The sequence below is a fragment of the Lichenostomus cassidix genome, unplaced genomic scaffold (assembly GCF_008360975.1).
Source record: "Lichenostomus cassidix isolate B80296 unplaced genomic scaffold, HeHo_3.0 HiC_scaffold_34, whole genome shotgun sequence".
Lineage (NCBI taxonomy): Eukaryota > Metazoa > Chordata > Aves > Passeriformes > Meliphagidae > Lichenostomus > Lichenostomus cassidix.
Genome location: NW_028147431.1, coordinates 1,045,165 through 1,107,524, shown reverse-complemented (window position 1 = coordinate 1,107,524; position 62,360 = coordinate 1,045,165). Strand labels below are relative to the sequence as shown.

Genomic DNA, 62,360 nt, shown 5'->3' with positions numbered 1-62,360 from the left:
CCAAAAATCCCCAAAGTTTCCCCAAAAAAAATCCCCAAAAATCCCCAAAAATTCCCCAAAAAATCAAAAAAAATCCCAAAATTCCCAAACCCCAAAGTCCTCAAAATTCCCCAAAATAGAAAAAAAAATTCCTAAAAAATTCCCTAAAAATCCAAAAAAAACCCCAAAAATCCCTAAAAAAATCCCCCAAAATCCCCAAAATCCTTTAAAAATCCCCAAAAATTCCCTAAAAAAATCCCCAAAATTCCCTAAAACATCCCAAAAGAAATCCCCAAAATCCCCAAATTCCCTTAAAATAAAAAAATCCCAAAAAATCCCAAAAATCCCCAAAATCCCCAAAATAATCCCTAAAATCCCAAAATTCCCAAAAAAAAAAAAAATCCCAAAATTCCCAAACCCCAAATACAAAATTCCCCAAAATAGAAAAAATTCCAAAAAAATTCCCTAAAAATAAAAAAAAAACCCCAAAAATCCCTAAAAAAATCCCCCAAAATCCCCAAAAAATCCCCAAAAAATCCCAAAAACTCCCAAAAATCCCCAAAATTCCCTAAAAAAACCCAAAGAATTCCCCAAAAACCCCCAAAATTCCCTAAAAAAATAAAAAAATCCCAAATCCCCAAAAATCCAAAAAAAATCCCAAAAAATTCCCAAAAATTCCCAAAAATTCCCCAAAATTCCCCAAAAATCCCAAAAAAATCCCCAAAAATCCCCAAAAAATCCCAAAAAAAATCCCAAAAAATCCCAAAAAATCCCCAAAAATTCCCAAAAAAATCCCAAAAAATCCCCAAAATCCCCCAAAATTCCCCAAAATCCCCAAAATCTCACCTCCTCCTGGGGAATCCCGCTGACTCTCCTGCGATGCCATTCGCTGTAGAACAGGCAGGAGCCACTGCGGTCAAACAGGTACAGGTTGTGGATCGTCATGGAGACCCAAAAATGGCCCAAAATAGCCCAAAATTATCCTCAAATGGTCCAGAAATATCCCAGGAAAATCGCAGGAAAATCTCAGGAAAATCCCAGGAAAAACCTGCAAGAAAAAGCAAAATTTAGAGGGAAAATGCCAAACAGGTACAGGTTGTGGATCGTCATGGAGACCCAAAAATGGCCCAAAATTATCCAAAAAAAATCCAAAAATATATCCCAAAAATAGCCCAAAATATTCCAGAAATACTCCAGGAAAATCTCAGGAAAATCCCAGGAAAATCACAGGAAAAACCTGCAAGAAAAAGCAAAATTTAGAGAGGAAAAATCCCAAATTCCAAACCTTGAGATCCCAAAATATCCCAAAATATTCCAAAAAAATCCCAATAAATTCTGGGATTCTGAAATTCAAATGAAGATCCTGAAAAATTGGGGAAAAATGGAAAAAACCTACAAGGAAAAGCGAAATTTAGAGAGAAAATGCCAAACAGGTACAGGTTGTGGATCGGCATGGAGACCCAAAAATGGCCCAAAAATAGCCAAAAATATTCCAAAATTATCCTAAAATATTCCAGAAATTTCCCAGAAATATCCCAGGAAAATCACAGAAAAATCACAGGAAAAACCTGCAAGAAAAAGCAAAATTTAAGGAGGAAAAATCCCAAATTCTCAGAGAAACCAAAGCCAGGAGATCCCAAAATATCCTAAATTATCCCAGGAAAATCCCAAATTATCCTAAAAAAACTCTGGGATTCTGAAAATCAAATGGAGATCCTGAAAAATTGGGGAAAAACCTGCGGGAAAAAACGAAATTTAGAGGGAAAATCCCAAATTCCAAAGGGATTTGAACTGGGAGATCCCAAAAATATCCCAAAATTATCCTAAAATATCCCAAAAATATCCCCAAAAAATTTTGGGATTCTGAAATCTAAATGGAATCCCAAAAAATTGGGGAAAAAGGGAACCTGCGGGAAAAACCAAAATTTAGAGGGAAAATCCCAAATTTCCATGGGATTTGAACTGGGAAATCCCAAAAATCCAAAAAAATCCCCAAAAATCCCAAAAATATCCCAAAAAAATTCCAAAAATATCCCAAAACATACCAGCAAATCCAGGATATGGAAATTCAAACGGAGATCCTGAAAAATGGAGGAAAATGGGAAAAACCTGCAGGAAAAAAGCAAAATTTAGAGAAGAGAAATTAAATTCTAAACCCAGAAAAGCCCAAAAAATTCCAGAGAGATCCCAAAATAATCCCCAAAAAATTCGAAAGAGATCCCAAAAAAATCCCCCAAAAATTTGGGATTGTGAAATCTAAATGGAATCCCAAAAAATTGGGGAAAAGGGGAAAAACCTGCGGGAAAAACCAAAATTTAGAGGGAAAATCCCAAATTCCAAAGGGATTTGAACTGGGAGATCCCAAAAATATCCCAAAATTATCCTAAAATATCCCAAAAATATCCCCAAAAAATTTTGGGATTCTGAAATCTAAATGGAATCCCAAAAAATTGGGGAAAAAGGGGGAAAACCTGCGGGAAAACCCAAAATTTAGAGGGAAAATCCCAAATTTCCATGGGATTTCAACTGGGAAATCCCCAAAAAATGCAAAAAAAATCCCCAAAAAATCCCAAAAATATCCCAAAATTATCCTAAAATATCCCAAAAATATCCCCAAAAAAATCCCAAAATTATCCCAGAAAAATTCCAAAAAAATATCCCAAAAATATCCCAAAAAATTCCATTCCCAGTTCCCTCCCAGTCCATCCCAGTTCCTCCCAGTATCCCCACTGCCGTTACTTCCAGAGCTCCCCAGTCCCTCCCAGTTCCCCCAGTATAACCCAGTCCCTCCCAGTATCCCCCAGTCTCTCCCAGTATAACCCAGTGCTGTTACTTCCAGTGTTCCCAGTCCATCCCAGTTCCTCCCAGTCCATCCCAGTCCATTCCAGTATGCCTCAGTTCTCTCCCCAGTGCTCCCAGTATAACCCAGTCCGTCCCAGTATAACCTAGTGCCGTTAGCTCCAGTGCTCCCAGTCCCTCCCAGTTCCCCCAGTTCCTTCCCCAGTCTCTCCCAGTATCCCCCAGTCTCTCCCAGTATAACCCAGTGCCGTTACCTCCAGAGATCCCCAGTCCCTCCCAGTCCATCCCAGTATAACCCAGTCTCTCCCAGTAACTCCCAGTCTAACCCAGTTCTTCCCAGTATCCCCAATGCCACTACTCCCAGTCCCTCCCAGTCCATCCCAGTGTCCCCCAGTTCAATCCCAGTCCCTCCCAGTCATCCCAGTTCCTCCCAGTATCCCCAATGCCATTACCTCCAGTGTTCCCCAGTAACTCCCAGTTCCTCCAGTGTTCCCCAGTTCCCTCCCAGTCCATCCCAGTCCATCCCAGTTCCTTCCCCAGTCTCTCCCAGTGTCCCCCAGTAACTCCCAGTTCCTCCCAGTATAACCCAGTGCCGTTAACTCCAGTGCTCCCAGTCCCTCCCAGTTCATCCCAGTATCCCCCAGTTCTCTCCCCAGTCCATCCCAGTCCATCCCAGTTCATCCCAGTCCCTCCCAGTCCCTCCCAGTCCCCCCCAGTCCCCCCCAGTCCATTCCCAGTCCATCCCAGTCCCTCCCAGTCCATCCCAGTCCATTCCCAGTCCATCCCAGTCCATTCCCAGTCCCTCCCAGTCCATCCCAGTCCATTCCCAGTCCCCCCAGTCCCTCCCAGTCCATCCCAGTCCATTCCCAGTTCTCTCCCAGTCTCTCACCTCTCTCCCGCCGCCTTCACTTCCGCCCGGCCTGTCGCTTTCCATGACGTCACTTCCCCTTTCCGCCCGTATCCAACATGGCGGCGCCCAGGAACCGGAACTCCTCCCATCTATGGGCATCGCCTTATATGGAGATGTGTGGGCGGGGCCTGGTTTGATTGACAGCTCCGCCCGGGGCACCGCCCAGCCGCGATTTGGGGGAATTTTGGGGCAATTTTGGACAATTTTGGCAATTTTGGGGCATTTTGGGAACTTTGGGGAAATTTTGGGCAATTTTGGGGCAATTTTAGGGCATTTTGGAAGAATTGTGGAAGAATTTTGGGCAATTTTGGGCAATTTTGGGGCAATTTTGGGGCAATTTTGGGGCAATTTTGGGGCCATTTGGGGTATTTTGGGGCAATTTTGGGCAATTTTGGTGCAATTTTTATGCAATTTGGGGCATTTTGGGAGAATTTTGGGGCAATTTTGGGGCAATTTTGGGGAATTTTGGGCAATTTGGGGAATTTTGGGGCAATTTTAGGGAATTTTGGGGCAATTTTGGGACAATTTTGGAGCAATTTGGGGGTTTTGGGGAAAATTTGGGGATTTTTGGGAGGAATTTTGGGGCAATTTGGGCCAATTTTGGAAGAATTTTTGGGGCAATTTTGGGGCAATTTTGGGCAATTTGGGGAAATTTTGTCGCAATTCTGAGGAATTTTGGGGCAATTTTGGCCAATTTTGGGGCAAATTTGGGGCATTTTGGGTCAATTTTGAGGCAGTTTGGGGCAATTTTGGGCAATTCTGGGCAATTTTGGGGCATTTTGGGACATTTTTGGGTCAATTTTGGGGCAATTTTGGAGCAATTTGGGGGTTTTGGGGGAAATTTGGGGATTTTTGGGAGGAATTTTGGGGCAATTTTGGGCAATTTTGGAAGAATTTTTGGGGCAATTTTGGGGCAATTTGGGGCATTTCGGGGCATTTTGGGGAAATTTTGTCGCAATTCTGGGGAATTTTGGGGCAATTTTGGCCAATTTTGGGGCAATTTTAGGGCATTTTGGAAGAATTTGGGGAAATTTTGGGGTATTTTGGGGCAATTTTGGGGCAATTTTGGGGCAATTTTGGGGCATGTCCCCCATGTCCCCCCAATGTCCCCAAAATGTCCCCCAACGAGTGTCCGCCGTGTCCCCATGTCCCCAAAATGTCCCCAAAACCCCCCCCGAGTGTCCCCAATGTCCCCCCGGAATGTCCCCAGCATGTCCCCAATTCCCCTCCCCCAATTTTCCCACCCCCCCATTGTCCCCAATGTCACCCCCAGTGTCCCAAAGTCCCCCAGGATTGTCCCCTCCGTGTCCCCTTCGCCATTTTGCCACCCCTAGAGGCCACCCAGGAGTGTCCCTGATGTCCCCCAATGACCCCCAATGTCCCCAGTGTCCCCCAATGTCCCCTCAATGTCCCCAATCCCTCCCATGTCCCCAAATGTTCCCCAGACCCCCGGACTGTCCCCAGTTGCCCCCGTGTCCCCCACGTCCCCTCAATGTCCCCTGTGTCGCCTCAGACCCCCAGGAATGTCCCCAAGTCCCCTCAATGTCCCCCGATGTCCCCGGCATGTCCCCAAGTCTCCCCAATGTCCCCAAGTCCCTCCTGTGTCCCCCTCCCCAATTTTCCCACCCTCCCGAGTCCCCCAATGTCCCCCGTGTCCCCCCACCCCCCGGAATGTCCCCAATGTCCCCAGTGTCCCCATCCCCAAAATCTCCCCATGTCCCCATGTCCCCAATGTCCCCAAGTCCCCCATGTCCCCATGCCCCATTTCCCCATCCCCCATGTCCCCCCCCGTGTCCCCCGTGTCCCCAATGTCCCCTGGTGGCCCCAATGTCCCCTGTCCCCCTATCCCCAGTTTCCCCAATGTCCCCATGTCCCCCACACGCTGTCCCCGTGTCCCCCCGCCCCTCCCCCCTGTCCCCCCGCCCCTCCCCCCCCGGGTGACAATCCGATTAGCTGGGGGGAGGGGCGGGGGGGGGACAGGGGGATTATCGCCCCCCCTGCGGCCAGCGGCACGGCGACAGCCGCGGGTGGCCCTGGGGACACCGGAGACCCCCCGGGACACCCCAGGGACCCCAAAAACCCCAAAAATAACCCCAAAATACCCCAAAATAACCCAAAATACCCCAAAAATACCCAAAAAAACCCAAAAAACCCCAAAAAACCCCAAAATACCCCAAAAATCCACCCGGAGCTGCGGACAGGTAAGAGACCCCCTGACCCCTCCCCCCCTCGGGTGAGACCCCTAATTAGTGAACCTCTCTTAATTAATGAACCCCTCCTAATTAATGAACCCCTCTTAATTAATGAACCTCTCCTAATTAATGAACCCCTCTTAATTAATGAACCCCTCTTAATTAATGAACCCCTCCTAATTAATGAACCCTTCTTAATTAATGAACCCCTCTTAATTAAGGGATTGCCCCTAATTAATGAATTCTCCTCAATTAATGAACCCCTCCCAATCAAGGAATTACCCCCTATTAATGAACCCCCTCCCCTAATTAGGGAATTAGTCCCCAGTTAATGACCCCCTCCTAATTAATGAACCCCCTCCCAATTAATGAATTCACTCCCAATTAAGGAGTTCCCTCCCCAATTAATGAACTCCCTCCCAATTAATAGCCCCTCTTAATGGGATTACCCCCGATTAATGAACCCCCTCCCCAATTAAGGAATTCCCTCCCAATTAAGCATTTCCCCCCAATTATAGCCCTCCCCCATTATGAGCCCCTCCCAATTAGGGAATTACCCCTAATTTGAACCTCCTAATTAGGATTTCCCCCAAATTAATGAACCCCCCCTGATTAATGAATTCCCTCCCAATTAATGAACCCCCAGTTAATGAACCCCCTAATTAATGAACCCCTCCCCTAATTAGGGAATTCCCCCAATTAATGAGACCCCTCCCAGTTAACAAATCCCTCCCCAATTAATGAATTCCCCCCAGTTAATGAACCCCTCTTAATTAAGGGATTCCCGCCAAATTAGTGGACCCCCTCCCGATTAATGAACCCCCTCCAATTAGGGAATTCCCTCCCAATTAATGAACCCCCCCCAATTAATGAACCCCCTCCTGATTAATAAATTCCCTCCCAATTAATGAACCTCCTCCCAATTAATGAATTCCCTCCCAATTAATGAACCTCCCCAATTAATGAACCCCCTCCCAGTTAATCAAGCCTCTCCCCAATCAAGGAACCCCGGCTAATTAAGGGACTTCCTCCCCCAATTAATGAATATCCCCAATTAATGGAACCCCTCCCCACTGCTGACCCTTCCCCAATTAATGAATTCCTCCCAATTAATGAATTGCCTCCTAATTAATGAATTCTCTCCTAATTAATGAATTGCCTCCAATTGAGGAATTCCCTCCCAATTAAGGAATTCCCTCCCAATTAATTAATGAATTCCCTCCCAATCAAGGGACCCCCCCTAATTAAGGACCCCCCAGGGATAATTAAAGGACTCCTCCAATTAATGAGCCTCCGGTAATTAAAGGGAACCTCCCCAATTAAGGACCCCCGTTAATTAAGGAATTAAGGAACCCCTCCCTAATTAATGAATTCCCCCCAATCAAGGGATTCCCCCCTAATTAATTAATAACAATTAATGAAACCCTCCCAATTAAGAACCCCCCTAATTAAGGAATCTCCCCTAATTAAGGAACCTCCGCTAATCAAGGACGCCCCCTCAATTAAGGAGCCCCTGCTAATTAAGGGATGACCCCCCCCCGCAATTAATTAATTGCCCCACTCCTGACCCCCCTGGGGATAATTAATGAACCCCCCAATTAAGGAACCCCTCCCTAATTGGGGATCCCTCCTCAATTAAGGAACCCCAGCTAATTAAGGGACCTCCGCTAATTAAAGAACCCCCTCAATTAAGGAACCCCCGCTAATTAAGGGACCCCTGCTAATTAAAGCACCCCCGCTAATTAAGCACCCCTCCCTAAGACCCCCCCCAATTAATGAACCCCCTCCCAATTAAGGACCCTCCCCAATTAATGACCCCCCCAATTAACGACCCCCCCAATTAATGACACCCGCCTCCAATTAAGGATCCCCCTCCGCAATTAAAGAAACCTCCCCTAATTAATGAACCCCCTCCCAATTAAGCGATTCCCCCCAATTAATGAACCTCCCCAATTAATGAACCTCCCCAATTAATGAACTCCATGCACACCTGTCCCCCCCCCGGGGTTTGGGGTCACACCTGAGTTACCTGGGGACGATTTTGGGGTCACCTGAGGGGATTTGGGGTCACACCTGAGTTACCTGTGAGGGGTTTGGGGTCACCTGGGGGGTTTGGGGTCACACCTGAGTTACCTGGGGGAGTTTTGGGGTCACCTGGGGGGATTTGGGGTCGCACCTGGGACACCTGGGACCCTCCTGGGGTACTGGGGTGACACCTGAGTCACCTGGGGGGTTTTGGGGTCACCAGGGGTATTAGGGTGACACCTGAGTTACCTGGGGACAATTTTGGGGTCACACCTGGGGTATTAGGGTGACACCTGAGTCACCTGGGGGGGTTTTGGGGTCACCAGGGGTATTAGGGTGACACCTGAGTCACCTGGGGGGGTTTTGGGGTCACACCTGGGGTATTAGGGTGACACCTGAGTCACCTGGGGACGATTTTGGGGTCACCCTGCACACCTGAGATCTTAGGGTTCCCCGTGGGGCGTTGGGGTTTCAGGTGTGACACAGACAGGTGTGACACGGGTGAGGTGGCAGGTGTGAGATGACAGGTGTGACAGAGACAGGTGTGACAGAGACAGGTGTGACACAGACAGGTGTGACACAGACAGGTGTGACAGGTGTGACACAGACAGGGGTGACACAGACAGGTGTGACAGGTGTGACACAGACAGGGGTGACACGGGTGAAGTGACAGGTGTGACACAGATGGTGTGACAGAGGTGACAGGTGTGACACAGACAGGTGTGACATGGGTGAGGTGACAGGTGTGAGGTGACAGGTGTGACACAGACAGGTGTGACACAGGTGTGACAGGTGTGACACAGATGGGGTGACAGGTACAGGTGTGACACAGACAGGTGTGACAGGTGTGACACAGGTGTGACACAGATGGGGTGACAGGTGTGACACAGATAGGGGTGACAGGTACAGGTGTGAGACAGGTGTAACAGACAGGTGTGACAGGTGTGACACAGACAGGGGGGACAGGTGTGTGACACAGGTGTGACAGGTGTGACAGGTATAACACAGGTGTGAAACAGGGGTGACAGGTACAGGTGTGACAGGTGTGACAGGTGTAACACAGGTGTGACATGGGTGAGGTGACAGGTGTGAAACAGACAGGGGTGACAGGTACAGGTGTGACAGACAGGTGTGACAGGTACAGGTGTGACAGGTGTGACACAGATGGGGTGACAGGTGTGACAGATAGGGGTGACAGGTACAGGTGTGAGACAGGTGTAACAGACAGGTGTGACAGGTGTAACACAGGTTACAGAGGTGACACGGGTGAGGTGACAGGTGTGACACAGATAGGGGTGACAGGTACAGGTGTGACGTGTCCCGGACACAGGTGTGACATGGGCAGGGTGACACAGACAGGTGTGACAGAGACAGGTGTGACAGATGGGGTGACAGGTGTGACATGGGCAGGTGTGACACGCCCAGGTGTGACACGTCATGGACACAGGTGTGACAGGTGTGACACAGGTGTGACAGGTGTGACACAGACAGGTGTGATGTGTCCCAGACACAGGTGTGACATGGGCAGGGTGACAGGTACAGGTGTGACACAGACAGGTGTGACACACACCGGTGACATGTGGTGTGTGTCGGTGATGAGTACAGGTGACACAGGTGTGACAGGTGTGACAGATACAGGTGTGACACAGACAGGTGACATGTGGTGTGTGTCAGTGATGTGTACAGGTGTGACAGGTGTGACACAGGTGTGGCAGGCGGGGTCATGTGACACCCAGTGTGTGACGTGTGACGCATCCACGGCACAGGTGTGATAGGTGACAGGTGCAGGTGTGACACGAACAGGTGACACCTTACATCGGTGACGTGTGACGTGACACAGCCCTGACCAGGTGTGACATGGGCAGGTGTGACAGGCGACAGGTGACATGTGATGTGGGCAGGTGACACATTCGCGACCAGGTGTGACAAGGGCAGGTGACAGGTGACATTTGATGTGTTACCTGTGACCTGTGACAGGGACAGGTGTGACAGGGACAGGTGTGACAGGGACAGGTGTGACAGGTGACAGGTGACAGGTGACAGGTGACATGACACGCCCAGGTGTGACGTGGGCAGGTGTCACGGACAGGTGACAGGTGACATGTGAGGTGTGACCTGTGACATGGACAGGTGACAGGTGATGTGTGACAGGTGACAGGTGACAGGTGACATTGTAATGTGTGAACTGTGACAGTCACAGGTGTGACACTGCAGGTGATGGTGACAGGTGACAGGTGACAGTCACAGGTGTGACACCGGCAGGTGACAGGTGACAGGTGACATGTGAGGTGTGACCTGTGACAGCCACAGGTGTGACATGGACAGGTGACAGGTGATGTGTGACAAGTGACAGGTGACATTTGACATGTGCCATGTGACCTGTGAAAGTCACAGGTGTCACACGGACAGGTGACAGGTGATGTGTGACAAGTGACAACTGACAGTCACAGGTGTGACAGGGACAGGTGACATTTGACATGTGATGTGTGACCTGTGACAGTCACAGGTGTGACAGGGACAGGTGACAGGTGACAACTGACAGGGACAGGTGTGACAGGTGACAGGTGATATTTGACATGTGATGTGTGACTTGTGACAGTCACAGGTGTGACACGGACAGGTGACAGGTGATGTGTGACAAGTGACAGGTGACACAGACAGGTGATGTGTGACAGGTGATATTTGACATGTGATGTGTGACTTGTGACAGTCACAGGTGTGACACAGACAGGTGGCAGGTGATGTGTGACAGGTGACAGGTGACAGGTGACAGGTGACATTTGACATGTGCCATGTGACCTGTGGCAGTCACAGGTGTGACACGGACAGGTGACAGGTGATGTGTGACAAGTGACATGATGTGCCCAGGTGACATGACGTGTGACAGGTGATGTGACATGCCCAGGTGTGACACGGGCAGGTGACATGTGGCAGGTGTCATGTGACCTGTGACAGACACAGGTGTGACACGGACAGGTGATGTGTGACAGGTGACAGGTGACATTTGACAGGTGTGACACGGACAGGTGACAGGTGACAGGTGACGTGTGACAAGTGACACAATGTGCCCAAGTGACACCGACAGGTGATGTGTGACAGGTGACAGGCACAGGTGTGACACGGACAGGTGACATTTGACATGTGACCTGTGGCAGCCACAGGTGTGACACGGGCAGGTGACAGGTGACAGGTAATGTCACAGCCACAGGTGTGACATGGACAGGTGACACTGGCAGGTGACATTTGACAGGTGACATGTGATGTGTGACAGGTGGCACAGGCAGGTGACAGGTAATGTCACAGCCACAGGTGTGACAGGTGACAGGTGACATGTGATGTATGACAAATGACACAGGCAGGTGACATGCGACACTTGGCCGCAGCGCCACGTGCGGTGACACTCAGGTGACACCCTTGTGACACGTGCGGTGACGCTGCCACGTGCGGTGTGACGCGCAGGTGACGCTGCCGCGTGCCCGGTGACGCAGAGGTGACGTGTCCCCGCGCTGTCCCCGCGCTGTCCCCGCGCTGTCCCCGCGCTGTCCCCGCGCTGTCCCCAGGGATGAAGCAGCCCGGAATAGCCTGGGCGGGATTAGGGCGGAGCTGACCTGCGACAGGGACAGAGCGGGGACAGGGGACACCTAGGGGGGACAGGGACAGCCGGCTGGCATGGGGACACCTGGGGGGACAGGGGACAGCTGGGGGGACACGGGACAGGGGACAGGGACACCTGGGGGGACAGGGGACAAGGGACAGGGGACAGGGGACAGGGGACAGCCGACACGGGGGACACCTGGGGGGGACAGGGGAGAGCGGGGGGGGACAGGGGACAAGGGACGCCCGACACAGGGGACACCTGACTGACACCAGGGACAGGGGACACCTAACTGACACAGGGGACAAGGGACACCCGACTGAGGTGACACCCGACTGACACAGGGGACAACCAGGATGGGGGTGACAGCCGGCACAGGTGTGACACCTGAGTGACACAGGGGACAGCAGGGGTGTGACACAGGGGACACCAAACTGACACAGGTGACACAGGGGACAAGTGACACCCGGCACAGGTGGGACACTGGACTGAGACACGGGACACCCAGCACAGGTGACACGGGGCACAAGTGACACCCAACACAGGGGACACCCAGAACAGGTGACATTGGGGGACATGGGGGACAAGGGACACCTGTCACAGGTGACATGGGACAAGTGACACCCAACTGGCACAGGTGACACCCACCACAGGTGACACAGGTGACACCAAACTGACACAGGGGACAATTGACACCTGACTGGCACAGGTGTCAGCCACCACAGGTGACACAGGTGACAGGGCAGGAGTGACACCCAACGCAGGTGACATCCAACTGACACAGGTGACACCCAGGACAGGTGACACGCAGCACAGGTGACACACAGCACAGGTGACACGCTGGACAGGTGACGCCGGGTGTGGGTGACACCAAGTGTGGGTGACACAGGGCACAGGTGACACTGGACATTGGGGACACCTGGTGAGGCCGAGGTGGGGTGACAGTGACACTGAGTGTGTCACACAGGTGACAATGGGCACAGGTGGCACAGGACAGACAGGTGACAATGGGTGTGTCACACAGGTGACAATGGGCACAAGTGGCACTGAGCACAGGTGACTTTGGGTGTGTCACACAGGTGACATCCAGCACAGGTGGCACTGGGTGTGTCACACAGGTGACAATGAGCACAGGTGACTCTGGGTGTGTCACACAGGTGACAATGGGCACAGGTGGCACAGGACAGGCAGGTGACAATAGGCACAGGTGACTCTGGGTGTGTCACACAGGTGACAATGAGCACAGGTGACAATAAGCACAGGTGACACCAGGTGTGTCACACAGGTGACAATGGGCACAGGTGACTCTGGGTGTGTCGCACAGGTGACATGGGCACAGGTGACACAGGACAGACAGGTGACAAAGGACAGACAGGTGACAAAGGACAGACAGGTGACAATAGGTGTGTCGCAGAGGTGACAATGGGCACAGGTGGCACTGAGCACAGGTGACTCTGGGTGTGTCACACAGGTGACAATGGGCACAGGTGACACAGGACAGACAGGTGACAATGAGCACAGGTGACTCTGGGTGTGTCACACAGGTGACACCAAGCACAGGTGACACCGGCTGGGGCTCAGGGGGTGGGGGTGACACCAGGTGAGGGTGACACTGGGTGTGGGTGACACCAGAAGGTGACACCAGGAGGGTCCCAGGTGTGTCCCAGGTGGGGCTGTCCTCCCCAGGTGTGTCCCTTTGTCCCTCTGTCCCCCAGGTATGCCAGGTGTGTCACTCTGTCCCCCCAGGTGTGTCCTTTTGTCCCCCCAGGTGTGTCACTCTGTCCCTCTGTCCCCCAGGTATGCCAGGTGTGTCCCCATGTCCCCCCCAGGTGTGTCCCTCTGTCCCCCCAAGTGTGTCCTTTTGTCCCCCAGGTGTATTGGGTGTGTCCCTCTGTCCCCAATGTCCCCCAGGTGTGTCCCTCTGTCCCCCAGGTGTGCCAGGTGTGTCCCTCTGTGCCCCAGGTGTGTCCCTCTGTCCCCCAGGTGTGTCACTCTGTCCCTCTGTCCCCCAGGTGTGTCCCCATGTCCCTTTGTCCCCTAGGTGTGTCACATAGGTGTGTCCCTCTGTCCCCCAGGTGTGTCCCCAATGTCCCCCCAGGTGTGACAGGTGTGTCCCTCTGTCCCCCAGGTGTGTCCCTCTGTCCCCCAGTTGTGTCCCCAATGTCCCCCAGGTGTGTCCCTCTGTCCCCCCAGGTGTGACAGGTGTGTCCCCATGTCACTCTGTCCCCCAGGTGTGTCCCCACGCCCCTCCCCCCTCCCCTCCCCCGCGGGTCACGTGGCCGGTCGGGGTGGGGGAGGGGCAGTTGGATTATCCGGTTTAACCCTTGCCGCCCCTCCCCCCCCGGATTAGCGCCGCCGCGGGGGGTGATGGGAGCGGGGGGAGGGGCGGGGCGGGGCGGGGGAACCCCTCCCCCACCGGCCGGAAATGGGACACAGAGTGACCAATGACCACTGACCGGTGACCAGTGACCAGTGACCCCCTAGTGACCAGTGACCAGTGACCACTGACTAGTGACCAGTGACCAGTGACCAGTGACCAGTGACCCCCAGTGACCAGTGACCAGTGACCGGTGACCAGTGACCAGTGACCAATGAGAACTGACCAATGACCCCCAGTGACCACTGAGCACTGACCAGTGACCAGTGACCCCCAGTGACCAGTGACCAATGAGAACTGACCAATGACCAGTGACCAGTGACCAGTGAACAATGACCACTGACCACTGACCAGTGACCATTGAGTGCTGATCACTGATCAATGAGAACTGACCACTGACCACTGACCCCCAGTGACCACTGACCAATGACCACTAATCCCCCATTGGCCACTGACCACTGACCCTCTAGTGACCACTGACCAGTGACTCCCAGTGACCACTGACCACTGACCCCTGACCCCCTAGTGACCACTGACCAATGACCGTTGAGTGCTGACCACTGACCATTGACCCACCAGTGACCACTGACCACTAACCAGTGACCACTGACCAGTGACCGTTGAGTGCTGACCACTGACCACGGATCATTGACCCACCAGTGACCATTGACCACTGACCACTGACCATTGACCAGTGACCATTGAGTGCTGACCACTGACCACTGACCCCCTAGTGACCACTGGCCCCCATTGACCACTGACCAGTGACCACTGACCAATGACCCCCATTGACCACTGACCACTGGCCATTGACCACTGACCACTTACCAATGACCACTGACCGCTGACCACTGACCACTGAGCACTGACCACTGACCACTGACCCCCAGTGACCACTGACCAATGACCACTGACCCCCCATTGACCACTGACCACTGACCAATGAGCCCCCAGTGACCACTGACCAGTGACCACTGACCTCCACTGACCATTGACCACTGACCACTGACCAGTGGCCATTGACCATTGACCACTGACTCCCCTAATTACCACTGACCAATGACAACTGACCACTGACCCCCCAGTGACCACTGACCACCAAGCAGTGGCCAATGACCAATGACCCCCATGCCAGGCCCCGCCACTGACCAGTGCCCCCCACTGACCGCTCTGTCCCCGCAGGTGACCCCATGGTTGCCATGGTGACATCGCTGGACACTCCCGGCCAGCCCTGGGCCTGAGGGTCACCGCGGCACTGTCCGGCCATGCGGCCCCAGGGGGACAGCGCCGGACACGGCTGGGACAGCGGGGACATCGGGGACAGCGGGGACAGCGGGGACAGCGGTGGCACCGGTGACAGCACGGACAGCAAGGACAGCGCTGGACACGGCTGGGACGGCGGCAGCGGTGGCACCGGTGACACTGGGACATCCCACGGTGACACCAACACCACCCACGGTGACACTGGGACATCCCATGGTGGTGGCATCTCCCATGGTGACATCTCTCACAGTGACTCTTTCTCTGGTGGCTTCTGCCCTGGTGGCATCTCCCAAAAGGGTGACAATTCCCGTGGTGACAATTCTCATGGTGACAACTCCTGTGGTGGCACTCTCCATGGTGACATCTCCTCTCACAGTGACTCTCTCTCTGGTGGCTTCTGCCACGGTGACATCTCCTGGAATGGTGACATCTCCCACAGTGACATTTCCCACGGTGGTGGCAACTCCCACAGTGACATTTCCCACGGTGGTGGCACTTTCCCCATTGGTGGCTCCTCTCATGGTGACAATTCCTTCCATGGTGGCTTTGGCCATGGTGGCATCTCCCAAAAGAGTGACAACTCCCATGGTGACAACTCCCACGGTGACATCTCCTTCCACGGTGACATCTCCCATAGCATCATCTCCCATGGTGACAATTCCCGCGGTGGTGACATCTCCTGGAGTGGTGACAACAACTCCAACAGTGGTGGCATCTCCAACAGTGACATCTCCTCTCACAGTGACTCTTTCTCTGGTGGCTTCTGCCATGGTGGCATCTCCCAAAAGGGTGGCAACCCTCATGGTGACAGTTCTCATGGTGACAATTCTCATGGTGACAACTCCTGTGGTGACATTTCCCACGGTGGCATCTCCAACAGTGGCACGGTGACTCTTTCTCTGGTGGCTTCTGCTGTGGTGGCATCTCCCAAAAGGGTGACAACTGCCACGGTGACATCTCCCACAGTGACATCTCCATCGGTGTCCAGCAGTGTCATCTCCTTCCATGGTGACTCTTTCTCTGGTGGCTTTGGCCATGGTGGCATCTCCCCAAAGGGTGACAATTCCCACGGTGACAACTCCAACAGTGGTGGCATCTCCAACAGTGACATCTCCTCTCACAGTGACTCTTTCTCTGGTGGCTTCTGCCATGGTGGCATCTCCAATGTTGGTGACAACTCCCATGGTGGTGGCACCTTCCACAGTGACATTTCCCACAATGGTGACATCTCCAACTGTGACATCTCCTTCCATGGTGACTCTTTCTCTGGCGGCTTCTGCCATGGTGACATCTCCAACCGCGGTGACATCTCCCACGGTGGTGGTACTTTCCCCATTGGTGGCTCCTTTCATGGTGACATCTCCAACAGTGGTGACATCTCCAACGGTGACATCTCCCATGGTGACGTCTCTCATGGTGACTCTTTCTCTGGTGGCTTCTGCCACAGTGACATCTCCTGGAATGGTGACAACTCCCACAGTGACATTTCCCACGGTGGTGGCACTTTCCATGGTGGTGGCTCCTCTCATGGTGACATCTCCAACAGCAGTGACATCTCCAATGGTGACATCTCCAATGGTGGTGGCACCTCTTGTGGCACCACCTCCAACAGTGGTGACATCTCCCACGGTGACATCTCCCACGGTGACATCTCCCACAATGACATTTTCCACGGTGGTGGCACCTCCCGTGTCATGATCTCCCCGGGTGGCACCTCCCGTGGTGGTGGCACCTCCCGGAGTGACATCTGCCATGGTGACATCTGCCCTGGTGGCATCTCCAGCAGTGACATTTCTCGTGGCGGTGGCACTTGTCACGTCATGACCTCCCATGATGGCATCTCCCATGGTGACATCTCCCATGGTGGCATCTCCACCGGTGACGTCTGCAATGGTGGTGACATCTCTCACAGTGGCACTACCCCTCACGGTGACATTTCCCACGGTGGCACCTCCAACAGTGACTTCTCCAGCGGTGGTGGCACCTCCCACAGTGGTGGCATCTCCAAGAAGGACACTTCCAACTGTGGCATCTCCCGCGATGGTGTCACCTCCAACAGGCACAACCCCCATGATGGTGGCACCTTCAACAGTGACACTTCCCATGATGGTGGCATCTCCCATGGCTTTGGTACCTCCCATGGTGCCACCTCCAGAAAGGACACTTCCCATCATGGTGACACCTCCCATGATGGTGGCATCTCCCATGGCTTTGGTACCTCCAGCAGGGACATCTCCCACGGTGACATTCCCAACAGTGACTTTTCCCATCATGGTGACATCACCAACAGTGACTTCTCCAACAGTGACACTTCCCACAGTGACGTGTCCTTTGGTGACACTTCCCATGACGGTGTCACCTCCCATGATGGTGGCATCTCACATGGCTTTGGTACCTCCCATGGTGCCACCTCCAGAAAGGACACTTCCCATCATGGTGACACCTCTGACAAGGACATCATCCCCCACAGTGGTGACATCTCCCATGGTGACATCTCCAGCTGTGGCATCTCCCACAGTGACACCTCCCATGATGGTGGCATCTCCCATGGTTCTGACACCTCCCATGGTGCCACCTTCTGCAAGGACACTTCCCATGGTGACATCTCCCATGGTGACATCTCCAGCTGTGGCACCTCCCACAGTGACACTTCCCACGCTGGTGGCATCTCCCGCAGTGCCACCTCCTCCCGCGGTGTCACCTCCCGTTCCCCCCCGCCCCCGCTGCCCCTCCTGCTGCTGTCCCACCACCCCCGGTGGCCTCCGGCCGTGTCCCCTCTGCTCCTCCTGCTCCTCCTCCTCCTGGTCCCCTGTCCCCTCCCCTCGCTGGCCGCCACCTTCAAGATCGGCGTCCTCGGCCCGTGGGGCTGCGACCCGCTGCTGGCCAAAGCCCTGCCGGACGTGGCCTCCCGGCTGGCCGTGGCGCGGCTCAACCGCGACCCCGCGCTGACCGCCGGCTACTGGTGGGACGCGGTGGTCCTGCCCGAGGCCTGCGCCACGCCCCAGGCCGTGGCCGGAGTGGTCAGCGCCGAGCGCTACGCCAGCGCCATCGTGGGGCCGCTCAACCCCGCGGCCTGCGGGGCGGCCGGACTGCTGGCCGCGGCGTGGAACAAACCCGTGGTGTCGTGGGCGTGCGCCGCGGCCGGGGCGGTCACTCTGGTCAACCCGCTGCCCCCTCCGGCCGGTGTCCTGCACGCCGTGCTCAAGTTCTTCCGCTGGGCGCACGTGGCCGTGGTGGCCGCCAGGCAGGACCTGTGGGTGGAGGTCGGCGAGGAGCTGGCCAAGGAGCTCCGGGCCAGGGGGCTGCCGGTCACCGTGGTCACCGCGGCCGGAGAGGACGAGGAGGAGGCCGAGGAGGCGCTGAGGAGAGTGCAGAGGGCCGACGGCGTGAGAGGTGAGGGGATGGACGGTGGAGGGGATGGAGATGGAGATGGAGGTGGAGGTGGAGGTGGAGATGGAGGTGGGATGGAGGTGGGGATGGAGATGGGGATGGAGATGGAGGTGGAGATGGAGATGGAGGTTGGAGATGGAGATGGAGATGGGACGGAGACAGAGGAGCAGATGGAGGTGATGAGGTGTAGATGGAGATGGAGGTGGAGGTGATGAGATGGAGATGGAGATGGAGATGGAGATGGAGATGGAGATGGAGATGGAGATGGAAGTGAGGATGGACGGTGGAGATGGAGATGGAGATAGAGGTGGAGGTGGGGATGGAGATGGAGATGGAGATGGAAGTGAGGATGGAAGGTGGAGATGGAGATGGAGATAGAGGTGGAAGGTGGAGGTGGAGATGGAGGTGGAGACGGAGATGGAGGTGGAGGTGGAGATAGAGGTAGGGATGGATGGATGGATGGATGGACATGGTGGACATGGATAGATGGACATGGATGAATGGAGAGAGGACCAAAGGGATGGATGGATGGATGGATGGATGGATGGATGGATGGATGGATGGAGATGGGAGAGGAAAGAGTGGACATGGATGGATGGATGGATGGATGGAAACGGGAGAGGAAAGAGTGGACATGGATGGACAGAGGATGGATGGACGGATGGACAGATGTAGATGGGAAAGGAAGGAGGGCTGTAGATGTCATATGTGGATGGACAGATGGACAAATGGATGGATGGATGGAGATGGTGGACACAGATGGACAGAGGAGGAATGGATGGGTGGAGGTGGGAGAGGAAGAGGATGGATGGATGGACAGATGGACAGATGGACAGAGATGGGAGGGGAAGGATAGAGGAAGATGGTGGACATGGATGGATGGGTGGACAGATGGACATGGATGGGTGGACAGATGGATGGATGGACGGATGGACGGATGGATGGATGGATGGATGGAGATGGGAGGGGAAGGATGGATGAAGATGGTGGACAGGGAAAGATGGACACAGGGATGGATGGATGGACATGGTGGACAGATGGATGGATGGACAGATGGATGGACGGATGGACAGATGAATGGACAGATGAATGGATGGATGGACGGACATGGTGGACAGATGGATGGGTGGATGGATGGACAGATGAATGGACAGATGGATGGATGGATGGACATGGTGGACAGATAGAGGGATGGACAGATGGATGGACAGATCGTTGGATGGACAGATGGATGGATGGACATGGTGAACAGACGGATGGATGGACAGATGGACAAACAGATGGACACAGGGATGGATGGAGAAGGTGGACATGGATGGACAAACAGACAGCTGGACAGACAGCCCCGCCAGTCCCACCCCACCCCTGACACCCCCTGTCCCGCAGTGGTGGTGATGTGCATGCACTCGGTGCTGCTGGGCGGCCGCGAGCAGAAGGTCCTGCTGGAGAAGGCCGAGGACCTGGGCATGACCGACGGCACCTTCGTCTTCATCCCGTTCGACGCGCTGACCTTCGCGCTGCCCTACCGCCGCGTCCCCTACCCCGTGCTGGCCAACAACACCAAGCTGCGGCTGGCCTACGACGCCGTGCTGACCGTCACCATCGACTCGCCCGACGCCTCCTTCCGCGACGCCATCGACGAGGCCAAGAAGGCCTACGAGGTCCCGGCGCACGTGGACCCTGCCGAGGTGGGGCTGGGGGTGGTGGGAGGGCATCTCCAGGGGGTTTGAAGGCATCTGGAGGGGGTTTGAGGGCATCTGGAGGGGGTTTGAGGTTGTCTTGAGATGGTTTGAGGACATCTCGAGGGGGTTTGAGGACATCTTGAGGGGGTTTGGGGTGTCTTGAGGGGGTTTGAGGGCATCTCGAGGGGGTTTGAGGGCATCTTGAGGGGGTTTGGGGTGTCTTGACAGGGTTTGGGACATCTCAGGGGGTTGGGTAGAGATGGCCATGGTCAATGGGAGATGACCACAGTCAGTGGGAGATGACCACAGCCAATGGGAGATGACCATGGCCAATGGGAGATGACCACAGCTGTCTTTTGTTGACCATGGCCAATGGGAGATGACCACAGCCAATGGGAGATGACCATGGCCAATGGGAGATGACCACCTTACCATGACCATGACCATCTTTGTTGACCATGGCCAATGGGAGATGACCATGGCCAATGGGAGATGACCATGGCCATCTTACCTTGACCATGACCATGACCATCTTTGTTGACCATGGCCAATGGGAGATGACCACGGCCATCTTACCTTGACCACGGCCATCTTGGTTGACCATGGCCAATGGGAGATGACCACGGCCAATGGGAGATGACCACACCCACCTTCCCTTGACCACGGCCAGTGGGAGATGACCACACCCACCTTCCCTTGACCACGGCCAATGGGAGATGACCACACCCACCTTCCCATGGCCATGACCACCTTTGTTGACCACGGCCAACGGGAGATGACCACACCCACTCCCCCTGACCACGGCCACCTCCGCTGACCCCACCTGTCCCACCAGGTCCACCCTCTCTTCTCCACCATCTACAACTCCATCTACTTCCTGGCCACGGCCGTGGAGGCCACTCGCCGCAGCGGCCGCTGGGTGATGGGCACCAGCGTGGCTGACCACGCCCGCGACTTCCAGCTCCAGGGCTTCGGCCAGACCTTCACGGTGGACGAGGAGGGCGAGGTGTCCGTGCCCTACGTGGTGCTGGACACGGACGGCAAGGGGCAGCACCTGTGGGCAGTGTACGGCCTGGAGCCGGGCACCCGCGGCCTGAGCTACCGCAGCCACAGCCCCCACTGGCCGCACAGCTCCAGTCCGGCCACCGACGCCGGCTGCTGGTTCGACTCGGGGGCGATCTGCAATGGAGGTGAGCGGCCGGACGGGGGTGGTCAGCTGGGGTGGGGTGGTCAGTGTGGGGGTCTTTGTGGGGGTGGGGTGGTCTTTGTGGGAGTGGAGTGACCACTGGGGGGCTGGAGTGACCATCACTGGGCTGGGGTGGTCATCGTGGGGGTGGGGTGGTCATCTTGGGTGGTCATTGTGGGAGTGGAGTGACCACTGCAGGGCTGGAGTGACCACCATGGTGGTGAGATGGTCATTGAAGGGCTGGAGTGACCACTGCAGTGCTGGAGTGACCACTGTGTGGGTGGAGTGGTCATTGTGGGGTGGGGTGGTCATTGAGGGGTGGAGTGACCACCGTGGGGCTGGAGTGGTCATCATGGGGGTGGAGTGGTCATCACGAGGCTGGAGTGACCACTGTGGGGATGGAATGGTCATTGTGGGGCTAGAATGGTCATCATGGGGGTGGGGTGGTCATTGTGGGGCTGGAATGGTCATCATGGGGTTGGGGTGACCACTGCAGGGCTGGAGTGACCACCACAGGGCTGGAATGGTCATTGCAGGGCTGGGATGGTCATGGTGGGGCTGGAGTGACCACTGAGGGGCCAGAGTGACCACCATGGGGCTGGGATGGTCACTGTGGGGGTAGGGTGGTCATTGAGGGGGTGGGTGGTTTGGGGTGGTGGTTGGGTGGGTGTGGGGTGGTTTGGTGGGTGGGTGGTGTGGGGTGGGGGTGGTTGGGTGGTTTGTGGGGTGGTGGTGGGTGGTGGTCATCATGGGGCTGGAGTGACCATTTCAGGGCTGGGGTGGTCATCGCGAGGCTGGAGTGACCATTGCGGGGGTGGAGATGGTCATTGCGGGGCTGGAGTGACCACCATGGGGTGGGGATGGTCATCATGGGGCTGGAATGGTCATCATGGGGCAGGAATGGTCATCACAGGGTTGGAGTGACCAATGTGGGTGTTGGTGTTCCACCATTGTCCAGAACCGGCCGTGGGGTCATTGTGGGGCTGGAGTGACCACCATGGGGGTGGAATGGTCATTGTGGGGCTGGAGTGACCACTGTGGGGGTGGAGTGACCATCGTGGGGGTGGAATGGTAATCGTGGGGCTGGGATGGTCATCACGGGGCTGGAGTGACCATCAGGGTGGAATGACCACCACAGAACTGGAGTGACCACAATGGGGGTTGCGGTGCCAACATTGTCCAGAAGCAGCCATGGTGCCACCACGGTCATGGACTGGCCGAGGTCATGGTGCCACCACTGTCCTGGACCAGGTGGTCATGGTGCCACCATGGTCATGGACTGGCCAATGGGAGATGACCATGGCAATGGGAGATGACCATGGCTGTCTTGATTGACCATGGCCAGTGGTCATGGTGCCACCATGGTCCTGGAATTGTCCTGGTCATGGTGCCACCATGGTCCTGGATCAATCAGATCTTGGTGCCACCATGGTTCTGGACCAGCTGTGGTCACGGTGCCACCATGATTCTGGAATTGTCCTGGTCATGGTGCCACCATGGTTCTGGATCAATCAGATCTTGGTGCCACCATGGCTTTGGACATGCTGTGGTCATGGTGCCACCACGGCTCTGGGTCTCGAAGGAGTCTGAGGACATCTCCAGGAGGTTGAAGGTGTCTTCAGGGGCTTAGGAGGAATCTCAAAGGGGTTCTGGTGCCACCATAGTCCTGCACCAACCATGGTCATTGTCCTACCACCATCCCAGTCCCACCATGGTCATTGTCCTACTGTGGTCATTGTCCTACGATGGTCATTGTCCCACCCTATTCCTGTTCCCACCATGGTCAGAGGGTCTCGGAGGTGTCCAGCCAGGCCGGTGGCCCCAGCTGTGTCCATCCCTCCCTGTGTCCATCCATCCATCCATCCATCCCTTCCTTCCTCCATCACCCTTGCAGATCCTCCGTCCATCCATGTCCACCATGTCCATCTGTCCATCTATGTCCATTCATCCATGTCCACCATATCCATCCCTCTGTCCATCCATCCATCCATCCATCCATGTCCACTATGTCCATCTGTCCATCCATGTCCACTATGTCCATCTGTCCATCCATGTCCATTCATGTGTCCATCCATGTCCATCCATCCATGTCCACCATGTCCATCTGTCCATCCATGTCCACTATGTCCATCTGTCCATCCATGTCCATCCCTCTGTCCATTCATGTCCACCCATCTGTCCATCCATCTGTCCATCTGTCTATCTATTCCTTTGGTCCTCTGTCCACCCATCCATGTCCACCGTGTCCATCTGTCCACGTCCACCATGTCCATCCATCTGTCCACATCCATCCATCCGTGGCCATCATGTCCATCCATCTGTCCATCCATTCCTTTGGTCCTCAGTCCATCTGTCCATTTATCCATCCATCCATCCATCTGTCCGTCCTTCTCCATCCATCCATCTCCATCTGTCCATCCATGTCCACCATGTCCATCCATCCATCTGTCCATCCATGTCCACCGTGTCCATCCATCCTTCTGTCCATCCATGTCCACCATGTCCATCCATCCTTCTGTCCATCCATGTCCACCATGTCCATCCATCCATCTGTCCATCCATGTCCACCATGTCCATCCATCCATCTGTCCATCCATGTCCATTCCTCTGTCCATCCATGTCCATCCATATGTCCATCCATGTCCACCCATGTCCATCCCTCTCCATCCACGTCCACCCACGAGTGACCTGCAGTGCCACAGCCAGTGGGTGACATTGGTTCCCCAGATGACCCCTGGTCACTCCTGGTCACCTCTGGTCACTCCTGGTCACTCTCAATCCCCCCGGTCACCCCTGATCACTCCTGGTCACTCCCATGGTCACTCCTGGTGACTCTGGTGGTCATCCCTGGTCACCCCTGGTCACTCCTGGTCACTCCTGGTCACTCTCAATCCCCCCTGGTCACTCCTGGTCACTCCTGGTCACTCTCATGGTCACTCCTAGTCACTCCAGTGGTCACTCCTGGTCACTCTGGTGGTCACTCACAGTCACTCTGGTGGTCAGTTCTGGTCACTCTGGTGGTCACTCTGGTGGTCACTCTGGTGGTCACTTGTGGTCACTCCAGTGGTCACTCGTGGTCACTGGTGGTCACTCTGGTGGTCACTCTTGGTCACACTTGTGGTCACTCACAGTCACTCTGGTGGTCACTCCGGTGGTCACTCCTGGTCACTCTGGTGGTCACTCTGGTGGTCACTCCGGTGGTCACTGGTGGTCACTCTTGTGGTCACTCCTGGTCACTCCGGTGGTCACTCCAGTGGCCAGTTCTGGTCACTCTGGTGGTCACTGGTGGTCACTCCTGGTCACTCTGGTGGTCACTCTGGTGGTCACTCCGGTGGTCACTGGTGGTCACTCTGGCGGTCACTCCGCAGGGATGGACGCTGGCTTTGTCTTCTTCATGTTCCTCCTGATCGCTGCTCTCATCGCGGCCGGAGCTGCGCTGGCCTGTCACATCCGGTGGGTGGCACTGCTGACACCGGTGGCCTTGGTGGCCCTGGTGACCTTGGTGACCCCAATGTCCCCTCAGTGTCCCCAACGCCCCCAATGTCCTCAATGTCCCCAATGTCCCCAACAATGTCCCTAACATCCCCAATGTCCCCAATGTCCCCTGTGTCCCCAATGTCCCCAATATCCCCGCTGTCCCCAACGATGTCCCCAATATCCCCAACGTCCCCAATGTCCCCATCACCCCCAATGTCCCCAATGTCCTCATTCACCCCAATGTCCCCAACGATGTCCCCACTGCTGTCCCCAACAATGTCCCAACTGTCCCCAACAATGTCCCAAACATCCCCAATGTCCCCAATGTCCCCAACATCCCCAATATTCCCAATGTCCTCATTCACCCCAATGTCCCCACTGTCCCCAATGCTGTCCCCAACGATGTCCCTGCTGTCCCCAACAATGTCCCCACTGTCCCCAACGATGTCCCCCCTATCCCCAACGATGTCCCCATTGCTGTCCCCAACGATGTCCCCACCGCTGTCCCCAACGATGTCCCCGCTGTCCCCAACGATGTCCCCACTGCTGTCCCCAACGATGTCCCCACTGTCCCCAACGATGTCCCCATTGCTGTCCCCAACGATGTCCCCACTGCTGTCCCCAACGATGTCCCTGCTGTCCCCAACAATGTCCCTGCTGTCCCCAACGATGTCCCCATTGCTGTCCCCAACGATGTCCCCACTGCTGTCCCCCACGATGTCCCCATTGCTGTCCCCAACGATGTCCCTGCTGTCCCCAACGATGTCCCCAATGTCCCCAACGATGTCCCCATTGCTGTCCCCAACGATGTCCCCACTGCTGTCCCCAGGCGCCGCATCCAGCAGGCTCAGCTCATGAAAGGTCCCAACAAGATCATTCTGACCATGGATGACCTGACCTTCATCAACACCCAGAGCAGCAAACAGGTGACAGCGGGGACAATGGGGACACTGGGGGACAGTGGGGACAGTGGGGACAGCGGGACAGCGGGGACAATGGGGGACAGTGGGGACAATGGGGACAATGGGGACAATGGGGACAATGGGGACAATGGGGACAGCGGGGACAGTGGGACAGCGGGGACAGTGGGACAGCGGGGATGGCAGGGAGATCATGGGACATTGGGGACAGTGGGGACAGCGGGGACAGCGGGACAGCGGGGATGGCAGGGACAATGGGGACAGCGGGGACAGCGGGGACAGCAGGACAGCGGGACAGTGGGAGACAACGGGGACAATGGGGACAGTGGGGACAATGGGGATGGCAGGGCAATAGTGGGGACAGCAGCAAACAGGTGGCACTGAGGACAATGGGGACAATGGGGACAGTAGGGACAGTAGGGACAGTGGGGACAATGGGGACAATGGGGACAGCAGGGACAATGGGGACAATGGGGAGATAAGGGCACAATGGGGACACCGGGGACAATGAGGACAGTGGGGACAATGGGGACAGCAGGGAGATAATAGGACACTGGGGACACTGGGGACAATGGGGACAATGGGGACAGTGGGGACAGTGGGACACTGGGAGGACAGCGGGGGACAGTGGCGACAGCAACCAACAGGTGACACTGGGGAGACAATGGGGGACACTGGGGACAGCAGGGACAGCAGGTGGACACTGGGGACACTGGAGACAGCAGGGTGACAGTGGGGACAGCAGCAAACAGGTGGCACTGGGGATAGTGGGGACACTGGGGACAATGAGGACACTAGGGGGACACTGGGGACACTGGGGACAGCAGGGACAATGCAGGGACACTGGGACAGTGGGGACAGTGGAGACAGTGGGGACAGCAGGGGGACACTGGGGGGAGTATGGGGACACACTGGGGATGGAAGGACAATGGGGACATTGGGGACATTGGGGACAGCAGGGGGACATCTCCAGGGGACAGCAGGGGGACATCGAGGGATATTGGAGGGACAGCAGGAGAGGACAGCAGGGGGACATCACAAGGACATTAGGGAGGTGACATTGGCTGGGAGAACCTGGTGGGACCCCATGGGTGACCAGCGGGTGACATGTCCCCATGGCCTGAGGTGTCCCCAGGGGGTGACATGTCCCCATGGCCTGAGGTGTCCCCATGGCCTGGGAGAACCTGGTGGGACCCCATGGGTGACCTGTCCCCACCTTAGTGTCCCTGTGCCTGATGTGACCTCATGGTGACATCTCCCAGTGGGTGACACCCCAGTGTCCCCAGAGCTGGTGTCACCCCATGGTGACACGTCCCAGTGGGTGACACTCTGGTGTCCCAATGGGTGACACTCTGGTGTCCCCATGACTGATGTGACCCCATGGGTGATATCTCCCAATGGGTGACATGTCCTACTGTCCCCTGAGTGACCGTACTGTCTCCTGAGTGACCCCATGAGTGACCCCACTGTCCCTGAGTGACTGCACTGTCCCTGAGTGACCCCCTGAGTGACTCCATGAGTGACCCCATGAGTGACCACGAGTTACCCCACTGTCCCCTGAGTGACCCCATGAGTGACCCCACTGTCCCTGAGTGACCCCACTGTCCCATGAGTGACCCCATGAGTGACCCCATGACTGACCCCATGAGTGACCCCACTGTCCCTGAGTGACCCCACGAGTGACCACACTGTCCCTGAGTGACCCCATGAGTGACCCCACTGTCCCCTGAGTGACCCTGCTGTCCCTGAGTGACCCCACGAGTGACCCCACTGTCCCCACGACTGACCCCATGAGTGACCCAACTATCCCCTAAATGACCCCACTGTCCCCATGAGTGACCCCATGAATGACCACCCTGTCCCCTGAGTGATCCCACGAGTGACCCCTCAAGTGACCCCACTGTCCCAGAGTGACCCCACGAGTGACCACTCAAGTGACCCCACTGTCCCACGAGTGACCCCATGAGTGACCCCACTGTCCCCTGGGTGACCCCACGAGTGACCCCACGAGTGACCCCACTGACCCATGAGTGACCCCATGAGTGACCCCACTGTCCCCTGAGTGACCCCATGAGTGACCCCACTATCCCTGAGTGACCCCATGAGTGACCACACTGTCCCCTGAGTGACCCCATGAGTGACCACACTGTCCCTGAGTGACCCCACTGTCCTCTGAGTGACCCCATGAGTGACCCCACGAGTGACCCCACTGTCCCCACGACTGACCTGATGAGCGACCCCACTGTCCCTGAGTGACCCCCCGTCCCCATGGGTGACCCCACGAGTGACCGCACTGTCCCCTGAATGACCCCACAAGTGACCCCATGAGTGACCCCACTGTCCCTGAGTGACCCCATGAGTGACACCACTGTCCCCTGAGTGACCCCACTGTCCCAGAGTGACCTCACGAGTGACCGCACTGTCCCTGAGTGACCCCATGAGTGACCCCCTGAGTGACCATGAGTGACCCCATTGTCCCATGAGTGACCCCATGAGTGACCCCACGAGTGACCCCATGAGTGACAGCATGAGTGACCTCACTGTCCCCTGAGTGACCCCATCAGTGACCCCATGAGTGACCTCACTGTCCCCTGAGTGACCCCACTGTCCCATGAATGACCCCACGAGTGACCCCACGAGTGACCCCATGACTGACCCCATGAGTGACCCCACTGTCCCTGAGTGACCCCATGAGTGACCCCACGAGTGACCGCCCTGTCCCCACGAGTGACCGCACTGTCCCTGAGTGACCCCCCCGAGTGACCGCCCTGTCCCCACTGTCCCGCAGGTGGACAGCAGCCACGCCAGCCTGGCCGGCCAGAGCGGCGGTGACAACAAGAGCGTCCGCAGCGCCACCCCCGGGCCGGACAACACCAACGTGGCCGTGGCCGAGGTCAGAGGTCACCGCTGACCCCTCGCGTCTCCTCCCCCTCCCCCTGCCCCTCCCCCCCGTCCCCTCCCTGTCCCCTCCCCCACCACCTCCGGGGGCGACAAGGCGATGCCACCAGCCAAGGGGCGTGTCCTCTGCCAAAGCCCCGCCCCCCGGGCCATGATTGACAGCCCGGGCGGTGATGATTGACAGCCCGGGCGGTGATGATTGACAGCCCGGGCGGTGATTGACAGCCCGGGCGGTGATGATTGACAGCCCGGGTGATGATTGACAGCCCGGGCGGTGATGATTGACAGCCCGGGCAGTGATGATTGACAGCCCGGGCGGTGATGATTGACAGCCCGGGCGGTGATGATTGACAGCCCGGGCGGTGATGATTGACAGCCCGGGCAGTGATGATTGACAGCCCAGGCAGTGATGATTGACAGCCCGGGCAGTGATGATTGACAGCCCAGGCGGTGATGATTGACAGCCCAGGCGGTGATGATTGACAGCCCGGGCGGTGATGATTGACAGCCCAGGCGGTGATTGACAGCCCGGGCGGTGATTGACAGCCCGGGCGGTGATTGACAGCCGCTTTCCCGCAGGAAAACGCCAAGGGCAGCAGCAGCAACCTTCCCCTCCTGCTGCTGCTGTTTAACCAGCAGGGCCTTGTCGCCTCCGTGCAGGTAAGGAAAAACCCAAAATCACCCCAAATTGACCCAAATTCAACCCCAAAATTATCCCAAATTCACCCTGAATTCATCCTGAGTTAATCCCGAAATTCATCCCGAAATTGTCCCAAATTCAGCCTCAAATTATCCTAAATTCAACCCAAAATTCATCCCAAATTCATCCTGACGTTCATCCTGAATTCACCCCAAAATTATCCCAAATTCACCCCGAAATTATCCCAAATGCATCCTGAAATCACCCTGAAATTCACACCGAAATTCACCCAAATTCACCCCAAAATTATCCCAAATTCAACCCAAAATTATCCCAAATTCAACCTGAAATTCATACCAAATTCAACCCAAAATTATCCCAAATGCATCCCGAAATCACCCAAAATTCAACCCAAAATTATCCCAAATTCAACCCAAAATTATCCCAAATTCACCCCAAAATTATCCCAAATGCATCCTGAAATTCATCCTGAATTCATCCCAAATTATCCCAAATTCACCCGAAAATTCACACCAAAATTCACCCCAAATTCATCCCGAGTTAATCCCGAAATTCATCCCGAAATTATCCCAAATTCAGCCTCAAATTATCCTAAATTCAACCCAAAATTCATCCCGAATTCATCCTGAAGTTCATCCTGAATTCACCCCAAAATTATCCCAAATTCACCCCGAAATTATCCCAAATGCATCCTGAAATCACCCTGAAATTCACACCGAAATTCACCCAAATTCACCCCAAAATTATCCCAAATTCACCCAAAAATTAATCCTGAAATTCACCTGAAATTCACCCAAATTCACCCCAAAATTATCCCAAATTCAACCCAAAATTAATCCTGAAATTCACCCGAAAATTCAACCCAAAATTCATCCCGAATTCATCCTGAATTCACCCCAAAATTATCCCAAATTCACCCCAAATTCATCCTGAAATTATCCCAAATTTATCCCAAATTTACCCAAAATTCACCCCATATTTACCCAAAATTCACCCTCCACCTTGCCCCTTTCCCCCCTGTGTTTGTCACCCCGAATTTATTGAGGGACTTTGGTGGCATCTGAGGTGGCTTTGGGCTGGTGGAGGGCTGGGGTGGCTCTGGTTGTCCCCAGGTGTCCCCAGGTGTCCCCCGGTGTCCCCAGGTGTCCCCCAAAGTGGCTCTGAGGTGGCACAGGTGTCCCCAGGTGTCCCCCCAGGGTCGTTTTGAGGTAGCCATGGTGTCCCCAGGTGTTCCCAGGTGTCCCCCAGGTGTCCCCAGGTGTCCCCCAGGGTGGCTCTGAGGTGGCACAGGTGTCCCCAGGTGTCCCCAGGTGTCCCCCAAGGTGGTTCTGAGGTGGCTGAGATGTCCCCAGGTGTTCCCAGGTGTCCCCCGGGGTGGCTCTGAGGTGTCCCCAGGTGTCCCCCAGGTGTCCCCAGGTGTCCCCTGAGGTGGCTGAGGTGTCACCGCGCTGTGCCCCTCCCCCGCAGGGTGACTGGGTGTGGCTGAAGAAGTTCCCAGGTGACCAACACACCGAGGTCAAGCCGGCCACCAAGCTGACCTTCTGCAAGGTGAGGCTTGGGGACACCATGGGGACATGGGGACAGCGGGGGGGTGAGGGACAAGGTGGGTCCATGGGGACATCATTGGGTCGTGATGGACAATGTTGGACCGTGGGGACATTGTTGGGTCAAGGGGACGTCATTGTGTCATGGGGACATTGTTGGGTCATGGGGACATTGAGAGGTCATGGGGACATTGTTGGGTCATGGGGACATTGTTGGGTCATGGGGATATTGTGGGGTCATAGGGACTTCGTTGGGTCATGATGGACATCATTGTGTCTTGGGGACATCGTTGGGTCATGGGGACATTGAGAGGTCTTGGGGACATCAGTGGGTTGTGATGGACAAGGTTGGGTTGTGATGGACAAAGTTGGGTCTTGGGGACATCGTTGGGTCTTGAGGACATTGTTGGGTCTTGGGGACATTGGGGGTGACGGGGACATTGTTGGGTCATGGTGGACAATGTGGGACCATGGAGACATCACTGGGTTGTGACGGACAATGTTGGGTCTTGGGGACATCGTTGTGTCACAATGGACAAGGTTGGGTCAAGGGGACATCATTGGGCCATGGGGACATCGTTGGGTCATCATGGACAACATTGGGTCTTGGGGACATCGTTGGGTCATGATGGACAATGTTGGGTCAAGGGGACATTGAGGGATCATGGGGACATCAGGGGGTATTGGGGACATCTTTGGGTCATGGGGACATCGTTGGGTCATGATGGACAATGTTGGGTCAAGGGGACATTGTTGGGTCGTGATGGACAATGCTGGACCATGAGGACATTGTTGGGTCTTGATGGACATTGTTGGACTATGGGGACATAGCTGGGTCATGGGGACATCAGGGGGTATTGGGGACATTGAGAGGTCATGGGGACATTGAGGAGTGATGGGTCATCGTTGGGTCGTGATGGACAACTGTGGACCGTGGGGACATCTTTGGGTCATGGGGTCATCGTTGGGTCTTGGGGACATCAGGGGCCATGGGGATGTCATTGGGTCATGGGGACACCGTTGGGTTGTGATGGACATTGTTGGGTCTTGGGGACATCATTGAATCTTGGGGACATCTTTGGGTCTTGGGGACATTGTTGGGTCACAATGAACAATGTTGGGTCAAGGGGACAATGTTGGGTCATGGGGACATTGGACAGTCATGGGGACAAAGTTGGGTCATGGTGGGACAGTTCTGGATCATGGTGGGACAACCCTGGACCGTGGGGACAATCCTGGACTATTGGGGACAATGCTGGACCATTGGGGACAATGCTGGACTGTGAGGACAATCCTGGACTATTGGGGACAATCCTGGACTGTGGGGACAATCCTGGACTATTGGGGACAATCCTGGACCTTGGGGGACAATCCTGGACTATTGGGGACAATCCTGGACTATTGGGGACAATCCTGGACTGTGGGGACAATGCTGGACCATGGAGGACAATCCTGGACTATGGGGGACAATCCTGGACTGTGGGGACAATCCTGGACTATTGGGGACAATCCTGGACCTTGGGGGACAATCCTGGACTATTGGGGACAATGCTGGACCGTTGGGGACAATCCTGGACTATTGGGGACAATGCTGGACCGTGGGGGACAATCCTGGACTGTGGGGACAATCCTGGACTATTGGGGGACAATCCTGGACTGTGGGGACAATCCTGGACTATTGGGGACAATGCTGGACCTTGGGGACAATCCTGGACTATTGGGGACAATCCTGGATGGTGGGGACAATCCTGGACTACTGGGGACCATCCTGGACCATAGGGGACAATCCTGGACCGTGGGGACAATCCTGGACTGTGGGGGACAATCCTGGACTGTGGGGGACAATCCTGGACTATTGGGGACAATGCTGGACTATTGGGGACAATCCTGGACCGTGGGGGACAATGCTGGACCGTGAGGGACAATCCTGGACTATTGGGGACAATCCTGGACCTTGGGGACAATCCTGGACCTTGGGGGACAATGCTGGACTGTGGGGGACAATCCTGGACCGTGGGGGACAATCCTGGACCATGGGGGACAATCCTGGACCATGGGGGACATGGCAGTCCAGGCCAGGTCATGGGGAGTCAATGTTGGCCACATCCCATGTGTCCCCAACCCTGTCCCATGTGTCCCCAACCCGTGTCCCCAACCCTGTCCCATGTGTCCCCAACCCTGTCCCATGTGTCCCCATGCCACGTGTCCCTCCTCCACCCCATGTGTCCCCACCATGGTCCCACCTGTCCCCACCCCACCTGTCCCTCCTCCACCCTACCTGTCCCCATCCCACCTGTCCCTGCTCCACCCCACCGTCCCACCGTCACCCCGATGTCCACTCCCTGTCCCCATGTCCCTGTCCCACCTGTCCCCACCCTCACCCTGATGTCCCCAATGTCCCCGATGTCCCCGATGTCCCCTCCCTGTCCCACCTGTCCCTGCGCCATCCCACCTGTCCCCACCATGGTCCCACATGTCCCCCCCGTCCCCATGTCCCCACCCTCACCCCGATGTCCCCACCTGTCCCCAATGTCCCCTCTCTGTCCCACCTGTCCCTGCTCCATCCCACTTGTCCCCACCATGGTCCCACATGTCCCCAACCCACCCCACCTGTCCCTGCTCCACTGATGTCCCCACCTGTCCCCACCTGTCCCCAATGTCCCCTCCCTGTCCCACATGCCGCCTCCCCATCCCCATGTCCCCTCCCTGTCCCGTGTCCCCTCCCTGTCCCTGCTCCACCCCACTGTCCCCACCACCCCACTGTCCCTTCCCCATCCCCATGTCCCCAATGTCCAACCTGTCCCTGCTCCATCCCACCTGTCCCCACCATGGTCCCCAATGTCCCCCGTCCCGTGTCCCACCCTCACCCCAATGTCCCCACCTGCCCCCAATGTCCCCTCCCCATCCTCCTGTCCCTGTTCCACCCCACTGTCCCCACCATGGTCCCACCTGTCCCCAACCCACCCCACCCATCCCTGCTCCACCGATGTCCCCACCTGTCCCCAATGTCCCCTCCCTGTCCTCATGTCCCTTCCCCATCCCCATGTCCCCAATGTCCCCAATGTCCCCAATGTCCCCAATGTCCCCTCCCTGTCCCCATGTCCCTTCCCCATCCCCATGTCCCCAATGTCCCCAATATCCCCAATGTCCCCAACGCCCCCGATGTCCCCAATGTCCCCTCTGTCCCCGCTGTCCCCGCTGTCCCCCGCAGCTGCGTGACCTGCGCCACGAGAACGTGAACCTGTTCCTGGGGTTCTTCCACGACTGCGGCATCTTCGCCATCGTGTCGGAGCACTGCTCCCGCGGCAGCCTGGAGGACCTGCTGCGCAACGAGGACATGAAGCTCGACTGGATGTTCAAGTCCTCCCTGCTCATCGACCTCATCAAGGTGCCCGCGGGGTCGCCTTGGGGGTCCGGTGGCCGTGGGGTGGCCATGGTGGCCTTGATGGTCTGGTGGTCGTTGGGTGGCCATGGGGTGGTCATGGGGTGGTTTTGGTGGTCATGGTGGCCTTGATGGTCTGGTGGTCATTGGGTGGTCATGGTGTGGTTTTATGGTGGTGTTGGTGGTGTTGGTGGCCACAGGGTGGCCTTGATGGTCTGGTGGTCATGGGTTGGTCTGGTGGTCATGTGGTGGTCTGGTGGTCATGTGGTGGTCGTGGTGGCCGTGGTGGCCTTGATGGTCTGGTGGTCATTGGGTGGTCATGGGGTGGTCATGGTGGCCATGGTGGCCTTGATGGTCTGGTGGTCATTGGGTGGTTGTGGGGTGGTCATGGGGTGGTCATGGTGGCCACGGTGGCCTTGATGGTCTGGTGGCCATGGGGTGGTCATGGGGTGGTCATGGGGTGGCCATGGTGGCCATGGTGGCTTTGGGGGTCTGGTGGCCATGGGGTGGCTGTGGGGTGGTCATGGGGTGGTCATGGGGTGGTCATGGTGGCCTTGATGGTCTGGTGGTCATTGGGTGGTCGTGGGGTGGTCATGGGGTGGTTTTATGGTGGTTTTGGTGGTGTTGGTGGCCATGGGGTGGTCTGGTGGTCATGGTGGCCATGGTGGCCTTGATGGTCTGGTGGTTGTTGGGTAGCCATGGGGTGGTTTTGTGGTGGTTTTGGTGGACATGGTGGCCTTGATGGTCTGGTGGTGTTGGTGGCCATGGGGTGATCATGGGGTGGTCTGGTGGCCATGGTGGCTCTGGTGGCCATGGGGTGGCCTTGATGGTCTGGTGGTTGTGGGGTGGTCATGGAGTGACCATGGCGGCTCTGGTGGTGTTGGTGGTCATGATGGTGGTCATGTGGTGGTCTGGTGGTCATGGGGTGGTCATGGGGTGGTCATGGCGGCCATGGTGGCCTTGATGGTCTGGTGGTCCTTGGGTGGCCATGGGGTGGTTTTATGGTGGTTTTGGTGGTGTTGGTGGCCATGGGGTGGTCTTGATGGTCTGGTGGTCATGGGACGGTCTGCTGGTCATGATGGTGGTCATGGGGTGGTCTGGTGGCCATGGGGTGGCCTTGGTGGTGTTGGTGGCCATTGGGTGGCCATGGGGTGGTCATGGGGTGGTCATGGTGGCCATGGGGTGGCCTTGGTGGTGTTGGTGGCCATGGGGTGGTCATGGGGTGGTCTGGTGGCCATGGGGTGGCCTTGGAGGTGTTGGTGGCCATGGGGTGGCCATGGGGTGGTCATGGGGTGGTCATGGTGGCCATGGGGTGGCCTTGATGGTCTGGTGGTCATGGGGTGGCCATGGTGGCTGTGGTGTTGTTGGTGGCCATGGGGTGGCCTTGATGGCCTGGTGGCCATGGGGTGGTCAAGGGGTGTCCTTGGTGGTCAGGTGGCCACGAGGTGACCTTGATGGTGGCCACGATATTCTCAGCCATGACATTGTTGAGTGACCATGACGCTGTTGGCCATGGCATTGATTGGTGACCATGGTGTTGATTGGTGACCATGATGGTGTTGACCATGGTGATGGTTGACCACAGTGATGGTTGACCATGGTGATGGTTGACCATGGCAATGGCTGACCACGGCGATGGCTGACCACAGCAATGGCTGACCACGGAGGTGGTTGACCATGGTGATGGTTGACCACAACAATGGTTGCTGACCATGACATTGGTTGTTGACCATGATGTTGTTGACCTCTGCAATGGTTGACCACAGCAATGGTTGACCATGGTCATGGTTGACCACAACAATGGCTGACCACAGCGATGGCTGTCCACAAAAATGGTTGACCATGACAATGGCTGACCACGGCCATGGCTGACCACAGCAATGGCTGACCACGGCCACGGATGACCACAGCAATGGTTGACCATGGTTATGGCTGACCACAGTGTGGTTGACCATGGTGATGGTTCACCATGGCAATGGCTGACCACAGCAATGCCTGACCATGACAATGGCCGACCACAGCAATGGCTGACCACAGCAATGGCTGACCACAGCAATGGCTGACCACGACCATGGCTGACCACAGCCATGGCTGACCACAGCCATGGCTGACCACAGCGATGGCTGACCACTCACTGTCCCCTCAGGGTGTCCGCTACCTCCACCACCGCGACGTTGTCCACGGGCGGCTCAAGTCGCGGAACTGCGTGGTGGACGGTCGCTTCGTCCTCAAGGTCACTGACCACGGCTACAACCAGCTGCTGGAGGCCCAGCGCGTGCCGGCCCCGCCCCCACAGCCCCACGGTGAGGGCGTGGCCGGGGGCGGGGCCTGGTGGGGTGTGGCCTTGTGGGCGTGGCCTCGTGGGCGTGGCCTCCTGGCCCTCAATGGAGGCTCTGAAGGTCCAAGAAGGGGCGTGGCTTTGGGTGTGGGCGTGGCTCTGGGTGTGGGCAGTGGGTGGGGCTAAGAGGAAGAGGCGTGGCTTCCCTGGGAAGGGGCGTGGCCTCGGGTGTGGTCAGCAGAAAGGGCGTGGCCTTAGGGTCAGGAGGGGATTGCAGGATGTGGGCGTGGCCTGTAGGCTCGGAGCTGAAAGAGGGCGTGGCCACAGAAACCCCACCCATTTGGGGCGGGGTCTGCCTGAGTGGGCGTGGCCTGTTCGTTTGGGGGCGTGGCCTGTCCATTCTGTGATGTCACCACTCCCAGGCTGATAGCCATGGGGAAGGGGGCGTGGTTTGCCTGTAAGGGGCGTGTCCTGTTTGGGAGTGGGCGTGGTCTCCACGTGGGCGTGTCCTCCCACCAAGTGGGCGTGTCCTCCCACCCAGTGGGCGTGGCCACACCCTCTACCACTCTCCCATTAGCTCCCAGCTTGTTGTGGGCGTATCTTATCACAGTGGGCGTGGTTTCCCCGGGGGTGGGCGTGGTTTATGGAGGTGGGCGTGTCCCGGTGGGCGTGTCCTGACGTGGCCCCGCCCCCAGAGCGGCTGTGGACAGCGCCGGAGCTGCTGCGGGACGAAGCCCTGGAGCGCCGCGGCTCCTTCCGGGGAGACGTGTACGGGATCGGGATCATCATGCAGGAGGTGATCTGCCGCAGCGCCCCCTACTGCATGCTGGGGCTGCCCCCCGAAGGTGAGGGACCCCAAAAACCCCAAAACTGACCCCAAAATCGAGATCTGCACCCCTAAAAACCCCCTACTGCATGCTGGGGCTGCCCCCCGAAGGTGAGACCCCAAAACTGACCCCAAAAATGAGATCAGGAGCCCCAAAAACCCCCTACTGCATGCTGGGGCTGCCCCCCGAAGGTGAGACCCCAAAACTGACCCCAAAACTGACCCCAAACTGACCCCAAAAATGAGATCCAGAGCCCTAAAAACCCCAAAATGACCCATAAATGACCCCGTCACCCCATCAGTGACCCATGAGTGACCCCATAACTGACCTTAACTGACCCCATCAGTGACCCATGACTGACCCCATAAATGACCATCACTGACCCCATAACTGACCCCAACTGACCCATAACTGACCCCATAACTGACCCATCACTGACCGCAGAGATCATCGAGAAGGTGCAGAAGCCTCCTTTACTCTGCCGTCCGGTGGTCTCAGCTGACCATAACTGACCCCATAACTGACCATAACTGACCCATAACTGACCCCTAACTGACCCCATAACTGACCCCATAACTGACAACATAACTGACCATCACTGACCCCATAACTGACCCCATAACTGACTATCACTGACCCCATAACTGACCCCATAACTGACTATCACTGACCCCATAACTGACCCCATAACTGACTATCACTGACCCCATAACTGACCCCATAACTGACCCATAACTGACCCATAACTGACCCCATAATTGACCATAACTGACCATAACTGGCCCATAACTGACCCATAACTGACCCATAACTGACCCATAACTGACCCCATAACTGACCCCATAACTGACCCCATAACTGACTATCACTAACCCCATAACTGACCCCATAACTAACCCCATAACTGACCATCACTGACTCCATAACTGACCATTACTGACTGCACAGATCATCGAGAAGGTGCAGAAGCGTCCTCCACTCTGCCGTCCGGCCGTCTCAGCTGACCATAACTGACCCCTAACTGACCCCATAACTGACTATCACTAACCCCATCACTGACCCCATAACTAACCCCGTAACTGACCATCACTGACTCCATAACTGACCACTAACTGACCACAGAGATCATCGAGAAGGTGCAGAAGCCTCCCCCGCTCTGCCGTCCGGCCGTCTCGGCTGACCAGGCGCCACTCGAGTGCATCCACCTGATGAAGGAGTGCTGGAGTGAGCAACCTGAGCGGAGACCCACCATCGACCAGGTGTTCGACCAGGTGAGACAACCTGGACAGGTGTGAGATGGTGGGACCAGTATAGAACCAGTATGGGGTGGTGGGACCAGTATGGGATCACTATGGGCTGAGTGAGCAACCTGAGCGGAGACCCACCATCGACCAGGTGTTCGACCAGGTGAGCTCACCTGAGACAGGTGTGAGATGGTGGGACCAGTGTGGGACAGGTGTGGGATGGTGGAACCAGTGTGGAACCAGTATGGGACTGGTGAGACCAGTATGGGATCAGTATGGGTTGGAGTGAGCAACCTGAGCAGAGACCCACCATCGACCAGGTGTTCGACCAGGTGAGCTCACCTGAGACAGGTGAGACAGGTGTGGGACCAGAGTGGGATGGTGAGACCAGTATGGGATCAGTGTGGGATGAGTGAACAACCTGATCCCATGAGCGGGTCTCCCTGAGCGGAGACCCACCATCGACCAGGTGTGAGACCAGGTGAGACAACCTGGGACAGGTGTGACCAGTGTGGGACTGGTGAGACCAGTGTGGGATGGTGGGACCAGTATGGAACCAGTATGGGACTGGTGAGACCAGTATGGGATCAGTATGGGTTGAGTGAGCAACCTGAGCGGAGACCCACCATGGACCAGGTGTGAGACCAGGTGAGACAACCTGGACAGGTGAGACAGGTGTGGGACCAGAGTGGGATGGTGGAACCACTATGGAACCAGTATGGGACTGGTGAGACCAGTATGGGTTGGAGTGAGGAACCTGAGCGGAGAACGACCATTGACCAGGTGTTCGACCAGGTGAGCTCACCTGAGACAGGTGAGACCAGGTGTGGGACCAGTATGGGACAGGTGAGACCAGTATGGGGTAATGGGACCAGTAAGGAACCAGTATGGGCTGAGTGAGCAACCTGAGCGGAGACCGACCATCGACCAGGTGTGAGACCAGGTGAGACAACCTGGACAGGTGAGACAGGTGTGGGACCAGTGTGAGATGGTGAGACCAGTATGGAACCAGTATGGGACTGGTGAGACCAGTATGGGATCAGTGTGGGATGAGTGAGCAACCTGAGCGGAGACCCACCATCGACCAGGTGTGAGACCAGGTGAGACAACCTGTGACAGGTGAGACCAGTGGGGGACCAGAGTGGGATGGTGGGACCAGTATGGAACCAGTATAGGACTGGTGAGACCAGTATGGGGTGGTGAGATCAGTATGGGGTTGAGTGAGCAACCTGAGCGGAGACTGACCATTGACCAGGAGTGAGACCAGGTGAGCTCACCTGAGACAGGTGAGACCAGTGTGGGACCAGGGTGAGATGGTGAGACCAGTATGGAACCAGTATGGGACTGGTGAGACCAGTATGGGACCAGTATGGGACTGGTGAGACCAGTATGGGACCAGTATGGGACTGGTGAGACCAGTATGGGTTGGAGTGAGGAACCTGAGCAGAGAACGACCATTGACCAGGTGTGAGACCAGACGAGCTCACCTGGGACAGGTGAGACAGGTGTGGGACCAGGGTGGGATGGTGAGACCAGCGTGGAACTGGTGTGGGGCACTGGGACCAGTATGGGACCAGTATGGGTTGGAGTGAGGAACCCAAGAGGAGACCAACCATGGACCAGGTGTGAGACCAGGTGAGCTCACCTGGACAGGTGTGGGATGGTGGGACCAGTATGGGACCGGTGTGGGTTGGAGTGAGTGACCTGAGAGTAGACCGACCATCGACCAGGTGTGAGACCAGGTGAGACCAGTACGGGACTGGTGGGACCAGTGTGGTGTTCCATGGAGTTCCATGGGATTCTCCGGGGTTCCGTGGGGCTCCATGTGGTCTCCATGGGGTTCCATGGGTTTCTATGGGGATTCCATGGAGTTCCATGAGGTTCCATTGGGTTTTATGGGGTCTTCATGGTGTTCTGTGGGATTCTAGAGGTTTCCATGGGGTTCTATGGGGTCTCCGTGGGTTCTCCATGGGGTTCCATGGATCTCGATGGGTTTCTATGGGGTCTCCATGGGGTTCCATGGGTCTGACCCACACCTCCGGCCCCATGGGTCAGTTCAAGGGCATCAACAAGGGCCGCAAGACCAACATCATCGACTCGTTGGGTTCCTCTGGGGTTTCCATGGGGTTCCATGGGTTTCCATGGGGATTGCATGGAGTTCCATGGGGCTCTATGGGGTTCTATGGGGTTCTATGGGGTCCCCATGGGGTTCCATGGGATTTAATGGAATTTCATGGGGTCTCCATGCGGTTCCTATGGGATTCTATGGGATTTTATGGGGTTCCATGGGGTTCCATGGGGTTCCATGGGGTCTCCATGGGGTTTCTATGGGATTCCATGAGATTCTATGGGTTTCCATGGGGTTCCATGGGTTTCCATGGGTTTCCATGGGGTTTCATGGATGTCTATGGGGTTCTGTGGGATTTTATGAGATTCAATGGATCTCTATGGGGTTCCATGGGGTTCCATGGATCTCTATGGGAGTCTATGCAATTCCATGAGGTCTCCATGGGTCCCCATGGGGTTCTATGGGATTTTATGGGATCTCCATGGGTTTCTATGGGTTTCTATGGGATTTTATGGGTTTCTATGGGATTTTATGGGTTTCTATGGGATTTTATGGTATCTCCATGGGTTTCTATGGGATTTTATGGTATCTCCATGGGTTTCTATGGGGTCTTCATGGGTCTCCATGGATTCTATGGGATTCCATGGGTTTCTATGGGGTTCCATGAGTTCCACGGGGTTCCATGGGTCTGACCCACACCTCTGGGTCAGTTCAAGGGCATCAACAAGGGCCGCAAGACCAACATCATCGACCCCATGGGTTCCTCTGGGGTTTCCATGGATCTCTATGGGGTTCTATGGATCTCCATGGGGTTTCTATGGGTTTCTATGGGATTTTATGGGATCTCCATGGGTTTCTATGGGATTTCATGGGTTTCTATGGGGTTCTATGGGATTTTATGGTATCTCCATGGGGTTTCTATGGGATTTCATGGGTTTCTATGGGGTTCTATGGGATTTTATGGTATCTCCATGGGGTTCTATGGGATTTTATGGTATCTCCATGGGGTTTCTATGGGGTTCTACAGGATTTTATGGATTTCTATGGGATTTTATGGTATCTCCATGGGTTTCTATGGGATTTTATGGGATCTCCATGGGGTTTCTATGGGATTTCATGGGTTTCTATGGGTTTCTATGGGATTTTATGGTATCTCCATGGGGTTTCTATGGGATTTCATGGGTTTCTATGGGGTTCTACGGGATTATATGGATTTCTATGGGATTTTATGGTATCTCCATGGGTTTCTATGGGATTTTATGGTATCTCCACGGGATTTTATGGATTTCTGTGGGGTTCCATGGGTTTCCGTGGGTCTGACCCACCCCTCCGGGTCAGTTCAAGGGCATCAACAAGGGCCGCAAGACCAACATCATCGACTCGATGCTGCGCATGCTGGAGCAGTACAGCAGCAACCTGGAGGATCTGATCCGCGAGAGGACCGAGGAGCTCGAGATCGAGAAGCAGAAGACGGACAAGCTGCTGACCCAGATGCTGCCGCCGTGGGTCGCCGTGGGGCTGGGGGGGAGTTGGGGGACTGGGGTGGTCAGTGGGGTGGTCAGTGGGGTGGGTGTTGCCCCATAGATCCCATAGGGAGATGGGGGTGGGCGGGGTGGAGGCTGGGGGGAGTTTGACCCACTGACCACTGCAGAGCTATGGGGCAGGAGAGGTCAGCCTTGACCCACTGACCACTCCAGATCTGTGGGGCAGGAGAGGTCAGCCTTGACCCATTGACCACTGCAGAGCTATGGGGCAGGAGAGGTCAGCCTTGACCCATTGACCACTGCAGAGCTGTGGGGCAGGAGAGGTCAGGAGGGTCACCAAGGGGAGGTTGAGGTCAACCTTGACTCATTGACCACTCCAGATCTGTGGGGCAGGAGAGGTCAACCTTGACCCACTGACCACTGCAGATCTATGGGTCAGCAGGTCAGGGTGACCCTGGAAGACCCTTTGTGGTCAACCTTGACCCACTGACCCCTCCAGTTCTGTGGGTCACCAGAAGGTCTCAATGACCACGCTGGACTCTCTTTGACCACCAAGACCCCCTGGACCCTCTGGGTGACCCTGGGTGACCCCACTGACCCCTGGGTGACTCCTGCTGACCCCTGGATGACCCCCGCTGACCCCACTGACCCTACTGACCCCTGCTGACCCCTGGGAGACCCTGATGACCCCGCTGACCCCTGTTGACCTCACTGACCCTGCTGACCTCACCGCCCCCTACTGACCCCTGTTGACCTCACTGACCCCACTGACTCTGCTAATCCCACTGACCCCACTGACCCCACTGACCCCTGGGTGACCCCACTGACCCCCCTGACCTCACTGCCCCCCACTGACCACACCAACCCCACTGACCCCTGAGTGACCCCTGGATGACCCCACTGACCCCACTGACCCCACTGACCTCACTGCCCCCACTGACTCCACTGACCCCCACTGACCCCATTGCCCCTCACTGACCCCCACTGACCCCATTGCCCCTCACTGACCCCCACTGACCATACTGACCCCCCCTGCCCCCTGCTGACCTCACTGACCCCTGGCTGACCCCTGCTGACCTCACTGCCCCCACTGACCCCACTGACCCTATTGCCCCCACTGACCCCCACTGACCCCAATGCTCTGCACCACCCCTGCTGACCCCGCTGACCCCTGACTGACCCCTGGATGACCCCTCTGACCCCGCTGACCCCTGGCTGCCCCCTGGGTGACCTCACTGACCCCACTGACCCCACTGACCCCCACTGACCACACCGGCCCCACTGACCCCAGCATCCCCCACTGACCCCTGCTGACCCCACTGACCCCTGGGTGACCTCTGACTGACCCCACTGCCCCCTGTCTGACCCCGCAGGTCGGTGGCCGAGGCGCTCAAGATGGGCACGCCGGTGGAGCCCGAGTACTTCGAGGAGGTCACTCTGTACTTCAGCGACATCGTGGGCTTCACCACCATCTCGGCCATGAGCGAGCCCATCGAGGTCGTTGACCTCCTCAATGACCTCTACACCCTCTTCGACGCCATCATCGGCTCCCACGACGTCTACAAGGTGACCACGGCCGCGGGCTGAGGGGTCAAGGGGTCATTGGGTCACTGGTCATGTCGTGGTCATCATGGTCATCATGGTCATCATGGTCATCCTGGTCACGGAGTCATTGGTCACCTCAGGATGGGATTGGGGTCAGTGGTGACCATGGAGTCATTGGGTCATTGGTCACCTCAGGAAGGGTTTGGGGTCAGTGGTGGCTACAAGGTGACCATGGCTGTGGTCTGAGGGGTCATTGGGTCATTGCTCATGTCATGGTCATCATGGTCATACGAGTCAGAGGGTCATTGGTCACCTCAGGATGGGGTTGGGGTCAGTGGTGGCTACAAGGTGACCACGGCTGCGGGGTCAAGGGGTCATTGGGTCATTGGTCACCTCATGGTCATCATGGTCATACCAGTTAGAGGGTCATTGGTCACCTCAGGAAGTGAGTCTGGGGTCAGTGGTGGCTACAAGGTGACCACGGCCGTGGGCTGAGGGGTCACGGGGTCACTGGGTCATTGGTCAGCTTGTGGTCATTGTGGTCATCATGGTCAGGGTGTCATTGGTCACCTCAGGATGGGGTTGGGGTCAGTGGTGGCTACAAGGTAACCATGGCTGTGGTCTGAGGGGTCAGGGGGTCATTGGGTCATTGGTCACCTCAGGATGGGGTTGGGGTCAATGATGGCCACGGCTAGATAGGTCATGCGGTCATTGGTCACCTCATGGTCATCCCAGTCAGGGGATCGTTGGTCATCTCAGGATGGGAGTTTGGGTCAGTGGTGGCCATGGGCTGAGGGGTCAGGGGGTCATTGGTCACCTCAGGAAAGGGGTTGGGGTCAGTGGTGACCATGGGCTCATGGGTCATGGGTGGTTACCGCATGGTCATCCCAGTCAGGAGATCATTGGTCACCTCAGAATGGGGGTTGGGGTCACCATGGGGTCATGGGTGAGAGGTGGTCACCTCATGGTCATCCTGGTCAGGGCGTCATTGGTCACCTCAGGATGGTTTGGGGTCAGTGGTGTCATCTACAAGGTGACCATGGCTGTGGTCAGATAGGTCATGAGGTTATTGGTCACCTCAGGAAAGTGGTTGGGGTCAGTGGTGGTGGTCACAGTTGGGGTGACCCCATGGACCTGCTTGAGGTGACCTCATGGCCAAGGTCAAGATGGTCCCATGGCTGTGGTCAAGGTGGCCCCATGGACCTGCTTGAGGTGACCTCATGGCCAAGGTCAAGCCATGGTACCACAGCCACGGTCAAGGTGATCCCATGGTGGTCCAAGCCATGGTCCCAGCTGGACTTTGGCCACCAAGAAGGCCTGTGGCCACCATGTGAAGGTTCCTGGTGGTCTAAGCCATGGTCAAGGTGACCTCATGGTGGTCCAAGCCATGGTCCCAGCTGGACTTTGGCCACCAGGAGCTGCCATGTCCACCACATGAATCTCACCCAACATTCCTGGGGGCGTGTCCCTGTCCCGATGGGCGTGTCCCTGACGAGGCCCCGCCCCCAGGTGGAGACCATCGGCGACGCCTACATGGTGGCCTCGGGGCTGCCCAAGCGCAACGGCAATCGCCACGCCGGCGAGATCGCCAACATGTCGCTGGACATCCTCAGCTCCGTCGGCACCTTCAAGATGCGCCACATGCCCGAGGTGCCCGTCCGCATCCGGATTGGCCTGCACTCCGGTAGGACACGCCCCCTGCCTCCCAGCCACGCCCACTGACCCATAGACACACCCACTGTCCCCCAGCCACACCCACTGACCCCCATCCCCGCCCACTGCCATGCCCGAGGTGCCCGTCCGCATCCGGATTGGTCTGCACTCCGGTAGGACATGCCCCCTGCCTCCCAGCCACGCCCACTGCTCCCCAGCCCCACCCACTGTCCCCCAGCCCCGCCCAGTGCTCCACAGCCCCACCCACTGCTCCTGAGCCCCACCCCCTGAACCCCATTGGTCAATCTGGACACACCCAAGCCCCGCCCACTGACACATCCGAGGTGCCCGTCCGCATCCGGATTGGCCTACACTCCAGTAGGACACGCCCACTGCCTCCTAGCCACGCCCACTGACCCCTGGCCTGCCCTCAGCCCCGCCCAGTGCTCCACAGCCCCGCCCACTGGCACGCCCGAACTGCCTGTCAGGATCCGGATTGGGCTGCACTCCGGTAGGACACGCCCCCTGAATCCCAGCCACGCCCACTGCCCCACAGCCACACACACTGTCCCCTGCCCCGCCTCCTGAACCCCATTGGTCAGTCTGGACACACCCAAGCCACACCCACTGCCACACCCGAGGTGCCCGTCCGCATCCGGATTGGTCTGCACTGTGGTAGGCCACGCCCCCTGGACACGCCCACTGATTTCCTAGCCCCGCCCACTGCTCCTCAGCCCCACCCCCTGAATCCTATTGGTCAGTCCACACACACCCTGACACGCCCCCAACAAGCCTTGGCCACGCCCATTGGCCACACCCTTTTAGGTAATGTCCCCTACCTGTCCCCTCATTGGCCACGCCCATTCTTGGCCACGCCCAGCTTGTCGGTTAAGGGGTCAGTGCAGGTGTGACCCTTTGGCCACACCCCTGACCACGCCCTTTAGATGACCATTACAGGCCACACCCCCTGACCACGCCCTTCCTTGGCCACGCCCCTTCATCACCCATTGGCAGCCTCTGCTACCCACAATGACCACGCCCAGATTTGCCGCTCCCTGATTGGTCAATCTCCCCCCCAAGTGACCACACCCCCTCTTGGCCAACTCAACACCAGCAGGACTCATTGGGCCACACCCCTTCTAGGCCACGCCCTCAAAGACCACACCCACTCTGACCACACCCTTATTGGTCACTCCCGTCTATGACCACACCCCACTGACCACGCCCTTCTGGCCACACCCACACTGACCACACCCACCCTCTTGGCCAACACTCAATGCCATCATGGTCAATTGGTCATCTCCCATTGGCCCCAGTTGAGCCACGCCCTTATAGACCACGCCCACTCCAGCCACACCCTTTTAGGACCACACCCCACTGGCCACACCCACACTGACCACTCCCTTCTAGCCACACCTCCATTGACCACGCCCACCCTTTGACCAACACCCAATATGGTCATCACCCATTGGTCAGCTCCCATTGGCCCCATCTGGGCCACGCCCACTGTGACCACACCCTTATTGGTCACTCCATCTATGACCACACCCCCACTGACCACGCCCTTCTGGCCACACCCACCCTGACCACACCCACCTTTGGCCAACACCCCAACCCTCATCCCCCATTGACCACATCCCTTCCATTCGCCACCCATTTCTGACCCCACCCACCGAGACCACGCCCATTTCTGACTCCACCCACCTAAGCCCCGCCCCCTCGGTGAGACCCCGCCCCCTGAGGCTGGCCCCGCCCCCAGGGCCGTGCGTGGCGGGCGTGGTCGGGCTGACGATGCCGCGGTACTGCCTGTTTGGGGACACCGTGAACACGGCGTCACGGATGGAGTCCACCGGGCTGCGTGAGTGACACTGGGGACACTGATGGGGACAGTGTGGGGACACTGGGGATGTTGGGGACATGGGGGACAGCTGGGGACATTGGGGACACCATTGGGACACCGTGAACACCGCGTCACGGATGGAGTCCACCGGGCTGCGTGAGTGACACTGGGGACAGTGTGGGGACACTGGGGACAGTGTGGGGACATTGGGGATGTTGGGGACATTGGGGACACTGGGGACAGCCAGGGGACAGCTGGGGACATTGGGGACTTTGGGGACATTGGGGATGTTGGGGACACTGGGGATATTGGGGACATGTGGGACATTGGGGACAGCCAGGGGATATTGGGGACATTGGGGACATTGGGGACACTGGGGACATTGGGGACATTGGGGATATTGGGGACATTGGGGACATTGGGGACATTGGGGACAGCCAGGGGACATTGGGGACATTGGGGACACTGGGGACAGCTGGGGACACTGGGGACATTGGGGACATTGGGGACATTGGGGACATTGGGGACATTAATGGAGACATTGGGGACACCATTGGGACACTGTGAACACCACGTCACGGATGGAGTCAACCAGGCTGCGTGAGTGACACTGGGGACATTGGGGATATTGGGGACATTTGGGACACTGGGGATGTTGGGGACACTGGGGACACTGGGGATATTAATGGGGACATTGGGGACATTGGGGACATTGGGGACATTGGGGACATTGGGGACACCGTGAACACGGCGTCACAGATGGAGTCCACCGGGCTGCGTGAGTGACACTGGGGACAGCTGGGGACACTGGGGATGTTGGGGACATTTGGGGACATTGGGGATGTTGGGGACATTAATGGGAACATGGTGAACATGACGTCACACATTTTTCGGTGGTTTTGGGGTTTTCTTGGAGTTTTTTTTGAGTGTTTTTTGAGGATTTGTTTTGGTTTTTTTTGGGGTCTTTTTTGGCTTTTTATTCCAGCGGTTTTTGGGGGTGTTTTTGGGGTGTTTTTGGGGTTTTTTTGGGTGCGTTTTTCAGTTTTTTGGTGGTTTTTTTGGCAGTGTTTTTTTGGGGTGCTTTTGGGGTGTTTTGGGGATTTTTTGGGGTTTTTGGGATTTTTTTTGTTTGTTTTTTGGGGCTATTTTAGGGGTTTTTTTGCGGTTTTTTTGGGTGGTTTTGGGTTTTTTTGGGGCTGTTTTGGGGGTTTTTGCTGTGTTTTTGGGATGGTTTTGGGGTTTTTGGATTTATTTTGGGGGTTTGGGGTTTTGGGGTGTTTTGGGGGATTTTTTTGGGTTTTTTGGGGTGTTTGGGATATTTTTAGGTTTTTGGGGAGTATTTTGGGGCTGTTTAGGGTTTTTTTTGCAGCATTTTTTGGGATGGTTTTAGGGTGTCTTTTGGATTTATTTTGGGGGTTTTTGGGGATGTTTTGGGGGTGCATTTAGAGATTTTTTTGGGATTTTTTGACAGTGTTTTTGGAGGGGTTTTGGGATGGTTTTGGGGATTTTTTTGGGATTTTTTTTTGATTTCTGACCCCATTTCCCCTCAGCCTATCGCATCCATGTCAACCAGCGCACTGTCGCCATCCTGCTCTCGCTCAAGGAAGGATTCAAGGTCGACATTCGCGGCAAAACCGAGCTCAAGGTGAACCCAAAACTGCCCCAAATCACCCCAAAAAAGGGCCCCAAACCACCCCAAAAACTGCCCCAAAAACGCCCTGAAATCACCCCAAAAACTGCCTGAAATCACCTCAAAAACTGCCTGAAATCACCCCAAAAACTGCCCGAAATCACGCCAAAAACTGCCCGAAATCACCCCAAAAACTGTCCCAAATCACCCCAAAAACTGCCTGAAATCACCCCAAAAACTGCCCCAAAAACCACCTGAAGTCACCCCAAAAACTGCCCCAAAAACTGCCTGAAATCACCCCAAAAACTGCCTGAAATCACCCCAAAAACTGAATGAAATCACCCCAAAAACTGTCCCAAATCACCCCAAAAACTGCCCCAAATCACCCCAAAAACTGAATGAAATCACCCCAAAAACTGCCTGAAATCACCCCAAAACCAGCCCCAAATCACCCCAAAAACTTCTTGAGGGTCCAAAATTAACCCACAACCACAACTAGAGCCCCAAAATGGCCCAAAACCACCCCAAAATCAGCCTGAGAACCCCAAAATCCCCCTGAAACCCCTAATATAGCCCAAAATCACCCCACCCTGACCCCATAACTGACCATAACTGACTCCAAACTGACCCCATAACTGACCCATAACTGACCATAACTGACCATAACTGACCCATAACTGACCCATAACTGACCATAACTGACCATAACTGACCCATAACTGACCCATAACTGACCATCACTGACCCCATAACTGACCATCACTGACCATAACTGACCATAACTGACCCCATAACTGACCATCACTGACCCCATAACTGACCATAACTGACCCCATAACTGACCCATAACTGACCCATAACTGACCATAACTGACCATAACTGACCCATAACTGACCCATAACTGACCATCACTGACCCCATAACTGACCATAACTGACCATAACTGACCATAACTGACCCCATAACTGACCATCACTGACCCCATAACTGACCATAACTGACCATAACTGACCCATAACTGACCCATAACTGACCCATAACTGACCCATAACTGACCATAACTGACCCATAACTGACCATAACTGACCATAACTGACCCATAACTGACCCCATAACTGACCCATAACTGACCCATAACTGACCCATAACTGACCCCATAACTGACCCCATAACTGACCATAACTGACCATAACTGACCCCATAACTGACCCATAACTGACCCCATAACTGACCATAACTGACCATAACTGACCCCATAACTGACCATAACTGACAACATAACTGACCATAACTGACCCCATAACTGACCATAACTGACCATAACTAACTGACCCATAACTGACCCCATAACTGACCCATAACTGACCCCACGCTGACCCCACACTGACCCCACGCTGACCCCACACTGACCCCACACTGACCCCACACTGACCCCACGCTGACCCCATCACTGACCCCACGCTGACCCCACGCTGACCATCACTGACCCCTGACAGGGCAAGGGCGTTGAGGACACCTACTGGCTGGTTGGGCGCGAAGGATTCACCAAACCCATCCCAACCCCCCCTGACCTGCTGCCCGGGTGAGACACTGGGGACATTTGGGGACATTGATGGGGACATTGATGGGACATTGATGGGGACATTGGGGACATTGATGGGGACATTGATGGGACATTGATGGGGACATTGGGGACATTGGGGATGTTGGAGATGTTGGGGACGTTGGGGACATCATTGGACATTGGGGACAACATTGGAAATTGGGGACATTTGAGACATTGAGGACATTGGGGATATTGCGGACACTGGGGACATTAATGGGGACATTGGGGACAGTGGGGACAGCGGGGACATTGGGGACATTAATGGAGATGTTGGGGATGTTGGGATGGTGAGGACATTGGGGACATTAGTGGGGACATTGGGGACATTGGGGACATCATTGGGACATTGGGGACACTTGAGACATGGGGGACACTGGGGACATTGGGGATTTGGGGACATTAATGGGGACATTGGGGACATTGAGGACATTGGGGACACTGGGTATGTTGGGGATGTTGGGGACATTGGGGACATTGGGGATGTTGGGGAAGTTGGGGACATCATTGGGGACGTTGGGGACATTGGGGACAGTGGGGACATTGGGGACATTAATGGAGATGTTGAGGATGTTGGGATGGTGAGGACATTGGGGACATTAGTGGGGACATTGGGGACATTGAGGATATGGGGGACATTGGGGACATCATTGGACAGTGGGGACATTTGAGACATTGGGGACATTGGGAACACTGGGGACATTGGGGACACTTGAGACATGGAGGACATTGGGGACATTGGGGACATTAATGGGGACATTGAGGACATTGGGAACAGCAGGGACACTGGGGACACTTGAGACATGGGGGACATTGGGGATGTTGGGGACATTAATGGGGACAGTGGGGACATTGGGGATACTGGGGACATTGGGGGTGTTGGGGACATTGGGGAGACTGGGGACGTTGGGGACATTAATGGAGACATTGGGGACATCACTGGACATTGGGGACATTAATGGGGACATTAGAGATGTTGGGGACATTGGGGTTTGGGGACATTGGGGACATCGGGGACATTGGGGACATTTGGGACATCGGGGACGTTGGGGACGTTGGGGACATTAATGGGGACATTAATGGGGACATTGGGGATGTTGGGGACATTGTGGATATTAATGGGGACATTAGAGATGTTGGGGACATTGGGGTTTGGGGATGTTGGGGACATTAATGGGGACATTGGGGACATGGGGGACATTGGGGACATTAATGGGGATGTTGGGGACATAGGGGATATTGCGGACACTGGGGACATTAATGGGGATGTTTGGGACGTTGGGGACATTGGGGAATTTGGGGACATCATTGGGGACATTGGGATATTCGGGACACTGGGGACATTAATGGGGACATTGGAGACATTGGGGACATCATTGGGCATTGGGGACATTGGGGACATTGGGACACTTATGGGTCTTGGGGCAGTTATGGGGAATTTGGGATTTTGGGGGGAATTTGGGATTTTGGGGAGGGAATTCGGGATTTGAGAAATTTGGGATTTTGGGGGCTAATTTGGGATTCCTGGGAATTCAGGATTTTCGAACCACCCAAAATGACCCCAAAATTCCCAAAAACCCCTCAAAAATCCCTCCAAAAAAACCCCCAAAATATTCCCAAAAATTCTGAAAGAAATCCCAAAAAATCAGCAAAAAAAAATCGCAAAAATTCCAAAAGAAATCCCAAAAAATCTGAAAAAAAAAAAAAAATCCCCAAAAATTCTGAAAAAATAGAAAAAATCCGGAAAAAATCCCCAAAATTCGAAACATATCCCAAAATCCGCAAAAAAATCCCAAAAATTCGGAAAAAAAATCCAAAATCCACCAAAAAATCCCCAAAATTCCGAAAAAAATCCCAAAAATTCCAAAGAAATCCCAAAAATTCTGCAAAAAAATCCCAAAAAATCCACAAAAAAATCCCAAAAATTCGGAAAAAAATCCCAAAAATTCCAAAAGAAACCAAAAAAATCTGCAAAAGAAATCCCAAAAATTCCGGAAAAAATCCCCAAATTTCCCAAAAATCCTAAAAACCCCAAAACCCCCAAAATTCCCCCAAATTCCAGGGCGAGCAACCACGGGATCAGCCTGGACGAGATTCCCGCCGAGCGCCGCAAGAAGCTGGAGAAGGCGCGGCCGGGGCAGGTGCTGAAATAGCCACGCCCACCAGGTGAGGCCACGCCCACGGGGCTGGGAAACCACGCCCACGGTGGGAGAAACCACGCCCGTCAATCGTGATAACCCACGCCCACAAATGGGATTTTATTGCCATAAATGGTATTAGCCACGCCCATAAATGGGATAAACCACGCCCAGAAATGGGATAAACCACGCCCATAAATGGAGTTAGACCACGCCCATAAATGGAGTTAAACCACGGCCATAAATGGAGTTAAACCACGGCCATAAATGGAGTTAAACCACGCCCATAAATAGGGATAACCACGCCCATAAATGGGAAAAAACACACCCATAAATGGAATAAACCACACTCATAAATGGCGTTAAACCACACCCATAAATGGGAAAAACCACGCCCAGAGTGGGATAAACCACGCCCATAAACGGTGATTAAACCACGCCCGTAAATGGTGATAAACCATGCCCAGAAAAGGGATTTATTGCCATAAATGGCATTAGCTACACCCATAAATGGAGTTAAGCCACGCCCATAAATGGGATAAGCCACACCTATAAAAGGGATAAGCCACGCCCACAATGGGAGAAGCCACGCCCATAAATTGTGATTAAACCACGCCCACAGTGGGGCAAACAATGCCCATAAATGGTGATAAGCCACGCCCAGAAATGGGATTTATTGCCATAAATGACATTAGCCACGCCCAGAAATGGAGTTAAGCCACGCCCACAAATGGGATAAGCCACGCCCATACATGGTGATAAGCCACGCCCAGAAATGGGATTTATTGCCATGAATGGCTTTAACCACACCCATAAATGGAGTTAAACCACACCCATAAATGGGATAAACCACGCCCACAATGGTGATAAACCACGCCCATAAATGGAGATTAAACGACGCCCATAAATTGAAGAAGCCACGCCCATGTATTGGCTAAGCCACACCCATTAATGGTAATTAGCCACGCCCATAAATGGTAATTAGCCACGCCCATAAACGATAATTAGCCATGCGCTTCAATGGTGTAAGCCCCACCCATCAAGGGAATGAACCACACCCATGAATGGGGAGAAACTACTCCCAAAAGGGAGACAAACCACACCCTTAAGTGCGATAAGCCACGCCCATAAATGGGATAAACCACGCCCATAAATGGTAATTAACCACGCCCATAACTGGGTTCTATTCCTACAATTTATTCCCATAAATGGGATAAACCACGCCCGTCAAGGGGAATGAACCATGCCTATCAATGACATTAAACCACGCCCATCAATGGGATAAACCACGCCCATAAGTGGTAATTAACCACGCTCATAAATGGGATTTTTAACGATACTTTATTCCCATAAATGGTGATAAACCACGCCCATAAATGAAGTTAAGCCACGCCCACAAATGGGAGAAACCACACCCATAAGTGGGGACAAACCACGCCCACAAATTAGATAAACCACGCCCACCAATGGTGTTAAACCACGCCAATAAATGTGAGAAACCACGCCCATGAATAGGCTAAACCACGCCCATAAATGGTAATTAGCCACGCCCACAAATGGGTTCTAGTTATTCAATTTATTCCCATAAATGGAATAAACCACGCCCACAAAGGAGATAAACCACGCCCTTAAATGGGATAAGCCACGCCCATTAATGGGATTAACCACGCCCATATCTGGAAATTTATTAATGCAATTGATTCCTATATATAGTGCAAAACCACGCCCACAAATGGCCATAAACCACGCCCATCAATGGGATAAACCACGCCCATATATGGCGATAAGCCACACCCACACGTGGGATAAACCACGCCTTTAATTGGTAATAAACCACGCCCACAAAGTAGATAAACCACGCCCTTACAGGGGATAAGCCACGCCCAGAAATGGTTTAAACCCCGCCCAAAACCGGTGATAAGCCACGCCTACAACTGGTGATAAACCACGCCCATAAAGAAGATAAACCACAACCATAAATTAGATAAACCACGCCCTTAAATGGGATAAGCCACGCCCAGAAATGGGTTAAACCACGCCCATAAATGGTGATAAACCACGCCTACAACTGGTGATAAACCACGCCCACAAAAGAGACTAACCACAGCCATAAATTAGATAAGCCACGCCCTTAAATGGGATAAGCCACGCCCACGAATGGAGTTAAACCACACCCATAAACGGTGATAAGCCACGCCCACAACTGGTGAGAAACCACGCCCACAAAGGCAATAAGCCACGCCCATATATGGTGATAAGCCACACCCCCAGGTGGGATAAACCACGCCCATGAATGGAGTTAAACCACGCCCACAAAGGCAATAAGCCACGCCCATAAATCAGATAAACCACGCCCATAAATGGTAACAAACCACGCCCACAATTGCAATAAACCACGCCCACCCCACCCCATTAGCTCCTCCCCACCTAATTTGCATCTCATTATCCCACAGCTCAAGGCGGCCCCGCCCAGCCCCCGAGGGGCGGAGCCAGCGCTGATTGGCCGCCGACAGACCCCGCCCTGGTGACGTCACAGGAGGCGGAGCTTGGATATTCAAATGGACATTGGGGGCGGGGCTTGGCTAGGAGGGGGCGGGGCTTGATCCAGGGGGCGGGGCTTGGACCAATGGGTGTGTTCGGGACCAGAGGGGCGTGGCTTGGCCACCGGGGGGCGTGGCTTGGCTCGGAACGGGCGTGGCTCCGCCAGCCAATAGGATCTCGACTCTCACAACGGTCCAATCAGAGCGCAGGGCGGCCATCTTGTCCCCCAGCGCCAGCCAATGGCGGCGCAGCTTCTCTCTTAAAGGGCCAGCGCGGTTGAATTTCCCGGTTTTCCCATTTTTTTCCCAATTTTCCCGGTTTTTCCCTCATTCCCGAAGCTCCGCCCCCTCCCCGCCCCTCCCCCACCCCGTAGCTCCACCAATAAAATCAATTCCGGAGATTTCGGGTGGAAAAACGCTGAGTTTGGGAAAAACGGCTTAGCGGCCATCTTGGGGGTAGGCGGGGCCATGGCGGCCATCTTGGGGCGGAGCTATAGCCATAGCAGCCATCTTGGGGTGTAGCTTTGGCAGCCATATTAAGGTCATGGCGGCCATTTTGGGATGACGTAATGGTGGCCATTTTGGGGGCGGGGCCATGGCGGCCATGTTGGGGTGGAGCCATTTTGGGGGTGGTGCTATGGCTGCCATATTGGGGGTGTGGCCATGGCGGCCATCTTGGGGTGGAGCTATGGCCATGGCAGCCATATTGGGGGTGTGGCTATGGCAGCCATATTGGGACTCAGCTCATTGTGGCCATATTGGGGGTGTGGCCATGGCAGCCATGTTTGTGTGTGGCCATTTGGGGCATGGCCATGGCAGCCATATTGGGGGTGTGGCCATGGAGACCATGTTGGGGGTGAAGCCATGGCCGCCATCTTAGGGTGGAGCTATGGCAGCCATCTTGGGGTCATGGTGGCCATCTTGAGGGTGTGGTCATGGCAGCCATGTTGGGGCTATGGCAGCCATCTTGAGGGTGTGGTCATGGCGGCCATATTGGGGCCACAGCCGCCATCTTGGGGTGGAGCCTTGGCAGCCATCTTGGCGCTATGGCGCTATATTGGGGAAAGGTCATGGCGGCCATGTTGGGGGTGGAGCTGTGGCAACCATATTAGGGGCGTGGTCACGGCAGCCATATTGGGGGCGTGGTCACAGCGGCCATCTTGGGGGCGGGGTCACAGCAGCCATTTTGAATGAGAGTGACAACAGCCATCTTGGGGGTGTGGCCGCGGCGGCCATCTTGGGGTCGGGATCACAGCAGGACGCGGTCGCGGCGGCCATTTTGGGGGGAGGTGTCGCAGCAGCCATCTTGTGGGCGTGGCCGCGGCAGCCATGATGGGGGGAGGAGTCACACTGTCCACTTCAGGCACCTGGGGGGGAGGGGAAGGTCAGAGGGCACTGGGGTGACTCCTCCCCTCCCCCCAAAATCTGGGGGTCCCAAGCTACCCCTCCCCCCACTCCCAGTGCCCATTCCTGGCACTTCTCCTCATTTTTTCCCATTTTATTCAGTTTTCCTATTTTTCCCACAATTTTTCCCATTTTTTCACCATTTTTCACCCGTTTGTCACTCCTTTTTCCCATTTTCCCCCCATTTCTTCACGATTCTTTCACCACTTTTTCCCCATAATTTCACATTTTCCCCATATTTCGTGATTTTTTCACCACTTTTTGTGATTTTTTCACCATTTTTCCCGTTTTCCCCATTTTTTATCAATCTTTCCCCATTTTTTTCTCCCTTTTCCTCCCATTTTTTTTCCTTTTCTTCACCTTTCTCTCCCATTTTTTCACCATTTTTTCTCCCTTTTCTCACTGCTTTTTTTCACCATTTCCCCCTCATTTTCTCCCCATTTTCTCCCTGTTCTTCCCCATTTTCCACCGTTTTTTCCCGTTTTACCCCATTCTTTCACCGTTTTTCTACCACTCTTTCCCCATTTTTTCCCCCATTTTTTTCTGATTTCATCATTTTTTTGCCCTTTTTTTCACTTCTTTTCTCCATTTCTTCCCCATTTTTCCAGTGTTTTTTGTGATTTTTTCACCGTTTTTCCCCATTTTTCCCCCATTTTTCCCCATTTTTTTTCAATTTCCCCATTTTTCTGGGATTTTCCCCTACCTGGTGTCCTGGTGGGTGCTGAGGCAGCAGTGCAGCAGTACCTGACCCCCAGGTGACACAGGTGTGTCATTGTCACACATTTTTCCCCATTTTTTGTGATTTTTTCCCCACTTCTTCCCCGTTTTTTCTCATTTTTTCGCCGTTTTTTCACCGTTTTTCCCCATTTTTTCGGGATTTTTCCCATTTTTTCTGGAATTTTCTCCTACCTGGTGTCCAGGTGAGTCCCCAGGCAGCAGTGCAGCAGTACCTGACCCGCAGGTGACACAGGTGTGTCATTGTCACACATTTTTCCCCATTTTTTGTGATTTTTCCACCGTTTTTTGTCGTTTTTTCACCGTTTTTCCCCTTTTTTTGTGATTTTTTCGCCGTTTTTTCACCGTTTTTCCCCATTTTTTCACCGTTTTTTCACCGTTTTTCCCCATTTTTTCACCGTTTTTCCCCATTTTTTCACCGTTTTTCCCCTTTTTTTTTTTCAATTTCCCCATTTTTCTGGAATTTTCTCCTACCTGGTGTCCTGGTGGGTGCTGAGGCAGCGGGTGCAGCAGTACCTGGCCCCGCAGGTGACGCAGGTGTAACCCGACGGGAAGCCGCAGACGGCGCAGAAATGCCGCTGGGGCAGCCGGGAGGGAGCAGCGCCGGCCGAGACGTAGTTGGGACCTTCGGAGGCGTTCAGGTTCTGGGAAATTGGGGATTTTGGGGTTTGGAGAAATCCGGGAAAAATCCGGGAAAAATCCGGAAAAAAATCTGGAATTTGGTGCTGAATTGAGGCCAAAATTTGGCTTAAAATGGGAAATTTAGGTCAAAATTCAGACCCTAAATCCAAACCCAAAATCCAACTTAAAATGGGAAATTTGGCCCAAAACTCAGCCCCAAATCCATAATTCAGACCACAAATTCACCCCAAATTCTCCCAAAATCCAGCAGCTCAGCCAAGGTGTAATTGGGGCCTTTGGAGGCATTGAGGTTCTGGGAAATTGGGAATTTTGGGGTTTGGGAGAAATCCGGGAAAAATCTGGAAAAAATCCAGAATTTGGAGCCAAATTTGGGTCAAAATCCAACTTAAAATGTGAAATTCAGCCCGAAAATTAAACCCCAAATTCCTAACTCAGACCCCAAATTGACCCCAAAATCCAGCAGCTCCAGCCAAGGTGTAATTGGGGCCTTCAGAGGCGTTCAGGTTCTGGGAAATTGGGGATTTTGGGGTTTGGAGAAATCCGGGAAAAAATCCGGAATTTGGAGCGAAATCTGGGTCAAAATTTGGCTTAAAATGGGAAAATCAGCCCAAAATTCAGCTCAAAATTCAAAATTTAGATCCTAAATTCAACCCCAAATTCACCCCAAATCTCTAATTCAGACCCTAAATCTAAACCCAAAATCCAACTTAAAATGGGAAATTTGGCCCAAAATCCAACCCCAAATCCGTAATACAGACCTTAAATCCAACCCCAAATCCAGCTCAGAATTCAACCCAAAATTTGGCTTAAAATGTGAAATTTAGCCCAAAATCCAACCCCAAATCCCAAATTCATAATTCAGACCCCAAATCCAACCCCAAATTCACCCCAAAATCCAGCAGCGCCAGTCAAGATGTAGTTGGGACCTTTGGAGGCGTTCAGGTTCTGGGAAATTGGGAATTTTGGGGTTTGGGAGAAATCCGGGAAAAATCCGGGAAAAATCCGGAAAAATCCGGAAAAAAATCTGGAATTTGGTGCTGAATTGAGGCCAAAATTTGGCTTAAAATGGGAAATTTAGGTCAAAATTCAGCTCCAAATTCAAAATTCAGACCCTAAATCCAATAAAAAATGCAGCTCAGAATTCAAGCCAAAATTCGGTTTAAAATGTGAAATTCAGCCCAAAATTCAATCCCAAATTCAGCCCAAATTCATAATTCAGACCCCAAATCCAATAAAAAATCCAATAAAGAATCCAACCCCAAATCCAGGCCCAAATCTCTAATTCAGACCCTAAATTCAAACCCAAAATCCAACTTAAAATTGGAAATTTGGCCCAAAATTCAACCCCAAATTCACCCAAAATCCCAAATTCACAATCTAAATCCAATAAAAAAATTCAACCCCAAATTCAGCCCCAAATCCATAATTCAGACCCCAAATCCAATCCCAAATTCACCCAAAATCCAGCAGCTCAGCCAAGGTGTAATTGGGGCCTTTGGAGGCATTCAGGTTCTGGGAAATTGGGAATTTTGGGGTTTGGGAGAAATCCGGGAAAAATCCGGAAAAAATCTGGAAAAAAATCCAGAAAATATCCGGAAAAAAAAAATCTGGAATTTGGTGCAGAATTGAGGCCAAAATTTGGCTTAAAATGGGAAATTTAGGTCAAAATTCAGACCCTAAATCCAAACCCAAAATCCAACTTAAAATGGGAAATTTGGCCCAAAATTCAGCCCCAAATCCATAATTCAGACCCCAAATCCAATCCCAAATTCACCCAAAATCCAGCAGCTCAGCCAAGGTGTAATTGGGGCTTTTGGAGGCATTGAGGTTCTGGGAAATTGGGAATTTTGGGGTTTGGGAGAAATCCGGGAAAAATCCGGAAAAAATCCAGAATTTGGAGCCAAATTTGGGTCAAAATTCGGCTTAAAATGGGAAATTTAGGTGAAAATTCAGCTCAAAATTCAAAATTTAGATCCTAAATTCAACCCCAAATTCACCCCAAATCTTTAATTCAGACCCTAAATCTAAACCCAAAATTCAACTTAAAATGGGAAATTCGGCCCAAAATCCAACCCCAAATTCAGCCCCAAATCCAAAATTCAGACCCTAAATCCAATAAAAAATGCAGCTCAGAATTCAAGCCAAAATTCGGTTTAAAATGTGAAATTCAGCCCAAAATTCAATCCCAAATTCAGCCCAAATTCATAACTCAGACCCTAAATCCAATAAAAAATTCAACCCAAAATTTGGCTAAAAATGGGAAATTCGGCCCAAAATTCAACCCCAAAATTCAGACCTAAATTAATAATTCAGACCCTAAATAAAAAAAAAAAATTCAACCCCAAATTCACCCCAAAATCCAAAATTCAGCTCCAAATCCAACCCCAAAATTCAGCTTGAGATTCAAAATTCTCCCCAATTTCCCCACTGAAATCCCAAATTTCCTCCCAAATTTCCCCCCAAATCCCAAATTTCCTCCCAATTTCCCCCCAAAATCCCAAATTTCCTCCCAAATCCCAAATTTTCCTCGCAATTTTTCCCCAAATCCCAAATTTTCCCCCAAAGTCCCAAATTTCCTCCCAAATCCCAAGTTTTCCCCCAATTTCCCCCCAAATCCCAAATTTCCTCCCAAATTTTCCCCTTGAAATCCCAAATTTCCTCCCAAAATCCCAAATTTTCCCCCCAAATTCCAAATTTCCTCTCAATTTTTCCCCAAAATCCCAAATTTCCTCTTGAAATACCAAATTTCCTCCCAATTTCCACCTCAAATCCCAAATTTCCTCCCAAAATCCTAAATTTTCCCCCAAATCCCAAATTTTCCTGCCAATTTTCCCCCAAAATCCCAAATTTTCCCCAAATTTCCTCCCAAATTTCCTCCCAAAATCCCAATTTTTCCCCCAAATTTTCCCCAAAATTCCCAATTTTCTCCCCAAATTCCCCACCTGCTCCTCCAGCAGCGCCTGGAAGTTTTTCCTGAAGCGAAGTTTGAAATGATCTCCTCGAGTTTTCTTCTTCTTCTTCCCTGAAAAACCCCAAAATCATCCCAAAATTACCCCAAAATGACCCCAAAACCCACAAAATCACCCCAAAATTACCCCAAAACGACCCCAAAACCCACAAAATCACCCCAAAATCACCCCAAAGTCACCCCAAAATGACCCCAAAACCCACAAAATCACCCCAAAATCATCCCAAAATTACCCTAAAGTCACCCCCAAAATCACCCCAAAATCACTCCCTAAACACCCCAAAATCACTCCAAATCACCCCAAAAAACCCCATTTTTGATTCCCCAGGACCCCCAAAAACCCCAAAATCCCCAAAAATCCCATTTACCGATTTCAGCAGTGGCACTGAAGTGCAGCAGTCTCGTCCCAGGACCCCAAATCTCCCCCAAATCTCCCCAAAATCACCCCAAAATCACCCCAAACTCCACCCAAAACCCCTAAAAAACCCCAAATTCCCCCCAAAACCCCCCAAATTTCCCCAAAATCCCATTTCCCACTCTCAGCAGTGTCACTGAAATCAGGCAGTCTCTTCCCAGCATCCCCAAATCCCCCAAAATCCCCCCAAATCCCTCCAAATCCCCCAAATCCCCCAAAATCACCCCAAATCATCCCCAAACTCCACCCAAAAACCCCCAAAATTTCCCCAAATTCCCCCAAAATCCCATTTCCCACTCTCAGCAGTGTCACTGAAATGAGGTAATCTCTTCCCCAGCCTGGGCAGCCCAGCCTGAAACCCCCAAATCTCCCCAAAATTCCCCCAAAATCACCCCAAAATCACTTCCAAATCCCCCCAAAAACCCTCAAAAAAACCCAAAATCCCACTCACCAGTCTCAGCCGTGTCACTGAAATGCGGCAATCTCTTCCCAGGAACCCCAAATCTCCCCAAAATCCCCCCAAATCCCCCCAAATCTCCCTAAAATCACCCCAAATCACCCCAAAATCTCCTCTAAACCCCCTCAGGACCCCCAAATTTCCCCCAAATTTCCCCTCACCGGTCTCAGCCGTGTCACTGAAGTGCGGCAGTCTCTTCCCGGGCCGCGGCAGCCCCGCCTGCGGATCGTCGCCGAAGTTGTCATTCTCCAGAGCCTCGAGCTGTCTGTGCAGCCGCCGCTGCCGGGTGGCTCCGTCCAGCACCCTGCGGGGAGCTCCCTCGGGGATCCGCGCTGGGGAGGGGATGGTGAGACCCCCGGGAACATCCCCAAATTCCCACAAAAAAATTGGGAACCCCCCGGGATCGGCAAACCCCAAAAAACCCGAAAATCCTATAAAAATCCTACAAAAATCCCCAAAATCGCAGCCCTACTGGAGCCATTTGGGGTCATTCAGAGGCTCCCAGAGGCTGGGGAGGGGGCGGTGAGACCCCCGAGAAGCTCCCCGAATTCCCACAAAAAAATTGGGGAACAGCCCGGGATCGGCAAACCCCAAAAAACCCCAAAATC

The 62,360-nt window shown here is 54.4% G+C and overlaps 2 protein-coding genes across 2 annotated transcripts; one reads left to right on the top strand and one right to left on the bottom strand.

The window, feature by feature from the left end:
• Nucleotides 1-16,960: 16,960 nt before the first annotated feature.
• LOC146423095 (retinal guanylyl cyclase 1-like) lies at nt 16,961-52,613 on the top strand. The gene is made up of 19 exons (XM_085045069.1): nt 16,961-18,533; nt 19,917-20,218; nt 21,048-21,402; nt 24,767-24,851; nt 25,705-25,801; nt 28,584-28,688; nt 29,273-29,353; nt 30,822-30,902; nt 34,110-34,286; nt 36,427-36,583; nt 37,254-37,403; nt 38,508-38,656; nt 42,036-42,199; nt 43,555-43,747; nt 45,236-45,410; nt 47,139-47,237; nt 48,770-48,864; nt 50,347-50,432; nt 52,516-52,613. The coding sequence occupies exons 1-19, from the start codon at nt 16,961-16,963 to the stop codon at nt 52,604-52,606; spliced, it is 4,215 nt and encodes a 1,404-aa protein (XP_084901195.1). The 3' UTR covers nt 52,607-52,613.
• Nucleotides 52,614-56,342: 3,729 nt separating this feature from the next.
• Nucleotides 56,343-62,202, bottom strand: LOC146423094 (zinc finger HIT domain-containing protein 1-like; the record flags this gene model as incomplete). Its single annotated transcript, XM_085045068.1, has 4 exons — nt 56,343-56,498; nt 57,745-57,914; nt 60,855-60,934; nt 61,914-62,202. Coding segments are annotated over 4 exons (561 nt in total), but the record flags the coding sequence as incomplete, so codon positions are not given.
• Between the last annotated feature and the right edge of the window lie 158 nt (nt 62,203-62,360).

Bases quoted from the DNA above. Each gene is read 5' to 3' on its own strand.
- LOC146423095 (XM_085045069.1), top strand. From the start codon at position 16,961: ATGACCTCCCATGATGGCATCTCCCATGGTGACATCTCCCATGGTGGC. The intron at 18,534-19,916 runs GTGAGGGGATGG...CCTGTCCCGCAG, and splicing joins GAGGGCCGACGGCGTGAGAG to TGGTGGTGATGTGCATGCAC. The intron at 24,852-25,704 runs GTGGGTGGCACT...TGCTGTCCCCAG, and splicing joins GCGCTGGCCTGTCACATCCG to GCGCCGCATCCAGCAGGCTC.